Genomic DNA, 72,089 nt, shown 5'->3' on the forward strand with positions numbered 1-72,089 from the left:
TCTATCTACTCTATGTATATCTCTCTACACTCTAATCTCTTTGTACATCCTAACCTTAACTATCTACTCTCTACGTAATCTCTATCTCTACCTTCTCTCTACTCTCTCTATCCCCTAATCTTGAATCTCTCTCCATGTAATCTCTTTCTATAACCTTCATCTACTCTCTCTCCCTCCCTACATACTCTCTCTACACCCTCTATCCTTGTTTCTCTCTCTGATCTAACAATCTATCTCTACTTTCTCTTTATCTCCACTCTCTCTACACACTCTATCCCTCCTTTCCTCTCTCTAATCATTTTTGTTCTCTCTAGCTCTCTCATCCAATCTACACTATTTTAACACTTCTCCTCCTTCTAATCGCTCTTCCATCTCTTTTCTTTTCTCTCTCTCTCTCTCTCTCTCTCTCTCTCTCTCTCTCTCTCTCTCTCTCTCTTCCTCTCTTCCACTCTCTAATTTCACATACACTAAATTGGATATTTCTCTCTCTAATCTCTCTCTAAACCCTTTTTTTAATATACAATTCATCATACTTATCAATTTTTCCTTTTTAATCTTTAATGTGCAATTTATCATACTCTATCACTTTTTTCTTTTTTTTATTGTACAATTTAACATACTCTTATTACTTTTCCCTTTTTAATGTTTAATATTTGATGTTTAATTTTTTCCTCTTTTTGTATCTTTATTTTTCTTTCTCTAGTTTCACATACACATCTTTCACACATTAGTTCACTCTAAGTTAACACTACATACTTTTTCTCTCCCCACTTAAACATCTATTTGACATTAATCATGAAATCTACGTTACTCTCTATTTTAACATTAGCCATTAAATCTACGTTATTCTCTCTTTCTCCTCTCTTTTCATCTCTCGTTAATTATACACCAAGCAAGCAAGAAAGTATCGACGAACTAATCACACACCTACGACAAACAATCAAACAAGCAAAGTGGGATCCACCAAACAAGCAAGAAGAACCTAGACCAAACATGAAAGAGGTAAAAAATCTTTGAATCTAACTTTTCTAATGTGTGTGTGTGTGTGTTTAAAACAATGGGGGGGGGGGGGTGTAGAAGCTTACCTCTTGTGCTCCTCTAGCATTCGAGTCTTCTTGCAGTCCTCTTGTTGTGTAGAGACCCCTAGCGGTCCATCCTCTCCTCTCCAACGATTGAGTTATGGAGCGCTCCACAAAAACATTGATTGTGCATGTGTGTGTGTGTGTGTGTGTTTGTGAAGGAGATAAAGTAAGTGAGTGAGAGAGAGAGAGAGAGAGAGAGAGAGAGAGAGAGAGAGAGAGAGAGAGAGAGAGGTGTCAGCTTTGAGAGGGAGAGAACAAGAAAGAAGAGTGTGAGCTTTGAGAGGGAGAGAAAGAGAGAATATGACTGCAAGTGCGATGGCGGCAGGACTGGAAGAGCAAGGTATGATGCAAAAACCGTGGCATACCACGCTCTCTTTCTTTTTTTTTTGAAGTTTGCAAGGTAATATACACCATAATATGCGTGGTAGTATTTAATTTACAAAATAAATCCTTCTTGCTCGCCTCTCTCCCCTTCGGTCACCCCATTTTGATCTCTACTCAATTCTTTTTTTTAAAAAAAGGGGTGAAAAAGTGGTGTCTATGTCACCCACAATTTACACCTTTTGAGGGGCAGGCTGGATACCCACCTCTACTGAAAATTTTGGTTGTGCCTTCGTGGGATATCTCTTACCAAACGTAGATATGACACTACCCTTGAAAGGTATCTCTTACCAAACGTAGATATGACACTACCCTTGACACTACCCTTGAAAGGTATTTTACTTTGCCTCTCTGGTCAAGGTAATTTTTACTTCATTGAATCACCTCACTCTCTAAACCATGGTATTATAGCACATAGGCGGGTGTTTACTTATCACGCTTAAGAATTTTTTCTCTCTACACTGTAAGGATTGAATCAGCTTATTCCCTACCATCACTCCTCCTTCCACATTCATTCCATGGCGGCCGCCACTAACATCTGTGTACATTGGTGATAAGAGGATTTGGATACGATTCACCTTGTTGGCTCTACTCATTGCTTCAGTGGTGGATGACCTATTGAGGGCGAGCTTTTTGAAATGGGGCCTCTAAACCCAAACCAATGGGCCTACCCTCACAAAATGTTCGTAAAGAGGTACGCACACTACTTGGGGCACCACCATCTTTTGGGAGTGGAGAAGGAAACCAATCAAAATAACACTTGCACTCACCCACTCAAGCAACACACTTTGAAAACCCCCTTACTCTATATACACTTTGGACACTTGAACACCATCAACGATTATGCAACCCAATGCCGTGCATCAAAATGAAATATGCAATTTGTGGAATAGCATTCACCTTCTCCCCATAAGAATACCCATAATACATCCAAACTCTTCCTCTCTCAAGCACTCATCACAAAATCATGCGCACAAGACTTGCCTCTCAAACACACAAGAGAATCACTTACATCAAACTAACACACTTTGCATAGAGAGCTCATCTCCATCTATGCAATGCCGTGACACAAATAAAAATCACCATGAGAGGTAGCCACATGCATATGTAATGAAGCAAAAGAGATTTGGAGTGAGAAATTTCTTTAGACCAATTGAATAAGTGTGGAGAAACAAACCAATGGTAAATTGTGAATAGAACACTTACTTGATTTCTCGCACACCTTTTAAGGGGAGGACAGACACTGGCTAACCATCACGAATTGCGACACTTGAAAGTTTTGAAGATGATTTCATGATCATTGACATAACCATGAGAGAGATCATGATGTATTTACAAGTTATTGAGCTGCTACAATTGATTTATTGGGTTGATGGAGTAAGAGATGGTAGAATGGAAAGAGTGGAGAATAGAGTTGCACTTCCTCCAAAGAGGAGGGTTAAGAGGGAGGATGTGAAAGAGGGAGAGTTGGGCTTTTCTCTACTATTGATCAAGAAACAACATGAAGTTGAAAATATATGTGTGTGTCCTTGAGTCTCTCCAAGGGGGGCTATTTATAGTTGTGTAGGAGTGGGATTATGCTACACTTAATTAGAGTAAGTGATTAGACCTAATTAAGTGTCCTTTGACCACTCATTTAATATTGGACATAAAAGGGACTATTTATTCACCAAAAATATCATTTTAGACCGTAAAGGCTCCATAGGGGTGCATAATGTAGGTGGGACCCACCATGAGGCTCTACAGGTGGCTCCTGCGGCGTATCTCAACTTGTCTGTTTTGGCATTTAGAAAGCATCTTTAGGTTGGTCCCATCACATGCAAGTGAACTTGAACACTCATTGCTCTTCTAGAAGATGACTAGGGGAAAAATAAGATCTCACCCTCTTGATTTACTTGATTTATAGTTCCCTTTTGCTGCGAATCTGACAGATTTACACTATTTTGACCATAACTTTTTACCTGTAGCTCGGAATGACATGCTTCAAAAGGAAAAATTGACCTTCTCAACATGTTTGATATGAATTTGGACTATTGTTCACACCCATGCACCAAGGAATTCGGTTTGGAAGGTTCACACTAGGCTAGGGATCCTTTTGATTCCAAGTCTTCTTGTATGGGCCCTTTGCTTGTATGCATCCAAGGGGAATCATGCTTTTTCAAAAGGCTATGATGTTTAAACAAATAGAGGAGGGCCCAATATTATTTTCTTGTGAAAAGAATATACAATTAGAGTCTTTTTGAAAGGAGAGAAACTATATGTATATTCTTAAGAGATATTGGGCCACCTATGTAGGGGGCATAGAAGACTTGTAGAGAGGGACCATAATCTTTGGTAAAGACAAGTGGAGAGTTGATTCCATGGGAATTTATCTATATGGGGTGGAAGATGGATATATTATTTTTCTACTACTAATTCACAAGAGGTAAGAAAGTTTGGGGGTATAAAGTTGGTTATTGTATGTTTATTCTAATTACAAAGCAAAAAAGAAAAGGGTGGTAATATAAATATATAACTAAGGTGACATTTTTGGGAAGAATATACTGTATGTGTCGCCACAAAGGTTAAATCAAGAGGGGGAATTTACTCTAGATAACATAATAGCGTAGAAAATTATATACACATATGAGGAAGAGGACGTTGAGTAGGCTGACAAATGTTGCAAAAAGATGGTTACCATTTTATGCCACTCATATTAGCCCTCCCCCAAGCCTAGAGATATTCATATCTTTAGGAGGACGGTGTTGCTTCTTTTTCTTCTTTTTTTTTTGTCATTTTCCCTTTTCCACTTTTTTTTTTTCACTAGGAGGAGTGTCATGCACTCTTTTACTCCATTAGACCTGCTTTTCATTACCTCAATCCCATAAATCGGAGATGGGAGGGTCAATGCCTTGGGTATGTTCAGATTCCAAGGCTGGTTCTTCTTTGCACATCAAAGCTTTAAAAATAGGTGGAACATTTGCCAAGCCGAAGGGAGCCATGTCAATTTGGAGCTTAGACGATGTAGGTAGATGACTGCCTATCAACAGATTGATACGTTGAAAGTAGGGCTTTAATCTCCATCCATTGACTCTGGTCTTGTGAAGTTTTCCTGATAAATCTGCTAATCTGTAACTACCATTCCCAAACTTTATTTTTATCATGAAAGGTCCCTCCCATCTTTGCAAAAACTTTTTGTCAAGTCGAGTATCAAGTCGGTTATCATAGCGAAGAACCAACATACCTTTCTTCAATCCTTTCCCCTTGAGCTTCTTGTTGATTTTATCCCTTTGGCTTGTCGCTTTGGTGATGTAGTGATCAATGGACTCTTCTCTATCTAGCTCAAGTCGTTGGAGATATAAGATCCTTTCATGTAGAACCTCTTTTGGTTTTTTTTCCACTCTTGCAAGAACGCGCAATCTTGAGAGCTCTACCTCAATGGGGAGAAGTGCCTCCTGTCCATAAACTAGATGAAAAGGGGTGAATTGGGTAGATACTTTGAAAGATGTCCTATACGCCCAAAGAGCAGCCGTCAAATGGAGATCCCAATCATTAGGCCGGTCCAAAACCTGCTTAGAAATGATCTTACATATCATTCCATTCACTTTTTCCACCAATCCATTGCATTGAGGATAGTAGGGTGTGGAATGCAGGTGTTTCACTTTTAACCTCCTCAAGAGATCATTCAGAAGGTCAGCCCTAAAACCCGGACCTCGATCTGATAAGATTTCTAGGGGTGTTCCAAACCTACTACAAATATGATCAAAAATAAACTTTGATACCTCTTCAGCTGTGATTCGGTTTGTGCTTGTTGCTTCCGCCCATCCTGTCATGTAGTCAACACCCATGATGATGAAAACCTTCCCTGTAGAAGTACGAGGTAGGGGACCTATTGCATCCACACCCCACTTTTCAAAAGGGCCATAAGATATTATTGGGACTCGAGGCTCATATGTTAGTCGTCTATCCCCAGCAATTTGGCATGGCTTACATGCCTTACACCAATATTAGACATCACGATGTAAGCTCGGCCAAATAAACCCTTCTTGTAAAATCTTCCTACTTGTAATATCTTGAGAAAAGTGACCACCACAGACATCATCATGACATGAAATAAGAATTTTCTCTATCTCTTGCACACCTGGTACTCTCCTCAAGACCAAATCTTTCCCTTTGTGATATAAATCATCCCCGATCAACTGGTAAGGTGTGGCCTTCTTAACTAATCTATGTCTTTGCACCTTGTCTAAGTGTTTGGGAAACTCACGTGCTTGAGAAAGAAGATAATTTCTTTTAGCTCCTCTTGACCTTGATATTTGGGTTCATATAGTTTCACACCTCCTACTGCCATTTGAAGCTTTTCATTTGCGAGTAAGTATGCTTCCTTGTTATGAGTTCTCACAATGTGTTGTACCTGTGTTGCTTTAAAACCCTTCATCAAAGCTCTTACACTACTAAGCCACTCAAACAATGTACGATTCTTGCACCTCCAAGTCTTTTGGATTTGACTGACCACTAGGAAAGAATCACCTTTTATAATAAGTCTTTGTATGCCTAATTCTTTGCATTCTTCTAACCCAAGGGCTAGAGCAGCATACTCAGCCTCATTGTTAGAGTGAACACTGGGTAGAGTGATACCTTTTCTAACCATTACCTCCTTTTGTGGGTTCAAAATGATGATTCCCCCTGCTGCTTTGTCTTGTTGGCGTTGATAAGCTCCGTCAAAGCATAAAGTATGGGCATTATCAATCTCCTTCACTTTGAACTGTTTTGAGCCTTCCTCTCTTTGTAGTCGTGATCCTTCCCTTTCTCTCACTTTGTAGGTGAGAATGTCTACAAGTCCTGCACTTCTGCTATCTTCTACAAGGAAAGTGTATTCAAATTCTTGGAGTTCAAGCACCCACTTTGCTATTCTAGATGAGAGGTCATGTGTTGTACTACAAATGGTAGATTGTGCTCTAAGGTGAGAAAAACAAATGGCACAGGGAGAAGACACGATCGAAACTTCCTTACCGCAAACAAGATTGCAAAGACCACTTTCTCCATTTCAGTGTATCCCTTCTCGGCCGGAGTCATCACCTTGCTTGCAAAATAGATCGGCCTCATGTATGATGTTTTAGGATCTTTTTGCATCAAAACAACACCAATTGCTTTAAAACCTACACTTGGAGTGGCATAGTAGGTCTCCTTTGGATATGGTGGAATTAGGATTGGGAGAGAGCTAAGAATGCCCTTCACTTCCTCAAAACATTTTGCATGTTCCCTCCCCCATTCAAATGTAGATTGGCTTGCCAACCTATGCAAAGGGACGATGGCTTCTTGTAGGAGATGGATGAAGCGAGACATGTAACTCACTTTGTGGTTGAAGGTCATTAGCTCCTTAGTTGTTGTTGGTGGAGATAATGACAAAAGGGCCTCTACTTTAGAGGGATCCACTTGAATTCCTTGTGAAGAAACCACATGGCCTAGCAAAACCACCTGAGATTCACCAATATGACACTTATCTGGGTTGAGTTGTCCCCCAAATTGATGTATCCTCTTAAGCCCCTCTTCAACCTTTTGGCAGTGAAGTGATCTACAACTATAAATACAGAAATCATCCATAAATACTCTTATACATTTTCCAAAGAATGGCTGAAATACAAATATTGTGAATCTCATGAAGGTGCTAGGAGCATTGGTGAGCCCAAAAGGGTTTACTCTGAATGCAAAACATCCCCAAGGTGTGATGAAGGTGGTTTTTGGTTGGTCTTCTTCTGCTATTCTAATTTGAAAATATCCTGAATACCCATCACACACCGTGTAGCATTCGTGACCTGCTACTTCATTCAAAATTTCATCTTGGAAAGGGAGAGGGAAGTGGTCCCTCTTTGTCGCAGCGTTGAGGGGTTTGTAATCCACGCAGACCCTCCACTTACCATTCTTCTTGGGAGTGACTACAATAGGTGATACCCATTCGGAGTTGGATACTGGATAGATGAAGCCAGCCTTCAAGAGTCGATCCACTTCTTGTAGGAGAGCCTTTTGTTGCACAGATCCTAGTCGCCTTAACTTTTGAGCCACGGGTTTGGTCCCTGGTTTCAATTCAATTCGATGCTCTATTACATCTACACCTCTTATTTGTGAGTAGTCAGTGATAAACAAATTGGGATACCTCCTTAACATATTGATGTAGGACCTCTTCTCCTCACAAGTAAGATCTTTTGCAAGCATCTTCTCAAATCCTTCTTCAAGGTGGTGGCATCTTTCATCCCCTCGCGTGTGATTGTCTGTTGGCTTTTCTTCTACAGGAACATCTTGAGTGTTGGCGTTGAATACAATTCCCATTACCTCCAAAGAAGACTCCTCTTCACTGGTTGATGCACTGGTTGATGCTTCCTCATCACTTGAGTAAGGACTCTCCTCCTCGCTCTCTTCATCTGCCGTGGTTTCATAGTTGATATCTAGTTGCTTTCCTTCTCGCCAATCATACACCACCGGTTGACCCTTCTTAAGAATCAAAAGACCACTTCCCCATTTTTGATCTGCATTCACAGCAATGAGCTAAGGCGTCCGTAGGATGATGGGATAGACCTCCCCCTTATCTGGCATGACATACATATCCACTCGTGCATCTATGTTACATACAGCGACTTTTACATTTTCAATGATCCCCAAACACTTCACACTTGAGTTGTTGGCTAGCCTAGCTTGACAATTAGAGGACTTTGTAATTTCAAGCCCTAACTTGTTCATTGATTTTTCCGTGATCACACACATTTGAGCTCCACCATCAACATATACATTAGACACCTTTTTACCCCTTATGTAAGCATCCACAATGGGTTTCACATCTTTTTGTAGCTTTGAGGCCACAACCTTAATTGAAAGATTTGCTTTCTTTTTTGGAATTCTTGTACTTACCAACTTTGGTCATTGCCTTCTTACTTTGGCTGATAGGTGTAGAAGTTGAGGCCATGAAATGTTTGGCTTTTGGGTTTGTAAATCCTCCAGGATGTTGTAGGGCTCTAGCTCCTTTCCCAATGGGAAGTCGTTGATACCAATTTCCCTTCGCCTTGATCTTTTCTTCCTGCTACTTTCAGCTTCTTCCATCTTTGACTTCTTCTTCTTGTCCCTTCTGGCTGAATTTGTTCCTTCACTTCTCATGTCTTCATCCTTATCATGTGCTCTTGTGCGTTTTTCTGCCGGCATAACATCAAAGTTTAGAGTATGCTCAGCTATTACCTCTTCTAGCTTGATGATGTTGACTCCTCTTTCTTCCTCCTCATGTGGTATATTTGCTGGTGGTGGTGGTCGACAAAGGATTTGTAAGCCTTGAGCTTGTTCTTGCTGCATAGTGAGAGGAGGCGGTCTGGGGGGATATATGTCTCCCGGAAGTCGCCTTGGATGTGGACAATTGTACATGCCATGGCCCATTTCATTGCAATGCCAACATCGCAACTCTTGAGCTTGTCTTCCTTGATTGCGATTCCCTTCTCTTGGTTGTCGTTGTTGAGGTAGGCCCTGTACTAGATTCAGAGTGAGGTTCTCAAGCTGTTGAGTTAGCCTTTGTAAAACCTCTTGTTGAGAGTTATCTCCTATTTGTGAAGATTGTGCAAGAGGGGCCCTAATTGGTGCTTCCATGGTTTGTGAAGACTCCCTCTCACTCACTTCATTCAAACCCCTTGCTCTGTGTGCTTGGAAGTGTAGTTTTCTAAACTTGATGATGGCTACCTCACGTGCTTCTTCGAAGGTGGATGAGAATTTTAGCTCTACTTTAGCCTTTAAAAGTGGATACAAGCCAACCATGAATCTCTCTTTTTTTAGAAAGTTAGGTGCACCACCATGATTTTCTAATGTAGCCTCCCACCTACCCCATAGATTGACAAAGGTTGCTTCATAAGAGGGATAGTCTTCAAGTGATACCTGCTTATGTCCAATAAGACATTTCCATAGTCCTTCAGAAGTATCACCTTGCCCGAAACTTGGAGAGGAAGCTTGCTCGCAGTCTCTCCCAATTGGACTCGATTTGGGGTTGCAAGGTCTCATACCATGCTTTAGCTTTTGCTTTTAGAAACAACGGGAAGGATCGTAGCTTTACTTCCTCTTCATCTCTCCCGGATATGAGATGTGCCATCTCCAAGTTGTCAAGAAACTCTTGCGCATCTTCCCCACTTCTTGTATAGAACGTGGGAAAAGAACTTGACATTTTGTTTAGACTTTTTGAAATTTCTTTTTTTTAAAGAAACTTTTCTCTTACGGGCCGCACAAGATTGTTGACACTATAAATCTGATTACATTAAAATGAAGATGTACACATCCATTGTTAATTCGTACTTTATCATAGGTAGAATAAATGGATTAATTGAAGCATTGATTTCATTGAGGCGAGTGGATCCAAATATCCTCCTTATGATAGATTGAAACCTAAACTTAGTTGCAATGATTATATGAATGGATTGCCGAGCAATAGGCCTAAAAGGTTCATTGTTTTGATCGTGATTCATGTGCTACTCCTTGTTGTTGGTTTGAAGACCTCGTTCCTTCATATGGCCCTTGAGCACCCCTTCACTACTCCTTGTTCCTGCCTTTAAAACAAAATGAAAACGTGAACATCAAAAGAAGTTTCATAATTGATGATTGGAAGTATAATTGGATTGGATGATGCCAGTATTTCTCTAAGTCTTTCTGCACCAAGCATCAAAACAATGCGCTGCTGGAAAAAGACTTTTCTATCTATGTGAACATTTACTCTAATGTGTTGTGAAAAATGAAATGGATACATGGGAACTCCATTATTCATCACTAAAATATTTGAAGGTAACTTGGAAATATGTTCCTCAGTGGGGGCACCACTTTATGAGGGCGAGCTTTTTGAAATGGGGCCTCTAAACCCAAACCAATGGGCCTACCCTCACAAAATGTTCATAAAGAGGTACGCACACTACTTGGGGCACCACCTTCTTGTGGGAGTGGAGAAGGAAACCAATCAAAATAACACTTGCACTCACCCACTCAAGCAACACACTTTGAAAACCCCCTTACTCTATATACACTTTGGACACTTGAACACCATCAACGATTATGCAACCCAATGCCGTGCATCAAAATGAAATATACAATTTGTGGAATAGCATTCCCCTTCTCCCCATAAGAATACCCATAATACATCCAAACTCTTCCTCTCTCAAGCACTCATCAAAAAATCATGCGCACAAGACTTGCCTCTCAAACACACAAGAGAATCAGTTACATCAAACTAACACACTTTGCATAGAGAGCTCATCTTCATCTATGCAATGCCGTACTGACACAAATAAAAATCATCATGAGAGGTAGCCACATGCATATGTAATGAAGCAAAAGAGATTTGGAGTGAGAAATTTCTTTAGACCAATTGAATAAGTGTGGAGAAACAAACCAATGGTAAATTGAGAATAGAACACTTACTTGATTTCTCGCACACCTTTTAAGGGGAGAACAGACGCTGGCTAACCATCACGAATTGCGACACTTGAAAGTTTTGAAGATGATTTCATGATCATTGACATAACCATGAGAGAGATCATGATGTATTTACAAGTTATTGAGGTGCTACAAATGATTTATTGGGTTGATGGAGTAAGAGATGGTAGAATGGAAAGAGTGGAGAATAGAGTTGCACTTCCTCCAAAGAGGAGGGTTAGGAGGGAGGATGTGAAAGAGGGAGAGTTGGGGTTTTCTCTACTATTGATCAAGAAACAACATGAAGTTGAAAATATATGTGTGTGTCCTTGAGTCTCTCCAAGGGGGGCTATTTATAGTTGTGTAGGAGTGGGATTATGCTACACTTAATTAGAGTAAGTGATTTGACCTAATTAAGTGTCCTTTGACCACTCATTGAATATTGGACATAAAAGGGACTATTGATTCACCAAAAATATCATTTTAGACCGTGAAGGCTCCATAGGGGTGCATAATGTAGGTGGGACCCACCATGAGGCCCTACGGGTGGCTCCTGCGGGGTATCTCAACTTGTCTGTTTTGGCATTTAGAAAGCATCTTTCGGTTGGTCCCATCACATGCAAGTGACCTTGAACACTCATTGCTCTTCTAGAAGATGACTAGGGGAAAAATAAGATCTCACCCTCTTGATTTACTTGATTTACAAATCCCTTTTGCTGCGAATCTGACAGATTTACACTATTTTGACCATAACTTTTTACCTGTAGCTCGGAATGACATGCTTCAAAAGGAAAAATTGACCTTCTCAACATGTTTGATATGAATTTGGACTATTGTTCACGCCCATGCACCAAGTAATTCGGTTTGGAAGGTTCACACTAGGCTAGGGAACCTTTTGCTTCCAAGTCTTCTTGTATGGGCCCTTTGCTTGTATGTATCCAAGGGGAATCATGCTTTTTCAAAAGGCTATGATGTTTAAACAAATAGAGGAGGGCCCAATATTAATCGCTTGTGAAAAGAATATACAATTGGAGTCTTTTTGAAAGGAGAGAAACTATATGTATATTCTTAAGAGATATTGGGCCACCTATGTAGGGGGTATAGAAGACTTGTAGAGAGGGACCATAATCTTTGGTAAAGACAAGTGGAGAGTTGATTTCCATGGGAATTTATCTATATGGGGTGGAAGATGGATATATTATTTTTCTACTACTAATTCACAAGAGGTAAGAAAGTTTGGGGGTATAAAGTTGGTTATTGTATGTTTATTCTAATTACAAAGCAAAAAAGAAATGGGTGGTAATATAAATATATGACTAAGGTGACATTTTTGGGAAGAGTATAATGTATGTGTCGCGACAAAGGTTAAACGAAGAGGGGGAATTTACTCTAGATAACTTAATAGCGTAGAAAAATATATACACATATGAGGAAGAGGACGTTGAGTAGGCTGACAAATGTTGCAAAAAGATGGTTACCATTTTATGCCACTCATATTAGCCCTCCCCCAAGCCTAGAGATATTCATATCTTTAGGAGGACGGTGTTGCTTCTTTTTCTTCTTCTTTTTTTTTTCATTTTTTTTTTTTTCACTAGGAGGAGTGTCATGCACTCTTTTACTCCATTAGACCTGCTTTTCATTACCTCAATCCCATAAATCAGAGATGGGAGGGTCAATGCCTTGGGTATGTTCAAATTCCAAGGCTGGTTCTTCTTTGCACATCAAAGCTTTAAAAATAGGTGGAGCATTTGCCAAGCCGAAGGGAGCCATGTCAATTTGGAGCTTAGACGATGTAGATAGATGACTGCCTATCAACGGATTGACACGTTGAAAGTAGTGCTTTAATCTCCATCCATTGACTCTGGTCTTGTGGAGTTTTCCTGATAAATCTGCTAATCTGTAACTACCATTCCCAAACTTTATTTTTATCATGAAAGGTCCCTCCCATCTTTGCAAAAACTTTTTGTCAAGTCAAGTATCAAGTCGGTTATCATAGCGAAGAACCAACATACCTTCCTTCAATCCTTTCCCCTTGAGCTTCTTGTTGATTTTATCCCTTTGGCTTGTCGCTTTGGTGATGTAGTGATCAATGGACTCTTCTCTATCTAGCTCAAGTCGTTGGGGATATAAGATCCTTTCATGTAGAACCTCTTTTGGTTTTTTTGCCACTCTTGCAAGAACGCGCAATCTTAAGAGCTCTACCTCAATGGGGAGAAGTGCCTCCTGTCCATAAACTAGATGAAAAGGGGTGAATTGGGTAGATACCTTGAAAGATGTCCTATACGCCCAAAGAGCAGCCCTCAAATGGCGATCCCAATCATTAGGCTGGTCCAAAACCTGCTTAGAAATGATCTTACATATCATTCCATTCAGTTTTTCCACCAATCCATTGCATTGAGGGTAGTAGGGTGTGGAATGCAGGTGTTTCACTTTTAACCTCCTCAAGAGATCATTCAGAAGGTCAGCCCTAAAACCCGGACCTCGATCTGATAAGATTTCTAGGGGTGTTCCAAACCTACTACAAATATGATCAAAAATAAACTTTGATACCTCTTCAGCTGTGATTCGGGCTGTGCTTGTTGCTTCCTCCCATACTGTCATGTAGTCAACACCCATGATGATGAAAACCTTCCCTGTAGAAGTACGAGGTAGGGGACCTATTGCATCCACACCCCACTTTTCAAAAGGGCCATAAGATATTATTGGGACTCGAGGCTCATATGGTAGTCGTCTATCCCCAGCAATTTGGCATGGCTTACATGCCTTACACCAATATTAGACATCACGATGTAAGCTCGGCCAAATAAACCCTTCTTGTAAAATCTTCCTACTTGTAATATCTTGAGAAAAGTGACCACCACAGACATCATCATGACATGAAAGAAGAATTTTCTCTATCTCTTGCACACCTGGTACTCTCCTCAAGACCAAATCTTTCCCTTTATGATATAAATCATCCCCGATCAACTGGTAAGGTGTGGACTTCTTAACTAATCTATGTCTTTGCACCTTGTCTAAGTATTTGGGACACTCACCTGCTTGTAGAAAGAAGATAATGTCTTTTAGCTCCTCTTGACCTTGATATTTGGGTTCATATAGTTTCACACCTCCTACTGCCATTTGAAGCTTTTCATTTGCGAGTAAGTCTGCTTCCTTGTTATGAGTTCTCACAATGTGTTGTACCTGTGTTGCTTTAAAACCCTTCATCAAAGCTCTTACACTACTAAGCCACTCAAACAATGTACGATTCTTGCACCTCCAAGTCCCTTGGATTTGCCTAACCACTAGGAAAGAATCACCTTTTATAATAAGTCTTTGTATGCCTAATTCTTTGCATTCTTCTAACCCAAGGGCTAGAGCAGCATACTCAACCTCATTTTTAGAGTGAAAACTGAGTAGAGTGATACCTTTACTAACCATTACCTCCTTTTGTGGGTTCAAAATGATGATTCCCCCTGCTGCTTTGTCTTGTTGGCGTTGATAAGCTCCGTCAAAGCATAAAGTATGGGCATTATCAATCTCCTTCACTTTGAACTGTTTTGAGCCTTCCTCTCTTTGTAGTCGTGATCCTTCCCTTTCTCTCACTTTGTAGGTGAGAATGTCTGCAAGTCCTGCACTTGTGCTATCTTCTACAAGGAAAGTGTATTCAAATTCTTGGAGTTCAAGCACCCACTTTGCTATTCTAAATGAGAGGCTCATGTGTTGTACTACAAATGGTAGATTGTGCTCTAAGGTGAGAAAAACAAATGGCACAGGGAGAAGATACTATCGAAACTTCCTTACCCCAAACAAGATTGCAAAGACCACTTTCTCCATTTCAGTGTATCCCTTCTCGGCTGGAGTCATCACCTTGCTTGCAAAATAGATCGGCCTAATGTATGATGTTTTAGGATCTTTTTGCAGCAAAACAACACCAATTGCTTCGAAACCTACACTTGGAGTGACATAGTAGGTCTCCTTTGGATCTGGTGGAATTAGGATTGGGAGAGAGCTAAGAATGCCCTTCGCTTCCTCAAAACATTTTGCATGTTCCCTCCCCCATTCAAATGTAGATTGGCTTGCCAACCTATGCAAAGGGGCGATGGCTTCTTCTAGGAGATGGATGAAGCGAGACATGTACCTCACTTTGTGGTTGAAGGTCATTAGCTCCTTAGTTGTTGTTGGTGGAGATAATGACAAAAGGGCCTCTACTTTAGAGGGATCCACTTGAATTCCTTGTGAAAAAACCACATGGCCTAGCAAAACCACCTGAGATTCACCAATATGACACTTCTCTGGGTTGAGTTGTCCCCCAAATTGATGGATCCTCTTAAGCCCCTCTTCAACCTTTTGGCAGTGAAGTGATCTACAACTATAAAAACAGAAATCATCCATAAATACTCTTATAGATTTTCCAAAGAATGGCTGAAATACAAATATTGTGAATCTCATGAAGGTGCTAGGAGCATTGGTGAGCCCAAAAGGGTTTACTCTGAATGCAAAACATCCCCAAGGTGTGATGAAGGTGGCTTTTGGTTGGTCTTCTTCTGCTATTCTAATTTGAAAATATCCTGAATACCCATGACACACCGTGTAGCATTCGTGACCTGATACTTCATTCAAAATTTCATCTTGGAAAGGGAGAGGGAAGTGGTCCCTCTTTGTCGCAGCGTTGAGGGGTTTGTAATCCACGCAGACCCTCCACTTACCATTCTTCTTGGGAGTGACTACAATAGGTGATACCCATTCGGAGTTGGATACTGGATAGATGAAGCCAGCCTTCAAGAGTCGATTCACTTCTTGTAGGAGAGCCTTTTGTTGCACAGATCCTAGTCGCCTTAACTTTTGAGCCACGGGTTTGGTCCCTGGTTTCAATTCAATTCGATGCTCTATTACATCTACACCTCTTATTTGTGAGTAGTCAGTGATAAACAAATTGGGATACCTCCTTAACATATTGATGTAGGACCTCTTCTCCTCACAAGTAAGATCTTTTGCAAGCATCTTCTCAAATCCTTCTTCAAGCTGGTGGCATCTTTCATCCCCTCGTGTGTGATTGTCTGTTGGCTTTTCTTCTACAGGAACATCTTGAGTGTTGGCGTTGAATACAATTCCCATTACCTCCAAAGAACACTCCTCTTCACTGGTTGATGCACTGGTTGATGCTTCCTCATCACTTGAGTAAGGACTCTCCTCCTCGCTCTCTTCATCTGCCGTGGTTTCATAGTTGATATCTAGTTGCTTTCCTTCTCGCCAATCATACACCACCGGTTGACCCTTCTTAAGAATCAAACGACCACTTCCCCATTTTTGATCTGCATTCACAGCAATGAGCCAAGGCGTCCGTAGGATGATGGGATAGCCCTCCCCCTTAGCTGGCATGACATACATATCCACTCGTGCATCTATGTTACATACAGAGACTTTTACATTTTCAATGATCCCCAAACACTTCACACTTGAGTTGTTGGCTAGCCTAGCTTGACAATTAGAGGACTTTGTAATTTCAAGCCCTAACCTGCTCATTGATTTTTCTGTGATCACACACATTTGAGCTCCACCATCAACATATACATTAGACACCTTTTTACCCCTTATGTAAGCATCCACAATGGGTTCCACATCTTTTTGTAGCTTTGAGGCCACAACCTTAATAGAAAGATTTGCTTTCTTTTTTGGAATTCTTGTACTTACCAACTTTGGTCATTGCCTTCTTACTTTGGCTGATAGGTGTAGAAGTTGAGGCCATAAAATGTTTGGCTTTTGGGTTTGTAAATCCTCCAGGATGTTGTAGGGCTCTAGCTCCTTTCCCAATGGGAGGTCATTGATACCAATTTCCCTTCGCCTTGATCTTTTCTTCCTGCTACTTTCAGCTTCTTCCATCTTTGACTTCTTCTTCTTGTCCCTTCTGGCTGAATTTGTTCCTTCACTTCTCATGTCTTCATCCTTATCATGTGCTCTTGTGCGTTTTTCTGCCGGCATAACATCAAAGTTTAGAGTATGCTCATCTATTACCTCTTCTAGCTTGATGATGTTGACTCCTCTTTCTTCCTCCTCATGTGGTATATTTGTTGGTGGTGGTGGTCGACGAAGGATTTGTGGGCCTTGAGCTTGTTCTTGCTGCACAGTGAGAGGAGGCGGTCTGGGGGGATATATGTCTCCCGGAAGTCGCCTTGGATGTGGACAATTGTACATGCCATGGCCCATTTCATTGCAATTCCAAAATCGCAACTCTTGAGCTTGTCTTCGTTGATTGCGATTCCCTTCTCTTGGTTGTCGTTGTGGAGGTAGGCCCTGTATTAGATTCAGAGTGAGGTTCTCAAGCTGTTGAGTTAGCCTTTGTAAAACCTCTTGTTGAGAGTTATCTCCTATTTGTGAAGATTGTGCAAGAGGGGCCCTAATTGGTGCTTCCATGGTTTGTGAAGACTCCCTCTCACTCACTTCATTCAAACCCCTTGCTCTATGTGCTTGGAAGTGTAGTTTTCTAAACTTGATGATGGCTACCTCACGTGCTTCTTCGAAGGTGGATGGGAATTTTAGCTCTACTTTAGCCTTTAAAAGTGGATACAAGCCAACCATGAATCTCTCTTTTTTTAGAAAGTTAGGTGCACCACCATGATTTTCTAATGTAGCCTCCCACCTACCCCATAGATTGACAAAGGTTGCTTCATAAGAGGGATAGTCTTCAAGTGATACCTGCTTATGTCCAATAAGACATTTCCATAGTCCTTCAGAAGTATCACCTTGCCCGAACTTGGAGAGGAAGCTTGCTCGCAGTATCTCCCAATTGGACTGGATTTGGGGTTGCAAGGTCTCATACCATGCTTTAGATTCTGCTTTTAGAACCAACGGGAAGGCTCGTAGCTTTACTTCCTCTTCATCTCTCCCGCATATGAGATGTGTCATCTCCAAGTTGTCAAGAAACTCTTGCGCATCTTCCCCACTTCTTGCATAGAACGTGGGAAAAGAACTTGACATTTTGTTTGACTTTTTGAAATTTCTTTTTTTCAAAGAAACTTTTCTCTTACGGGCCGCACAAGATTGTTGACACTATAAATCTGATTACATTAAAATGAAGATGTACACATCCATTGTTAATTCGTACTTTATCATAGGTAGAATAAATGGATTAATTGAAGCATTGATTTCATTGAGGCGAGTGGATCCAAATATCCTCCTTATGATAGATTGAAACCTAAACTTAGTTGCAATGATTATATGAATGGATTGCCGAGCAATAGGCCTAAAAGGTTCATTGTTTTGATCGTGATTCATGTTCTACTCCTTGTTGTTGGTTTGAAGACCTCGTTCCTTCATATGGCCCTTAAGCACCCCTTCACCACTCCTTGTTCCTGCCTTTAAAACAAAATGAAAACGTGAACATCAAAAGAAGTTTCATAATTGATGATTGGAAGTATAATTGGATTGGGTGATGCCAGCTAGTATTTCTCTAAGTCTTTCTGCACCAAACATAAAAACAATGCGTTGCTGGAAAAAGACTTTTCTATCTATGTGAACATTTACTCTAATGTGTTGTGCAAAATGAAATGGATAGATGGGAACTCCATTATTCATCACTAAAAAATTTGAAGGTAACTTGGAAATATGTTCCTCAGTGGGGGCACCACTTTATGAGGGCGAGCTTTTTGAAATGGGGCCTCTAAACCCAAACCAATGGGCCTACCCTCACAAAATGTTCGTAAACAGGTACGCACACTACTTGGGGCACCACCTTCTTTTGGGAGTGGAGAAGGAAACCAATCAAAATAACACTTGCACTCACCCACTCAAGCAACACACTTTGAAAACCCCCTTACTCTATATACACTTTGGACACTTGAACACTATCAACGATTATGCAACCCAATGCCGTGCATCAAAATGAAATATGCAATTTGTGGAATAGCATTCACCTTCTCCCCATAAGAATACCCATAATACATCCAAACTCTTCCTCTCTCAAGCACTCATCAAAAAATCATGCGCACAAGACTTGCCTCTCAAACACACAAGAGAATCACTTACATCAAACTAACACACTTTGCATAGAGAGCTCATCTCCATCTATGCAATGCCGTGACACAAATAAAAATCACCATGAGAGGTAGCCACATGCATATGTAATGAAGCAAAAGATATTTGGAGTGAGAAATTTCTTTAGACCAATTGAATAAGTGTGGAGAAACAAACCAATGCTAAATTGTGAATAGAACACTTACTTGATTTCTCGCACACCTTTTAAGGGGAGGACAGACGCTGGCTAACCATCACGAATTGCGACACTTGAAAGTTTTGAAGATGATTTCATGATCATTGACATAACCATGAGAGAGATCATGATGTATTTACAAGTTATTGAGCTGCTACAATTGATTTATTGGGTTGATGGAGTAAGAGATGGTAGAATGGAAAGAGTGGAGAATAGAGTTGCACTTCCTCCAAAGAGGAGGGTTAAGAGGGAGGATGTGAAAGAGGGAGAGTTGGGCTTTTCTCTACTATTGATCAAGAAACAACATGAAGTTGAAAATATATGTGTGTGTCCTTGAGTCTCTCCAAGGGGGGCTATTTATAGTTGTGTAGGAGTGGGATTATGCTACACTTAATTAGAGTAAGTGATTAGACCTAATTAAGTGTCCTTTGACCACTCATTGAATATTGGACATAAAAGGGACTATTTATTCACCAAAAATATCATTTTAGACCGTGAAGGCTCCATAGGGGTGCATAATGTAGGTGGGACCCACCATGAGTCCCTACGGGTGGCTCCTGCGGGGTATCTCAATTTGTCTGTTTTGGCATTTAGAAAGCATCTTTAGGTTGGTCCCATCACATGCAAGTGACCTTGAACACTCATTGCTCTTCTAGAAGATGACTAGGGGAAAAATAAGATCTCACCCTCTTGATTTACTTGATTTACAGATCCCTTTTGCTGCGAATCTGACAGATTTACACTATTTTGACCATAACTTTTTACCTGTAGCTCGGAATGACATGCTTCAAAAGGAAACATTGACCTTCTCAACATGTTTGATATGAATTTGGACTATTCTTCACGCCCATGCACCAAGGCATTCGGTTTGGAAGGTTTACACTTGGCTAGGGAACCTTTTGCTTCCAAGTCTTCTTATATGGGCCCTTTGCTTGTATGCATCCAAGGGAAATCATGCTTTTTCAAAAGGCTATGATGTTTAAACAAATAGAGGAGGGCCCAATATTATTTGCTTGTGAAAAGAATATACAATTGGAGTCTTTTTGAAAGGAGAGAAACTATATGTATATTCTTAAGAGATATTGGGCCACCTATGTAGGGGGCATAGAAGACTTGTAGAGAGGGACCATAATCTTTGGTAAAGACAAGTGGAGAGTTGATTTCCATGGGAATTTATCTATATGGGGTGGAAGATGGATATATTATTTTTCTACTACTAATTCACAAGAGGTAAGAAAGTTTGGGGGTATAAAGTTGGTTATTGTATGTTTATTCTAATTACAAAGCAAAAAAGAAAAGGGTGGTAATATAAATATATGACTAGGTGACATTTTTGGGAAGATTATAATGTATGTGTCGCCACAAAGGTTAAACGAAGAGGGGGAATTTACTCTAGATAACTTAATAGCGTAGAAAAATATATACACATATGAGGAAGAGGACGTTGAGTAGGTTGACAAATGTTGCAAAAAGATGGTTACCATTTTATGCCACTCACTATCAATATATAAACAAAGGTGAGGGATGCTTCATACCCCTCACTTACCCATGACTGTGTGTGTTAGTTTATGTGAAAAGTGAGAATTTGAGGGCTTTTCTCTAAGATGATCTCTCACTGCGTGAAAATGCAATTAGTGGAGTAGAAGGGATTTGCACAATTTCGTACTCTACATAACGTTTCCTTGTCATTTTATATACGTTGCACTATCAAGCTTTTTTTTCAAGAAGTAATCTCTGTTGCGTTGGGCGTTGGTCATAATATTACTATGGTTTTTTCTGCATTGAAAATATTTTTGAATCCATACTCTGCATAATCCAACCCATGTTGTTGTATAAGCTCTACACAAAAAAGGTGTTTTCACAAAGGTATTTATTTGCCCATTGAACATTGAGCAAAATACAACTCTGGTTTTATTGGGGTAGTGTGTGTGTGTGTATGTAGTATGTGTCCGTTTACAAAAGAGAAGGCCTCCTTTAATAGGCCAAGAGAGTGATTAGGGAAGAGATTATGAGCAAGAGGAGTTACTACAAAGTAGCCTCAGGTAGAGGCATTCCCCCAATGAGAGAGCTCCGTGTGTCATGCTTATTGACCAAATTCCTCCTAATCACCTTCATCATGGCGAGCTTTGTCTCTATGCCTCCTTCCATAGCTTGAGTCCAAGAGCTTTCTTATAATATTTAAGAGAATCTTGATAAAATAAGTGCAAATCAAGCAATAATGGAGAGAAACCTATAAGAAATTATGTGTGTGGAGTTGGAGAACCATGATTGCTTCCCATGTGAATAGATAAGCTCCACCATTTTGGCCATATCTCCCAAATTGTAGCTTCAAAAAATATAAAACAAATAGAGGCAGAAAGGTCAGCTCAAAATAAAAAAAACAGAGAAAAATCCCACAAAAATATGTGTTCGTCTTTTATCTTCCAAAAGTCTTCCAAGTAGTCCACTCTTGACTTCATGTGCAAGCCTTGTGTCCACAACTGAATTATGGTTAAATTTGATAATATTTTGTTAACTCCAACTCCATAATGCATAAGATTCTCCTCCCTTTCACTATTGACTCTTATTCACTTGTAGTGATCTTTAGGTAGAATCAACATCCAATGAATTTTTGGTTTTCATAGGGTTTGTTCCTACCTCTCCTTATTTCTAAGATCCAAGTGTGTCCAAACCATAGCTATGTACAAAATAAATACATATAATTTTTGTGATTTTAATGCAGGAGGTCCCTCCTCCTCTGCAAAGCCTTGAAACCTTGCCATCAAGTGCATACAAAGAGAGAGGTGGTCAAAAATTTGAAAAGCGGCCCTCAATAGCCCTCCCCCTGAAGCTAGATGTCTCTAGCTCTGTAGTTGATTCTTCTTTAGTTGAGGTGGAGGAATCTCCCTCCTTAGGGATTTCTATCACATGTGCTTGATCAAACCTCAAAAATTATTGCTTTAACCTCCACCCATTGACACGTGTTTTGTGGAGCCTACCATTTGCATCCATCAATCGGTAACTGGCATTGTTGTAGTGCCTTCTAATGACGAATGGCCCCTCCCATCTGGGTGAAAACTTTTTATCCTTCCTAGTGTTAGACTTGTTATCATACCTTAGGACCAACATACCTTTCTTGAGACATTTTTCCCTAAGTCCCTTGTTGAAGGTAAGTCGACCTTGCTCTGCTTGTTCTGCATGATAGTTGATAGCATCTTCTCTATCTAGTTGAAGCCTCTCTAGATCAAGAATGTGGTTGTGAAAATGAGCATTAGGGCGCTCCATTTGCCTAGCTAGCACCCCGAGACTAGCCAATTGTACTTCATCGGATAAAATGGCCTTCTTACCATACACCGAGTGATATGGTGTGAACCCAAGGGATGTGCAAAATTAAGTGCGATAAGCCCAAAGTGCAGCGATAAGATGCTTGTCACAATCACTTTTGTGATTTTTTACATGTTTAGTGATGATCTTGCAGATCATAACATTTGCCTTTTCCACCAAACCATTGCATTGTGGGTAGTAGGGAGTTGAGGATTGTTGTGAGATACCCAGCTTCTCCATCAGCTCTCCTACTAGGTCTTCTCTAAAACCTGGTTTTTTGTCAATAATTATATAAAGAGGAATACCAAAATGGCAAAAAATGTTTTTAAACACAAAATTATCCACTTTCTTAGCTGTAATCTAGGTGGTAGCAAGTGCTTCAGTCCACCTGGTAAGATAGTCTACACCCATGATGATATACAATCTACTTGATTGGCTTCTTTGCAAAGGCCCAATGGCATCAATTTCCCATTTTTCAAATGGTGCATAATAGATTAGAGGAGTCCGTGGCTCATATGTGAGCCTCCTTTCCCCAAATTTTTGACACTCTTTTCATGTTTTACACTAGTGATGCACATTTCTCTATAAACTAGGCCACACAAACCCAGTTTGTAGAACCTTCCTACTGGTGATTTCAAGTGCAAATTTCCTTCCACAAACACCATCATGGAAACTTGATATTATTTTTGTGATCTCTCTAGAGAGAGGTACACGCCTAAGAAATTTATCCTTACCCTTATAGTAGAGGTCGTCTTCAATAAGGTGGTATTTTGTTGCCTTGTGCACAAGCCACTTCTTTTGACCCTTAATAAGATCTTTAGGACATTCTCATGTGTCCAAGAAACTTAGGATGTTAGGCATAGCATTGCTGCCTTGGAAGAGATGCAACTTCAACTTGATAACACCCACCATTGTAACATCTTGTAGCTTCTCTCTAACTAGACCATCTACTTCTTGATTTTTTTCTCGAGGGACATGGTGTAATTGTACAGCTTGAAACTTCTCTAAAAGGTTCCTAAATTGGTGCAAATGGCCTAGCAAGCTATTATTTTTACAAACCCAAGTTCCTTGTATTTTTTTTATTAAAAGCATGGCATCACCAAGTACATTTAGCCGTTGAATACCTTACGTCACACACCACTCTAACCCAAGAGTTAAGGCTGTATATTTTGCCTCATTGTTGGAGTGGGAATCCAAGAGATGCCCAATGGAGAATACCTTTTCTCTTTGTTCACTGAAGACAAAAATGCCCGCTACAGCTTTGTCCAGTGTCCTCTTATAGGCTCCATCAAAGAAGAGAGAGTGAGTCCTCTCCAACTTAGGGACTTCCAACATAGGTGTTACTTCTTTATCTTCAACTTCTTTTCATAGTGGCAATGAGTGAGAATGCCTCCTAGACTCGCCCTTGTGGAGTTCTCCACTTGCATTGTGTAGTCAAACTCTTGCAACCTTGTGATCCATTTGGGAATCCTAGAAGAAACATCCATGTGTTTCATTACATAAGGAGATAGTTCTTCCATTCTTAAGATTATAAATGGTCCATACAATAAATAAGAGAAAAATTTGGTGGTAGCAAACATTAATGCAAGCACCCTGTGCTCCACTATCATGTATCCCTTTTTTGATGGAGTCATCATGCAACTAGAGAAGTAGATAGGATGCATGAAACAATTTTGAGGACCCTTTTGCATTAATACCGCCCAAGTATGTCATTGCCCACACTAGGGATTACATAAAAGAAATCGTCCCACTTTGGAGGTGCAATGGTTGGAACTGAGACTAGAATTTTTTTTACCTCATTGAAGTGTTGTTCATTTTTTAAACTACAAGTGAAGATCTCTTGATTGGTAACTTGTTGTAGAGGGAGAACCACTTGAGAGAGAAAGTGAATAAACCTACTCAAATACCTCACCTTTTGAAGAAAAGAGACCAATTTCTTTGTTGTGGTGGGAGAGGTCAAAGCCACCAAGGCTTGAACCTTGCTTGGGTTAGTGTCAATGCCCTTGACAGAGATCATATATATGGCCAAGAAGAGTAACCTTGCTTTTAACAATGTGGTATTTCTCCACGTTGAGTTGGCCACCCAAAGCTTGCAGCTTGTATAGACCTTCGTGAACTTCCTCCAAATGAAGAGAGTGGGAGCTATACATAAAAAAGTCATCAATAAAAATAAAAATTGATTTTCTAAAGAATGGCTGGAAAAAAATGTAATGTATCACTGAAAGGTGCCTGGAGCATTGGTGAGACCAAAAGGCATAACTCTGTAAGCAAAACATCCCCATGGTGTGGTGAAGGTTGTCTTCTTTTGATCTTCTTCAGAAGTTCTAATTTGGAAGTAGCGTGAATAGCCCCATCAAATATCATGTAGCACTCATGTCTTGCTATCTCATTGAGAATTTCATCTTCAAAAGGAAGAGGAAAATGGTCCCTCTTTGTGGTTGCATTAAAGGGCTTGTAATCAACACAAACCCTCCGCTTATATTTCTTCTTTGGTGTGACTACCACTAGAGAAAACTACTCTGAGTCTTCAACAAGATAGATGAAAATTGGTTTTAGGAGTTTCCTTCCCTCTTTGAGTAAGGCATCTTGTTCAAATAGCCGTCTGAGATTTTGCACTACAGGTTTACTTCCCTCCTTGAGCTTAGTGTGATGTTGAACTAATGTGATGCAAGTGATTTTATCATATTCATCAACAAACAACGTGGTAAAATTACTTAGCATCAAAATATAATCTTCATGCTCCTTCCCTTACAACTCACTACAGAGCACTCAATGTATCTTACTTGCTTCTTCCACAGGTTGTATACTTGGTGGTTGCCCTTGGTTTAATGATGGTGCATCAAGTTGATCCATATTCTTAGGGTCCTTGAGAATGACCCCCATCACCTCAATGCTACTATCACTTTATTCACTCATTCTTGACTCCTCCTCTGAAGTGGTTGAAGAGTCACTACTAGAAAACTCATCCATATATTCATGTGATAAAGTATTGGCTTCCCTTTGGCGTCCTTCATCTGGATTATGCCAGTGTCCAATACCTTCTTAGCTCTCATAGCCATAAGCCAAGGCCTCCCTAAAATGATAGGATATCCCTCCCCCTTGAGTGGAATGACAAAGATGTCCATGTCTACATCGATGTTGAACGCCTTTATCCTAAATGCATTTCTAATACCAACACATTGACCTTCTACATTACCTGCCATTTTGGCTCTACATGGTGCTGGCCTACTCACCTCTAAACCCAAACGGTGCATCATTTTTTCACTCATGACACATATCTGTGCACCACCATCAATGTAGATATTGGAGATGTGTTGCCCTTTGATGTGAGCATCCATCACTGGTAGAATGTCATTAGATTCCTCTGAGAGATAGCTTGAGCTATCTTTGGCTTTGGTTGTCTTGTGCTAACCATCTTTGTCCATTGTCTAGACCCTCACCCTAGGTGCTAGGTGGAGTAACTGGGGCCATGTGATTTTTGGGCCCTGCACAAAAACATCTCGAACCAAATCATATGGTTTAGAACATTCACCCAAAGAGAAATCCACAATTTCAATCTTACGTCATGACTTGGACGATTTTTTTCTAGATTACCCTTTAATTTTCATATTTTCTTCCTTTTGAGAAGATTACCATGCCTGGTGCGCTTTACCCCCATGGAATCTACTCCTTTAACCTTGGTCTTACCTTTTGCCACTTGCTTAAGTGGTGGTGGTGGTGGATGTGGTTGAACTGGTGGTTGTAGGATTTGCACGGATGGTGCTTGTTGTGGTGCCCTTGGTGGTGGTGGTCTTGCTCTCGTTGGTGAAGTCTGGTTTTGTCTTGCTCCTCTGTTGAAATCCTACCTCCTTGGGTGTGCGCAGTAATACATTCCATGGCCATCTCCCCACAATTGTAGCAATGGTATTCTTAATTTTTACTTTGTAGTCCTCTCCCTTTCTCTTGATAGAGGTTGTGTGCATGCCCTTGTTGCACCAAATGCACAGATAGAGTCTCTAGTTCAGTAATGATGCGGCTCAACTAGGTCTTGCTATTCTTCTGATGCCTCTTGTGGTTGGGTTCTCTGAGCAAGTGTTGCAACTACTAGGGTTAGTCAGACTCATCTTGATTCCTTTGACTCATTGACTCTTGCTTTCATGTACAACTTCTTGAATTTAAGGCGGGCTACATCCACAGCCAACTCATACGTTGCAAGGAATCTCCCCTGCACCTTCTCCTTAAGCGGTGACCACAGACCAGCAATGAAACGGTTCTTCTGCAAGAAATTAGCTTCTACTTTGCCTTCCTCCAATGAGGAAACACATCTCTCCCACAAATCCACAAACTTGGTTTTGTAAGTGGCATACTCTAGTAGACGTCCCTGCTTCAACTCTGTCAGCACCTACCATAACTTTTTTGAGGTTGTGCCTCCACCAGACCTCATCACGAATGCATCACGTAGTATGTCCATCCATTCTTGGTAGCTTGATTCAAAGCATTGTTCCAAGGCTTGTCCTCTACTTTCATCAATAGAGGAAAGATTTGTAGCCGTGAGGCATCGTCATCCTTGTCGAAAACCACACAAGCGATGCCAAAGTTATCTAGAAAATTGGTAGTGATATCTTGTCCCTTCTTGTCATTGAATGTGGGAAAAGAGACACTTTCCATGGTACTAAATCAATAAGCCGACAATTAAATTTTTTTAAATTTTTTTGGAATGACTTCGTGATTCATAAAGGTTTATACATGGCTGGAAACTAGAGCTGGAGCTAAGAAGAGCACAAGGCCAGAATAGAATAAAGATGCTTACATCAAAAGAGTGGTAGTAATCAAGAATGGGCAAGATGATGGGACGTGGGGATCTAAGGATTTCATCAAGAATCCTTGCTCCAAATAGGAAAACAATCTTTCACTAGGTGAAATTTGGACTCACTAAGGGGCCCTTTAGGGAGTTTGACTTTACCTCTCTCTACCAAAATGGATGCATGGATAATTTTTTGCAAACAAACTCCAAATTTGGGGGAGGTTTGATAGTTATAATGTCCTCTTCGAGCTCTATCTACTGATATATAGCACGCCATGAGATTCCTCATATTTTAGAAGATTCTTCTTTTGATTCACTTAGATTTTGATAGAGTTGTCACCTATGTCATAGGTGAATCAAAACAAGAATCTTCTAAAATATGAGGAATCTCATGGCGTGTTATATATCAGTAGATAGAGCTTGAAGAGGACATTGTAGCTGTCAAACCTTTGCCAACTTTGGATTTTGTTTGCAAGAATTTATCCATGCACTCATTTTGGTAGAGAAATGTAAAGTCAAACTGCTTAAAGAGCCCCTTTGTGAGTTCAGATTTCACCTAATGTGCTGATAGAAAATCTTCCCATCAATGTACATGTTTACATGCACATTGATCGAATATCTTTTGTTGGTAGAATATCTTCCTATCAATGTACATGTCTGCATGCATGTGTTGCAAGAAATAAAGGGCTTTGAACACTAGAGTTGCATACCTTAAGTGTTGGCGAGGTGACACCTTCACCACATGCGTCTACCTCTTGTTGAATTTCACAAAATCCTCTATATTGGGTTCAACACAGACAATTATCTTTCCATTTTTCATGCAGCGGTGATTCTTGGATGGTTGTACTTCACTTGAACTCTGTAGTCCTAGAGAGAGCATAGGCCCACTTGCTTCAACAAAATGCTTTAGGCTTTGTGGCATGGATTTTGTGGTTGATGTAGTTGATGACTCTTCTTTGACCGTTGAAGAGAAAACACTTGGTGCTACACAAAGTTTGATTGATGTGAGATTGTTGATGTGGTTCTCAAAATAAAAACTCATTGTTCTTTCTTCACCTCCTCAACATTCATTGCTGACAGGATGCTTTGGTTGACATCAATGATGGCATTCCATAGCCCTCCCCTTTAATGCTCTTGATTTGCGATTAGCAGAAGCAATGCGTGATGGGGAGCTTACCTCTTGGATATCAATGACATTACAACCTGGTAGTAGCACTTTATGAAGGCCTTGAGTGCTTCTACAATCTCCTCATCTTCAGTCATTCAATTTGAAAAATATTATAGCCAATCATCCATGATGGATGGCATACATTGCTACTCTTTATTGACTAAAGGTCTTTGCAAAGCCCTACTCAGCAAGCAGGGGCACTGAATGAGAGGCGAAAGTGCAAAATAGACCGGGTGGCATCTACACCAAGACTATGCACGATGGCCTCATCATGGGGGTACACAATAAGGGCACCACCTATGAAGATATGTGGCTAGGATGCATACATATATGCAATCAAACATGCCATGGAAAACAATTTCAAGATCCACACCCAAGTATGGGATGGGATGGTCGGAAAACAAGATGAGAGGAATGGTGAGTGAGTGAGAAAGGGCTTGCTACTCGTGCATGTAGTAAGGAAGATAGTGAGGTAGGAGAAACATGCAAGTATGTTCACTTCTCATACCATAGGTGGAAAATACACACACCTTAAGATGCAAATAGCAAAATGATAGGAATATGAGAGGGAGAGAGAGTGTGCGTGTATGGTGGCAAATTTGCACACCTCAACACAAGAAAAATGGAAAGAGACAAACATAAACCATACTCACAATGAAGTATATCCCAAACGACACAAGGTATGGCACCAAGATGGAGTGCTTTGATTGCTTGCAAAAGATGAATACAATAGGTAGCATAGAGCAAGAATATGAGAAGGGGATAAGACCGTAGGATGTACAAGGGAGGGATGGGAGTTGATGGCGAGGAATATCACGAGTGTAGCCATCACTATTCTTCTTGAAATTGTGCCTTCAGTCCTTCATTAAAAGTGTGTGGATATATGGTGCTCATTTTGTGCATGATGATGGTGATGGTGTTGTGATTATGTGATTAGGGCTCATGCTACTAGCATGTAGCACAAGGGTGTGTATATGTAGGTGTGTGGTTATGCGATAGTGTGTATATGGGGTAGTGTATGTATGTGTGTGTAGTGTGTGTCCGCTTACAAAAGAGAAGGCCTCCTTTATAGGCCAAAAGAGTGATTAAACAAGGGATTATGGGCAAGAGTAGTTACTACAAAGTAACCTCAGTTAGACGCATTCCCCCAATGAGAGAGCTCCGTGTGCCATGCTTATTTACCAATCTCCTTATAATCGCCTTCATCATGGCCATCTTTGCCTCCATGCCTCCTTCCATAGCTTGAGTCCAAGAGCTTCCTTATAATATTTGAGACAATCTCAATAAAATAAGAGAAAATCAAGCAATAATGGAGAGAAACCTATAGGAAATTATGTGTGTAGAGATGGATAACCATGACTTCTTCCCGTGTGGACAGACAGGCTCCACCATTTCGGCCATATCTCCCAAACCGTAGCTTCAAAAATTATAAAACAAATAGGGGCAACAAGATCAGCTCAACGCCTACAACTTTGCTGTTGAAAATCTTTTCCAATTCAGAATGAGGACAATAGAGAAAGATCCCACAAAGTTATATGTCCGTCTTTTCCCTTTCAAAAGTCTTCCAGGCAGGCCCCTATTGATTTCATGTGCAAGCCTTGTGTCCAAAAGTGAATTATGAATAAATTTGATAATGTTTTTTTGACTCCAACTCCATAATGCATAAGATTCTCCTCCCTTTCACTATTGACTCTTTTTCGTCATCTGTAGTGATCATCAGGTGTACTGACCGTCAGGTAGAATCAACATGCAATGAATTTCTCGTTTTCATAGGGTTTGTTCCTAAATCTCCCTATTTCCAAGATTCAAATGTGTCAAAATCATAGCTTGTACAAATTAAATACATAGAGTTTTTGTGATTTTAATTGCATCAGGTCCCTCCTCCTCCGCAAAACCTTGAAGCCTTGCCATCAAGTTCATACCAAGAGAGAGGTCATCCAAAATTTGACTAGCGGCCCTCAACAGGTATAGAAATATATGGACATGAGGAAAAAGTTCCACAAATGGGGAGAGAGAGAGGGAGAGGACACAAGCGAGGGAGATAAAGAGAGAGAATGGGTAAGTGGCACTCAACCAATGACATTTTGGAGCCAAGATCTTTCAGAAAAAAGGAAGAAAATATTATTTCTGTTCATCAAATCATACAATTTGACGCTTTAAAAGCATAAATGTCATAAGTTGTACGAACTCTGTACCGACGATTTTCAGAACTTTCATTGAAGACTCTAGTATCTATGTTCCCGCCCAAATATTACTTTGGGTAGCTCTACTTCCCTCTTAAAACTTTCTTCCCTTTTATATGTGCGCTAACTTTTTTATGTATTCTAGTGCACACCGTGACTACTTCTCAAAGGCCTAGCACTACCATCAACTCTGTTAGCATTTTTAACAGCTATACTACGGATGATCAAGCATGGATACCATCTCAAATAAACTATTGGAAGTTGGGCCGTACTACTGCAAACTAGGAGGAGGAAGAGGAGGCAATGCAATGATTTTGTGGAGGCTTTCAAGGAACAAGTTAAAAAGTTTAAAGTGTGTGCACAAAGCAAGTGGGTGAAAGAGGTCCTCATACAACATGATTTCTAGCATGCCGATTTAAGGTTGCAAACATCTCCTCCTAGTTTTCCACGGCATTGACCCAACTATAAGTTATTTTGAGCATCTCACATAGTGCATGATTATATTCGAAGGTTAAGTGGTGGATCTCATCTTTCGTATGTTTCAGATATTTATCCATCAAATAGGATGGACTGGCAACCAGTTTGAGAGCATAGTTGGGATTTTTGATGCTTTCCATGCATTTATTGGTGAGCAAATGTACCGAGGAAGACAACACAAGGAGCTTGCAAATATCCTTTTATGATATGTCAGATTTGGAACCGAGAACTTCCTTTGGTTAGGGTTGTGTAACTCGTTTGCCACTTCCAACCTTTGACAAGAAGGATTTGTCTTTGCCAGCTTTGCAAACTAGTGAAATCTTTAGGAATAGGTTGTTTTAGGATATACAAAAGTCCCTCAAGTATTCAATTGCCACAAAAATAGTTCGGCTCACACTATTGATGCCTCTTGAAGTGTTTGTAGATTTCTTCTTCGGTGAGCAAATAAGAACTACCGCAACAATCCTCATTTGCAAGTCTGAGAGTTGTTTGGACTTTTTAGATGATAATTGGGATAGGAAACAGTCACAGGGAAAATTCTGTATTTTGCAAAAGAAGTCCATAATTTGCAAGCTTATTATAAGCTCTCAAAATTTCATAGTGTCATTTTACTATTTTAGATATCATCTTCTGAGTGGGCAACTTATTCCTCTTGACCAAGATAGAGAGTCTAGCCCTGAGAACAAACCTTTATCAATGGAGCTCTACTTTCAAGAAAACCTACTTACTGCGATGGAGACAATGTCAAGCACAAATCTTCCACATATCAGGGTAGATCTTAGATGTGAAGAACTTCCACTTTTGCCGGAATTGTATACATTTAGTCTCAACAATAAAAAGGTGCTTACTAAATGGATGAATTTTGATTGTCTTTAATATATTGAGACATAAAATATAACTCTTTGTTCTTCTTAGATTCCAAGACGCAAGGAGAAAACAACATTGTGCAAGGAGTCCCTCTCAAATAAACTTCATTTAATTGCTTCTACGGGAAGCTAGAAGCCCATTGTAGCGAAAGCGTAGCCTCCAAAGAGTGTGAAAATCTCGTGGCATGATAGTAACGCGGTGTGCATGGGCAGCGAGGATATGTCCATCGCTGAAGAGTTCAACGAGGTAGTCTTCTACAATTTCTTACAGGCAGAGAAGTGCACCGCTGGCCCATCGCATGCCACTCTCCAATGCTCATAAATCTCTTGCACTACTCGCTGAAAAGGAAGACGTGGAATGGCCGGTTGCATGTGTTGTTTGATCATCCTTCGCATCTCTTGCAGGACACCTTTGTGGGCCTTGTGTCAACGTCTTCTTGCTTGAACATGCAAAGAGTCACTTGTTGCCCTTCTAGGCCTAGCCTTTGCACGAGGCATCTCTACAAATAGCATAGTAGAAAACGACAAGTCATTATTACCACATGTCATTTGTTGCATAAGGGACTTAAGCTTTCTAAGGTCACATTAGGAGATTTTGGAGGTCTTTTGGAGGGCCTTTTAGAAGAGACAGAAAAAAGCACTCCTCCAATGAAAGAAGAGCTTACCTTATGTAGAAACATAGATTGATATTAAGAAAATTAAAAAAAGATATAAGTGGCCCTTGAAAACGGGCGCCTTTTCATTCAATGCGAATGTTTTTTTTCATAAGGTAGACGATGCTCATTTAATATGGCTTTCGTCATCATTGAAATTTTAGAAAAATCACAAAATTATCTATTGGTGTTGGAATTTGAAGCTTTTGACACTAGCAATGCATCCGGAACGTCCAAAAACCTTAAAAATGTCTATCTACTTGCCTCAATTTGACACCCGGAGAAGGAGAAATCGCTCAAAAACCCCTAAAAAAGGGATTTTGGATCATGGCGCACGAGGGACCATCTGGACAATTCTAGATGACCCTCTGAGTGCCATGATCCAACTTTCTTTATTTTTTACCTCATGGTGCGCGGAGGGCGATTTAGAATTTTCCAGATGGCCCCCCGCGCACCGTGAGGCAAAATCTCCTTTTTAGGGATATTTTGACGATTTCTCCCTCTCTGGCTGTCAAATTGAGGCAAGTAGATAGACATTTTTTAAGATTTTGGTCATTTTGGACGCACTGGCAGTATCAAAAACTTTAAATTCTAACACCAACTGATAATTTTGTGATTTTTTCAATTTCAATGATGACGAAAGCTATATTGAATGAGCTGTACTGCATGAAAACGACACACGCATTGAATGGAAAGGTGACCGTTTTCAAGTATTTTTAAAAGTTAGGTTCACTTTTCAGAGTGTTTAGTTGTCCTTTTAGACGTACGCAACAAGTGCAGGTATATTTTAAGAACATTTTCTAAAGAGAGAAATAGAATTTCTTAGAAGGCCCTCCAAATGACCTCCGAAATCTCCTAATGGCATAAATCAAAGAAGTGCACCAAATATAGTTGTATTGCCTCCACTTGCTTGAGCCATATTTTGTGATCAAATATCCCTTGCACGAAAGGTGCTCCGAGTGACGATGGTCAGTACCAAGAAAACAGGTGCAACAAACAGAGTTTTCCTTCCCTTATTCGCTTGGTGCTGACCTCACAAAATAGAAGTGCACAAAAGTGTAGTAGCATACCTCTTCACTATGTGTAGAGATTTGCATCACTAAAGCGCTGCAAAACAGGAGTCCAAAAAAGCGATGGGAGCACTAGAGAGTAAGAAGAGAATGCACAAAAAGGGTTGGGAGCACAAAAGACATGGTTTGCTAGCTCCGTGGCCTCGATGGGGGGGGAAGTTAAAACGTTGGGCAGTAGAGGATGCAAAAAAATCAGAAGAGCACTCAAGCTTTTACTGTCTGATCACTGCATGAGCACTCATCTGGGGTGAGGGTATAATTAAAATGTTTGGCAGTGGTACTCCCTCTAAACTTAGGATGCTCACCTCGGGGTGAGGGTGACAAAATCATTAATGTGCATGATTACACCCGAGATTGCGGTTGTTAGATCGTACTCCACGGGAATTTAAGCCCATTTATTACTCCCAAACTAGTTGTCCTTGTGAGCACAATCCAATTGCCTTTTTCGAGTAATCGTTTAGAGCTAGACATCGATCGTCATTGCACTCGCCATCCCCATCTCCAAGTAGAACAAACAGACCACCCTTGCCTTCACCTTTTCTGTGCTCTTCCCCTTGGCCACCTCTCACAATCCTGCATTAAGCGACCTCTACTGGTTTGAGTCTTTTGTTGCCGCATCGCCATCACCCTTGCCATCGCCTTTTTGTCCTCTTCCCCCTGGCCACCTTTTGGTTCTTGCTCTTAGCAACCTGCGACATCACCATCCATCTTGGCACCATTGGATATTGCAAAGACAAGTTCTCTCTCTCTCTATCTCCCCCCCCCCCCCCCCGGCCCGCTCTTCTCTTCCTGTGTGGTTTTAACTGTGTGCGCATCGAAGCAACTACATTACGGGGTTAGGGCACAAGGGGAACAACACTCCAAGGGCCGAGAGTGGCCGTTAGGGTAGATTAGAAGTCTCGCAACCTCAAAATTGGCATAGTTACAAATTGTACATATTAGTTGAGATTCTGCATACAACGTTGTGAGGTTCAAGGCATGGTTGGAATAATGACTCCTTATGTGACCGTGCTTGAGTTGTTTTTCAATGCTATGTTGGGGCCTAGTGAGTGAGTAGGCTTACATATCTTTTACTAGTAACATTAAATTGTGTATTCTAATCCACTTGTTCCGAATGGACGTGGGTACAACGTAAATTCAACTTGGGTCCGAACGAAGTGAATAGGGTCCTTCAGAGATTTGTTGGGGCCCTTATTTGCCTGGTTCTAACTCTAGTCACGTCACCTATTATGACATTAGCGCACGAGATAAAACCAAGCGAATAGAGACCTTGAGGGATACTCTAGGCCCCATATTCGCTTGGCTATGACACCAAATACAAACCAATTTCTAATAGTGGTTCTGGTTTGCTTTTTCTTTCAAACATGGGGATACTAGTCTTGGAGACAGATGATGTGGGCGACGATACAATGAAGAAAAACTATACACGTTGGTACAACTAAAGATGGTCGGCCTATGCAAGTGCAAGAAGCCCAAGCATGGCACTTTGCAGGCAAATGACAGGGACATTGAGCAGATACTTGATGCAACTAGGAGAGAGGCACACAAGGATGGAGCACTTGCTAGTAGAAGCTGTAAGTGTTTTTTGTAATCATACGTGACAAGAGTAAATGCTTATATCATAAGGTTGTGAATGGGACAAGGGGTGCTGGATATAGGTGCTGTGAGGTTTATGATATGTGATTTCTGATCGAGATGTCTGCAGGACATGCAGGACATTCTACTGTTGTGATGTGTATGTCAAATGCGGCTTTTAGCAGGCTAAAGTTAGTTTTGAAGCTCAATCGATCGAGGAAGTTTATAAGTGCTTGAAGGGCACAATCTATTAGTGTTTTAATTTGCACCTCTTTGTGCCCTGTACAACTTGGGTTTTTATAGCCTTGCCTTTGGAGCCAATGGTGGAAGGTTCGGGCTTGCATGGCAAGGCGGGATTGGAAGGGGAGGAAAGGCTAATTTATTTAGCATCGGTAAGAAGATCGTCATGCTAATGATATGAAGGGATGCCACATCAAAGTTTTCTCGCATTGGTGGTTTGCGAGCATGTGAAACCAGGCCAAGCTAAGTTTTTTTTTTTTTAAAGAAAGTGAAACTTATTTTTCACTGCGATTTGTTCCAACTGAGGGTGGCGGACACCATGCAATGCTACAGGTGGTGTTGTGCTTTGGTCATGCAGAGAAAAAAAGGGGTGTGGGTTGCCAACGCTAGAGGGCAAGGGGAAGGAGGTCAGGCGCTGGAGTTTGCATGGGGAGGTGTGCCAGTTGTGAAGAGAGGAGAAACGATTTGTATGCTTGAGGGTGGCGGGCTGTAGCCCGTTGTATAAGGGGCATTGTCATACAGAGGGGCAATGGCACCGACCTGAAGGGGGTTGCGCTATAGGCAGTCAAAGGGTGGCATCAAGGTGGGGCATTAGGAAGTGGCGCAGTTTACAGGGATAGCGGGCTGCTGCAAAAGAGCCACCATGTCAAGATAGGACCGGAGGGGAAGAGGAAGGAGGGTCATGGCCGTGAGCTGCAGGAGGCCGCCATGAAGAGGCCAGCGCTGAGAAGGTGGAGGGCCGTCAGTGGCGGGGAGCCGATCTGAGCTTGGTGGGAGCAAGTCTGGGCCGCCAGAAAGCTGACCTAGAGTAGTAGAAAGCGGAGGCTCACGGCCGTGACCCAACAGGTTCATCCAGGACAACCGGCACGGAGAAGAGAAGCCACCAACAAGGGTGGCCGGTTACGAGCAAAAGAGAGCCGTTATGGCGGCAAATGAAAAGGAGGAATTGTAGTGGTCGTTTCCGCCATCATTGTACCCACATACATACGTGTTTTGATGCATGACTTTGCTATGGTTTATGCAATCGACTGCTCGGCTGGGATCACTGTGATCCTTCTTCTTGTGTGGTGCTAGTCCGTGGTAGCGTTGGCTCCCGACCACATGGGTGTGTGTGTGTGTGCAGAGAGAGAGAGGGAGAGAGTGATTGTGGTTGCAGATTGGGTGTGGGTTTGTGTGCGGTGGAGGTGTGTGAGGCCTCTTGATGTGAGTGTGGTTACAGGATTTGGTGAGTGTATGCATCAATGTGTGGGATACGGGTGATGGTTTGTTGAGGGGTCTATTTTGCTGAAGTGCTCATGTGTGAGTGTGTATAGCAGGTAGTGCTCAAAGGCGAGTATGTGTAATTGAAGTTTGCAGATTGTGTATCGGTGTGTGTGATTCTATGTGGTTAGGGGTGCGGGTTAATCCCTGGGCTATAGAGAGGCAAGTTTGGAGTGTGCTCGGTTTGTTCCCCCTTTCCATCAAGGTGCCCCCACTGAGGAGCTATTGATTACTTCTCGGTGAAGTGGAAGACAGTGTTGTGGTGGTACTAGTTGCCAAGAGCAAGTGCCGCTAAGAAAGATGTGGTCGGGTTTTCCGACTTTTACGGGTGTTGAAGATGCAGAAGTTGTGGATGTAGGATTATGGTCTATTTCTGTTGGAGAAGGGCTTATCAAAACAAGAGGCAGTGGCTAGGCGTTCCCACTTCTAGTTCGTGGAAAGGCCAAGACATGGTACGATGGATTGCATGTTGAAGAAAAGTTGGATTGGACCACCGTGGAAGCGGCATTCTGAAGCAAATATGTGACCAACGCACAATTGAGCAAAGTGAAGCGAAGGCTAGACGAGCTAAAGCAAAGCCTGCCTGGTCACTTTCAAGCGTTTGGGTGGGATTTTGAAGCGCTATGGAGAAAACACATAAAGGTAACTCCTATAGAGAATACTGACTTTTTGAAATTAAACAAATTCATGGAGTGCTTGCATGTGGTGGAGGGTTCAGGCTTGCATGGCAAGGCGGGATTGGATGAGGAAAGGCTGATTTTTTTGGCATCGGTAAGAAGATAGTCATGCTAATGATATGAAGGAATGCCATAGCAAATTTTTCTCGCATTGGTGGTTTGCGAGCATGTGAAACCAGGCCATGCTAAGTTTTTTTTTGTTCAAATAAAGTGGAACTTATTTGTCGCTGCGATTTTTTCTCGGGGATTTCACTATGTGTAAAACTACCATATAACGTGCGTTCAAGACATCTTTGTAAAACCCCATATCTGTGAACTTTGTTAAGAATATAATGTATCCTTTTCTTTTAAAATCTGTAAGTTTTTTTCAAATTTGAAAAAATAATGCCCTTCTATATATATATTTCTGTAAGTTTCAAGAACATTAAATACCCTTCTGTTGAACTCACGTGATAGGTTACATTTTTATTAGGTGACCTCCCCGGGGATTTTTTCAAATTGAGGGTGGCCGATACCATGCAATGCTACAAGTAGTGTTGTGCTTTGGTCATGCAGAGAAGAAAAGGGTGTGGGTTTCCAACGCTAGAGGGCAAGGGAAAGGAGATCAAGCACTGGAGTTTGCATGGAGAGGTGTGCCAATTGTGAAGAGAGGAGACACCATATGTATGCTTGAGGGTGGCGGGCTGCAGTCCATTATACAGGGCCAAGTAGCGCCACCCAGGGGGGGTGCACGTCAGTTTGTATGAGAAGGGGCAGCTTGTGGTGATGAGGGGGATTTTTATACAAAGGGGCGTTGGCACCGACCTGAAGGTGGGTTGCGCTATAGGCAGTCAAAAGGTGCCGTCAAGGTGGGGCATTAAGAGGTGGCGTAGTTTACAAGGATAGCCGGCTGCTGCAGAAGAGCCACCATGTCAAGATAGGACCGAACGGCAAGAGGAAGGAGGGTCATGGCCGTGAGTAGCAGGAGGCCGCCATGAAGAGAAGGCCAGTGTTGAGAAGGTGAAGGGCCGTCATTGGCGGGGCGCTCAGCTGAGCTTGGCGGGAGCAAGTTGGGGCCACCAGAAAGCTGACCTAGAGTAGGTAGAAAGGGGAGGCTCAGGGTCATGACCCAAGAGGTTCATCTAGGACGACCGCCACTGAGAAGAGAAGCCCTCAACAAGGGTGGTTGGTTACGAGCAAAGGAGAGCCGCTACGGTGGCACATGAAAAGCAAGAATTGTAGTGGCCAGTAACGCCATCATTATACCCACATACATATGTGTTTTGATGCATGATTTTGCTATGGTTTATGCGATCGACAACTCGTCTCGGATCACTGTGCTCCTTCGTCTTGTCTTGTGCTCGTCCGTGGTAGCATCGGCTCTGGACCACACGCGTGTGTGTGTGTGTGTGTGTGTGTGTGTGCAGAGAGAGAGAGGGAGAGAGTGATTGTGGTTGTAGATTGGGTGTGGGTTTTTGTGTGGTCGAGGTGTGTGAGGCCTCCCGATGTGAGTGTGGATACACGATTTTGTGAGTGTATGCATCAATGTGTGGGATACGGGTGATGGTTTGTTGATGGGTCTATTGCTGAAGTGCTCATGTGTGAGTGTGTATAACCGATGGTACTCAAAGGCGAGTATGTGGAATTGCAGTTTGCAGATTGTGTATCGGTGTGTGTGATTTTGTGTGGTTAGGGGTGCGGGTTAATCCTTGGGCTGTAGAGAGAAATGTTTGGAGTGTGATGGGTTTGTTCCCCCTTTCCGTCAGTGGTGCCCCCATTGAGGAGCTATTGATTGCTTTTCGGTGAAGTCAAAGACAGTTTTGCAGTGATACTAGTTGCAAAGAGCAAGTGCCGCTAAGAAAGGTGTGGTCGGGCTTTTTGACTTTTAGGGGTGTTGAAGATGCAGAAGTGTCCTGCAAGATTATGGTCTATTTTTGTTGGAGAGCGGCTTGTCAAAAGAAGAGGGAGTGGCTCAGGCATTCCCACTCCTAGTTCGTGGAAAGTCCAAGACATGGTAGGATGGATTGCAAGCTGAAGAAAAGCTGGATTGGAGCACCCTAGAAGCGGCATTTCGAAGCAAATATGTGACCAACGCGCAATTGAGAGAAGTGAAGCGAAGGCTGGACGACGACCTAAAGCAAAGCCTTGCTGGTGACTTTGAAGTGTTTGTGTGGGATTTCAAAGCACTATGGAGCAAACTCATAAATGTAAGTGTTGTAGAGAATACAGACTTTTTGAAATTAAACACATTCATGGAGTGCTTGCATGTGGATGTTTGTGATAAAGTTGAAGTCGATGGACCGGTGTCATATGCGAAGGCAGTGGCCTTTGCAAAAGGTCGCAGAAAGAAGCTCGTGAAGAAACGTCAAGTGAGGCAAGGATGGTCCAATCCGATAGTGTGAGAGACAGTTGAAGCGAAGGAGATAAAAGCACAGCCGATGCTAGAGGGTCTGCATATGCAAGAAGAGCCAAAGATATTATGGTTGCAGAGAGACAGGGTTATTCCTATGCCTCGGATGCCAGACAAGAAAGATCCAGTGGTTGAAGAGGTACTCATGGTTCCAAGCCAGGGAAATATGTTGCACATCCAGCTATGGATGGGCAAATCTCGGGGGAGTGTGCTCATGGCCGCCGACAAGTGAGATTTGTTAATAAGGTTGAGGTAGTAGGGATGGACGAGATTCCATATTCTGAGAAAAGGGAAGAGCATGAGTCAAGTGGCGGCAGCTCTTTCGATGGAGATAGCACATGGGAGACGGACTCTACTTCATCAAGGTATGATATTTGCTATATTATGCATGTAGATGAGGTGGTCACAGAGCAACATGAGATAGGTATAAAGATGCCTTGTGTGGACCAAGTGGTTGGGAAGCGCTCTCTTTTGCTTCAGGATGATGCGGTGTCGAAGGTTGATGCCATGTTGTTGATAGATATACTTTTGAAGGTTGCTTTACAAGAATTTTTGCACCGTTTGCAAAGCTCTTTGGATACAGATTATGTTGTGGAGAGCCCTCTAGCAAAGGGAGGAATGATTTCAGGTGATGCAATTGCTGCAAATGTGGATGTATACTCTCATTTTGGGTATCAAGCATGTGTATGGATCTAGGTTATTGGAAGAACCCTGCTATGGGAGGCTACAAGAGTGGCTTGTTTACAGGTTTGTGGGTGCCGAGGATATATTTCTCACACATGTTTTACGGACGGATGGCTATGCTCAATGCCATCAATTTGATCCTGGTAGAGCTGACGTTACGCATGGGGCATCTCATGCCTTTCCATTTGATTCAGGGGGATTCTACACCTAATAAGATCTCCCTCTCTATCTATCTACTACTTATGTACAAAGTAGAGCAGCTATGGCGGCAAATGAAAAGCAGGAATTGTAGTGGCCGTTAACGCCATCATTGTACCCACATACATACGTGTTTTGATGCATGATTTTGCTATGGTTTATGCGATTGACTGCTCGGCTCGGATCACTATGCTCCTTCGTCTTGTCTTATGCAAATATGTGGTAGCGTTGGCTCTGGACCACACGGGTGTGTGTGTGTGCAGAGAGAGAGAGGGAGAGAGTGATTGTGGTTGCAGATTGGGTGTGAGATTGTGTGTGGTCAAGGTGTCTGAGGCCTCCCGATGTGAGTGTGGTTAGAGGATTTTGTGAGTGTATGCATCAATGTGTGGGATATGGGTGATGGTTTGTTGATGGGTCTATTGTGCTAAAGTGCTCATGTGTGAGTGTGTATAGCCGGTGGTGCTCAAAGGCGAGTATGTGCAATTGCAGTTTGCAGATTGTGTATCGATGTGTGTGATTTTGTGTCGTTTAGGGTGCGGGTAAATCCCTGGGCTATAGAGAGATAAGTTTGGAGTGTGCTGGGTTTGTTTCCCCTTCCCCCTTTCCAACGTTTTTATACAACACCCTTGCTCATAGCGGTGCACCAAAACTATCAGGAATGTTTAATGTAGAGTTTTCTATAGAGATGATCATTGATTGCGCATTTGAGTACCTACAAACCCATTTGCAACATCATGAGGTAGTCATTTGTGACAATTCCATGACAATTGATGGCATAAGAGATGGGCACCCAGCTGACCATGACTCTTACAAGAGTGCAGCAAGGAGACTGAATTGTTGTCTAGAAAAGTGTCCCTCCAATGCACTACTTGTACAAGACAGGTGTATGAAGCGCTTTAAAAAGTTTCTTAGTGGAATTCAACCATGGAGTTTTCTGTTACTTGTACTTGCAGACGGATGGTGAGTGAGAGAGTTCCTAGTCATCAACTTTTGGTAGTTTCCCATTGGTGTCGGAGGAAGAGGTAGAGGATGTGGAGGTGCAATTTGACCCAGAAGAAGAGCGGGTAGAGGTATTAAAAGAAACATTTGATTCGGGATTAACTCTTGCTTCTCTTGCCCCACGACTAGCATTGTCTTTAACCACTTTGTGTAAGTGTTTCCATGTGTTGAACAGGTTTCTCCGCTTCTCTCTATTTGAATCTTTGAGGCTAAACCCAAGAAACCTTCCGGCGTTCATGTTGCCTATCGATGCTTTCCTAGGTATCTGTAATGAATTTGAGACATCTTAGGGTCCTCTTTGATTTTGACATTGCCTCCATGCATACCAATGTCTGAGAGCACACCCTCTAATGCTTGGATTACTCTTTTTCTCTCGCTTTAATGTCCATTCAAAACATATATATAAATGATCCACCGTTTCAATTATTTGACAGAGTGCATGACTTGTATAGACATGAACTCTACTTAGAGGAATATCAAGCACTAGCCTAAAAGTTTTATCCTTGAAGATGTCTGTTGGGAGCTCTATTCCATTGCACACTCTCAAGAGATTGTATATCAGCCATGCAATATAAGCATGGATTTGCCACAGTTGCATCGTGTGTTATGTTATACATACACTTAAGAGTCCTTAAGTCACCTGCCATGCGTCACTCCACTGTGTAGTCAAGAAATCCTTCCACTGAAAGTATGACTCCATTTCTTTATTCACTAATGATAGAAGGAATTTGGGTCTGACTAAAAATGAAAACAGAAAATCAACAACCAAATAATCAATATTTGGTTATTATAGAGTCAACTAAGTATACTTGAAATGATCCTAGAGTTAAAATGTTGTTTGCGGATTGCACGTTGAAGTATCGTGGATCCTCTTTCATTATTGATGGATCTAGAGCTTTGCTCATGAGGGTAATGCTGACTCTCTCCAGCTTCTTGTTCTTCAGGACCTCACACTCGTTGAGCTTCAAAACAAACTTGAGAACCCCAGGGAACTCCTCTTGACTGATGTCAAAGAAGTGAACTGCATACCTCTGCAATGCTTCAAGATCAACGAAGAGGTTGTTGTTATTGTTAAACTGTACCTCTTTGCCACCCTTGCCTAAGAACGTTGCTTCAATATGGAATGGTGACCCAAGTTTTTCAAACACCTCATCGTTTACGTGCCGACGAGCAGCCTTTACATGTGATGGCTTTGGCAACAATGATCCTCTCTGTAGTTTATTTTGAGACTTTTTAGCTAATGCTTTGAAGAGTGACCTGTAGTGAAGTTGCTGCCATCAAACTTGCGAATGAAATAATCCTCCTTTTTGGAAGAAGAATCCATCACTCACAAGAGCATTTGAGAGGTGCCAATCTATGGTGAGAAGTTGCATAAATTTTGACAGAGTAACCTTTGTATGATTGGGAGTAGAATCTCAATCGAAATAGGCTCAAAAGGTGCCAACAATGAAAGTTACAACTCAAAATACGCATAAATGTGTCAACTATACTAATTAGACATCAAAAAACTAATACTTTCACTGCCAATGTGATCCCCAACTCGGCATCAAAATATATGAAACCATCCAGATACATTTCCTATGGCGAGGGTAACGAAAGTGGGAAAGTCCAAACTACCGTAGGTATCTCAACATTCGAGCACACCCCAGCTCAAAGAAAACCTCATACTTTCCACCCTCCAAAAGGCTAATCGAGACACAAGGACTAGCCACAGTCTCAGAAAGGGCTCTTCCAGTCCAAGTCTCAAAAACGGCCGGACAAAACTGCCAATAGTGCCAAAAAATGGTTCCATACGTAGTAGAGTGGGTAGCGTCCGCAACTCAATGTACATGAGTGATGCATGGTCAAACAGGCACTAACAACTACTCATGCAATAAAAGTGATTCGTACAGGGATATTTTCTCTCAAAAGAGCTCAATAGCACTAGGTTTGCTCACACAAAATGCATTTGTCAATGCATCTGTCCACAGAGAAACTATTGTCAAAATGATTGCCAAATTGTCTGTGAAAGCGTTGTGCCTGATAATCTGGAGAATTTGTGTGTGAATAGGCTCAAAAGCCCCCTGTAACGTGTAACCTACATGTCGCTGTAGGTATGTGCCGATTTTTGCCGTCGGGCAGAAATATGCTAGCCGAATAGCCACCAAAGGTGTCGTAGTCAAAAACGGTGCCATAGAGTGTGATCGGTACGCTCGCTGCCGACACCGGATTTCACTCCTCTATGGTAGAGGCACCTCACGCGTGCGTGTGACAAGCATAGTTATCGATCGCAAGGAAAAATCTCCTTGTGAAACCGTTGTCGGGTCCGATATGGAGAATCTGCCCGTAATGGGAGTAATGTCAAGCCGATGCCAAACCATGAGAGTCGCGGTCAAAATGGCTCTAATCACCGATGTCGATGTCGTCCCCCGCTGTTCGATGGGAGTGGCTAGCCAAATAGCTGTAGAGAAAAGCAAATCATCAATGTCGAGGTGCATATATCGGTGTCGGAAAATCTTTTCTCTCTGACTTGCTCGCTCGTTCTCTCTCACACTCGCTCTCTCAAGCTGGCTCTCTATCTCTGTCTTTCAAGGTCAGTCTCTCTACTCAAGCTGCCCGTGTGTGAGCGGTCGAGAAATTGGAGAGTCGGAGGATCGAATGACACTTGGAGGGTTGAGGTCTAGCTCTCTCTCCTTTCTTTAGCTGCTATTTCAAGCTGGGTCTCTCTACTCAAGCTCGATGAATGTGCAACTCAATCGGATGGTGGGTGTGTGTGAGCGGCCAAGGATTATTATGGGATCAATTGCTTGCACACATCATAGTATATAGAAATAAAGTTTAAAAAAATTAACCTGCTTCTGTGTCAAAAGGATGACCAGGTAGGGATAACGAGCTGACGAACCAGAGCGGGCGAGGGTGTGTGTGTGTTTGTGCTCTTTTGCTAGCCATGCTGAGTCGATTCTCCTTCTAGTCTTTGCCCCCTACAACGCTTGGTTGTGCTCGACTGCTTTGGAGCTCAAACTGCAGGCTCTGCATGTTCCTATAGACACAGTGTGTGTGTGTGTTATGCACTTTGCCAGTGCTGCTCAGATTTGCATACACTCAATTCTCTCTATCTCGTTGCTGCTCGCCAACTTGCTACTATTGCATCCGATTTGCATCCAAGGCTACAATCCCCCCAAGCTACTGTGTGCTTGCAACGCTCGCGCTCTTTGATAAGCTTTGCCCCCTTTTGAGACTCCCCACTGCCCCAATTGGCTCAATGTCGAAGGTCACAAGGCAGCAACAAGGCTTCAATCCCACGATTGAGTTAGGCTACCAACTACTCAAGTGCAATTGTTCTTGATATGGAACAAGAGTAATTTCATTTATTGGGCGTAGGAAAAATGCTAAAGGGGGGCCATCTTTTACCCTGGAGTCTCTAGCAATATTGTTGAATGCAAAAGCAAGCTTGTTTTATGATATGAAAAAAAGATAACGAGTTCACATTCATGAAGAGAATTCTCATTAAAGATTTTACTAAGTCATGTGTTCATGTAAATAAATACTAATTTTTCATAGACACCCAAATACGTAGACAATAGATAGATTCTTTGTTCGTTGAAGTAGATGGGTCATAAGGTTTAGACATGCTCTTTTGTCTACTACCTTTTTGCATATTAAGTTTGTATATCAATGGCAAACTCAGATTTATGAGTGAGAAGTGTATAAAATTTACATTGAAAGCCATGCTCACAACGAGCTATGACATCTACAAGAATCTCAAGTTTCCGAAAAGTCCCAAACACAGCAACAAAGCGTAACGCCATTGATCACAACCACCAAGAGGATGCCATAGACACTGTATGGACTACCACCACACATAGACATCACCCTCAAGTTGGAGCAACCCAAAGCCAAGCATCACCACATTGCATTAGCTAAATAAAGGAGTCACCCTTCATAAACACAGTTCAAACACGATAAGGCTAGCAGATCGTAGAGTAATAGATAGAGGAAAATACCACCAAGTAGGGGGGGAGCTCAGACGCTCCATCACTGTGCAAAGGCATCGAGTAAGAAAACCGCCCTCAGCAGCATTGCCCATCAACACATCCGACCACTGAGAGGAGAGCCTAGCACCAACATGCTTTTGAAAGGAGACCCTAACACCATCTTCGAATTAGCAAGCTGAACATCACCTACCCGTTTCCACCAAGGGGGCAAAGCTTGCCACGCTTCACCTGCTTGCCGAGCAGCTATAAAAGGAACTTGCCACTATTGTTTCCTAGGGGGGAGATAGGTAGTGTGGCCACACCCACCTAGAAAAACAAGGGAGGCAAAGCAAGGACGGACAACCCTCACGGGAGGGGCAATTGGGAAACCCCCAACGGGGTGAAACCCTGACTACCAGCCATCTCCGTGTGGCCTCAGGATTGTGGGTGGTAGGAGTGCTCCCCATTGTAGGTCAGTGCTTTGAGTACCCCAACTCCGGACACCTTCTTGAACTTACCTTGCTACAAGAAATGTAAAATCTTTAGAGGACAATCTTGTGACACCTTTTTTTTGTTTGAAGGCATAGGTGATGCACTATTGTTTCAGAAGAAGTATGATCCTTTGGACAAAGTATAGGTTTTGGAAACTTGATGGTGGTTTATCCTTAGTAGAAGAAAGCAGCAAAGCTAAAAAAGAGTAGAAGAAATCAATCACAAGAATCATGTAATTTGAAACATATTGTAAGGGTTCGTGTGTAATTAGTGGTATCAAATCGCATAACGGACTCTGTGCCCATTGAACAAACTTTCTATTCGGTGGAAACCCCTATGCAAAGGATATGCCAGGGTTTACATGTATTTTTGTAAGTTGATTCAAATCTAGCTCAAATGAGCATTTTTAAAAAAGAGATAAGATATGGGTAATGTAAGACACCTTGTGGATGTAAGCAGAGTTTACTTCTATATGGTTTGGATGTTGGGATGTAGGCCACGTGGCCGTGGGAAACCCACCTTACTCTTTTCGTTCCCTAATCAATATCGGGAGAAAAAGTGGGAGAGTTGACTACTCTCTCACTTTCCTCTTCACTAACCCAACTCCTTGTCTGTGCTTCATTCCCTCCGCAATTCTCTTCTCCCCTCTCTTGCATGCATTGCTCACATGCACACTCCATCCGACAACCTCCACAATTGGTATCAGAGCATTGGTGGCGGTTGGATCTGAAAACTAGCACCCATGGAAACTTGCAAAGCTTAGGAGCTTGTGGATCTTGCATCGGAGCTGGATAGCAGCAGCTCGAGACAATTTGGGAGACTCGAAGCACTTGGTGAGCGCAGCTGCCCTTGCACACACTTTGTAGGCTGCAGGAGAAGCTCCGAATTGCAAGACTTGTGTGCAAAGGAAAAGCCAGGAAATTGAGAGCATTGAAGCTTGAGGCTGACTCGAGCAGCCAACACACACTCATTGTGCAGGTAGCAACCCAAGGCAACATGAAGAGAAGGAACCCGGGTATGTGTGTGGTGCTCTCTCACACACACACTCTCACACTTGATTGCCATCAAGACAGAGGTTCGACATGGTGTGCTACCTTGTGAGGTTTGACATTGAGGCAATTGGGGCAATGTGCAGTCTTGGCAAGGGGAAAATATAATTGAAGAGCTCAAGAGCTACGCTCACAATACCTTGGAGGGATTGTAGCCTTGGATGCAAATCCGATGCAGTAGTAGCAAGTCGGCGAGAAACAACAAGATAGAGAGAGAATTGAGTGTATGCAAATCCGACCAGTGATGACAAAGGGCATAACACACACACACACACACACACATACTGTGTTTGTAGCAAGATGCAAAGCTTGCAGCTCCAACTTCAAGAGTAGTCAAGCACAACCGAGCATTGCCCGGGCAAAGAATAATAGAAGGAGAATGACTCAGCATGGCTAGCAAAAGAGCACAAACACACACACCCTCACCAGCTCTGGCTCGTCAGCTCCTATCTTTGCATGGTCGCCCCTTTGACAAAGAAGCAGGATATTTTTTTTAAACTTTATTTCTACATACTATGGTGTGTGCAAGCAATTGATCCCATAATCATCCTTGGCCGCTCACACACACCCACATCCGATCGAGTTGCACAGTGAGATCGAGCTTGAGTAGAGAGACCTAGCTTGAAATAGTAGCTAAAGAAAGGAGAGAGCTAGCCCTCAACTGATCTCCAAGTGTTGTTCGATCCTCCAACTCTCCGATTTCTTGACCGCTCACACATAGGAAGCTTCAGTAGAGAGATTGACCTTGAGAGACAGAGACTGAGAGCCAGCTTGAGAGAAAGACAAAGCGAGTGAGTGAGAGTGAGCAGGTTTTATGACACTGACATACACGACTCGACATCGGCAATTCGCTTTTCCCTACAGCTATTTAGATATCCACATCAATGATTAGAGCCCTTTCGACACCGATTCTCGTGTTTTCACATCGGCTCGACATTACTCCCATTACAAGCGGATTCTCGATATCCAACCCGACACCGGTTTCACGCGAACGACTTTTCCCCGTGACCGATAGCTATGCTCACCACACGCACTAGTGAAATGCCTCTACCATAGAGGAGTGACACCTCGTATTGGCACCAACCACACCGATTACGCTCTACGGCATGGTTTTTGACTGAGATACCTTTGGTGGCTATTCAACTAGCATATTTTTTCCCGAAAACAAAAATACGCATATATTTAGCATATTTTTGCCCAACGATAGAAACTAGCACATACTGACATGTAGGTTACAGGGGGCTTTTGAGCTTATTCACACACGAATTCTCCAAATTACCAGACACAACGCTTTTACATGCGATTTGGCAATCATTTCCACAGCAGTTTCGTTGACAGATACATATTTGTGTGAGTACACCTAGTGTCACTAAGCTCTATTGAGAGCAGATATCTCCACATGGATCACTTTTACTGCATGCAACAGTTCTTGGCGCCTGTTTGAGCGTGATTCACTCATGTACATTGAGTTGCGGACATCGCCCACTGTACTATGTGTGGATACATTTTTGGCTATTTTGATAGTTTTTCTTGGCATTTTTTAGACTCGGACCGGTAGAGCCCTTTCTAAGAGTGCGGCTAGTCCTTTTGTGTCTACATTAGCCTTTTGGAGGGTCAATAGAGTGAGTTTTTCTTTGAGTTGGGATGTGCTCGAATGTTGAGACACCTATGGTGATACAGGTAGCTGGAGTTTCTCACCTTTGGTACCCTTGCCATAGGAGATGTATCTGGACGATTTCATATGCTTTTGACGTCGAGTTGGTGATCACATTGGCAGAAAAAGTATCAGTTTTTTGATGCCCAGTTCATTAGAAAAATTTTGAACTCATTTTTGGGCCTTTTAAGAGTGCCACATCATCAAAGTTGTACAAAAGAAAGCAACCCGGTAGACCCCTCTAAATATTTCTCATAACCCCATGATATGACCTATCATTGGAAAGCTTTTAAAAAATGGATTCTAAAGAGATAAGGTCCGAAAAGTTTGGGTGACTTCTATGAAAGTTATGCCATTTTTTTTCAATCAACCAATTTTTGTTATCGTTCCGGGTAATCTAAAATCACCTTTTTCTAGATCTATATGAAGGCAATGTCCGATACATGCGTGTTATATATCAATAGATAGCATTTGAAGACTAGATTCTAAATATCCAACCTTCGACAAGCTTGGATCTTATTTACAAAAAATTTGCCGATCCCCACTTTTTGAAAGCTATGCCACATCAACAATTTTTACAAGGCCCAAAAATGAGCTCAAAATTTTCCTAATGTAGTGTAATTGACACATTTATGCGTATTTTGAGTTGATCTTTGACCCCTCATACAAAGGAGACTCTGTCAAATTTCCTTCCCGCGAGTTGTGATTTTCATTTTTGGCACCATTTGAGCCTATTTTGGTTGAGATTTTACTCCCGATACAAAGGTTACTCTTCCCAAATTTTTGGAGCTTCTTTCCATAGTTTGGCACCTCTCAAACCCTCTTGTCAGTGATGGATTCTTCTTCAGAAAAGGAGGAGTATTTCATTTGCAAGTTCCATGGCAGCAACTTCACCATGTGGAAAGAGCGCATGAAAGATGTTTTGACAAACAAAGGCCTATCAAAACGGTTGAAAGAGCATGCAGAGTATGATGACTATATGCAAGATTAGTGGGAGCTTTTGGATGCGAGAGCCATGGCTATGATACGTCTACATCTAGGCGAGTCTGTGTTCTTCACCCACTATCATAGGGAAGACACCAACCAAGGAACTTTGGGATAGCTTATGTTCAACATGGGAGAGCAAAAGTGCACCCAACAAATTTTCTTCTCATGAAAAAGCTTCTGAATCTCAACATGAAAGAAGGTAGCACAATTTTTGGTCACTTAAATGAGTTCAACTTCTTGTTCAGTCAAGTGACATCTCAAGGCTTTATGGAGTTGAAAATGAACTCAAGTCTATATTCTTGTTATGCTCTCTACCCAGTTCATGGGACATCTTTTGCACATCCATTAGCAATTCGGCTCCAAATGGAAAGTTAGTGTTCAATCATGTCACAAATGCATTTCTCACTGAAGAAATTTGACTTAAATCTCTCGACGGTGCTAGTCATGGAGTTGCATATGTGGCTAACAGTTCAACAAAGGCAAGAGGCCATGACAAGAACAAATATAGAAGAAAAAGTAGAGAGAAAAATCTTCGTAGTCCTAGTAGACACGGGAACTCAAGTGGAGACCGTAGTGTCAAAAATGTCAAGTGTTACTATTGCCATAAGAAGGGCCATAAAAAAAAGGATTGTTGCAGTTTCCTAAGACATCAGAAAAACATGCAAAAAGATCATTTTGGCAAAGGAAAAAGTATGGTAAAGATTGAGGAGCTCAATATGGTTGAGTCTCCCTTACCACTATAGTAGAGGATGCTCCTCCTCCAGTGATGAACATTATGCCAAAAGATATTCATGCAAAGGTGACAACATATCCCTAAGATGTTCTCATTTTCACTTCCTATCTCATTCCAGACGCTTTGGTTGCACAAGATGAGGGTTATGCATATAATTGGATTGTTATTCTGGTGCAAGTTTTCATGTCACACCACATAGAGAGTGGTTTTCCTCTTATGCATCCATGCATGGCATGATCAAGCTTAGTGATTCTTATGATTCTTATGTCACAATGCATAGAGAGTGGTTTTCCTCTTATGCATCCATGCATGGCATTGTTGATGTGAAACTTCAGATGCATAATGGAACTACTTTTGTGTTGCAGAATATCAGACATGTGTCCAAGCTTACAAAGAGCTTATTTTCTATAGGGAAATTGGATGATCTTGGCTACACTACTGTTTTTGGTAATCATTCTTGGCTGATCCGCAAGAAAACCTTGTCATGATGAAAGGTCATAAAAATGGATCCATGTACTCCATATTTCTTTTGAGTGTTGACGAACACTCTATCTATGTTTCCGATGAGCTGTAGTCTACTGAGTTGTGACATAGCCGGCTAGTTACGTGTGTTAGATTACACCAAATTTCCATTGTGTGATCGTTTTCTATATGGTAAACATACTAGGATAACATCTTCGACATTGAACAAGAAACTAGGCGAACCCCTAGACTTAGTGCACAGTGATTTGTGTGGTGAAAACTACTTTCTTACGTTCATAGATGATTCTACCAGAAAGGTGTGGGTGTCTCTACTTAAGCGTAAGGAAGAGGTCTTTTCTACGTACTTGAAATTACTCGCCATGGTTGAGAACCAATCAGGAAAAAAGCTCAAAGCTTTTAAAACAGATAATGGTGGAGAATAAGTCTCCATGGAGTTCAAGGATTTTCGCAATCAAAGAGGCATTCGTCAGGAATTTACTGCTCCATACACACCTGCACAAAATGGGATAGTTGAAAGAACAAATCGCATGATTCAAGTGCGAGTTATCTCTATGATTTCTATGGAAAATCTTACTCTAGAGTTTTGGGGGTAAGGTGTTCTCACAACAGTGCACATCATCAACAGGTCACCTAGTTCTCCTTTGAATTTCAAAATTCGAGAGGAGTTTTGAACTAGGAAAACGCCAAACTATGAGAATTTACATGTATTTGGATGTGAGGTATATGTACATGTGCCCAAAGAACTTCATCGCAAGTTAGATCCCAGGTCACACAAATGCTTTTTTATTGGCTATGGTGCAAATGTAGAGATGGGCTATTGTCTCTGGGACCCTTAATCCCTCAAAGTCATTCGTAGCTTACACATGATTTTCAATGAATCAAAAGTGCACAAGAAGCTCAGTACAGACATGTTTGTTTTGAGTATGTAGCCTCCGAACCATCTCATTTCAATAGTTTTCACCGGATATTACTATTGCTCCAAAGAGAGTAGATTTCAGCAACTAGGCACTCAGAGGCTCTGTAAGAGTATCACGCGTACCCGAGCGGTTTGAGCCGGGTATACACCACATTTTGGTCACTAATAGTGGAGAGAAAACGTGCTACAAAGAAGCTATACAAATGGTTGATAGCGTAAAGTGGGAGTAGGCTATGCAATCAAAATACAATTCAAGTGTGTCTAATGAAACATGAGATCTGGTTGTATTACCAAAAGGAAAAAATGATTTACCTTGCAAGTGGACATACAAGAAGAAGTATAGAGCGGAAGATCCCAAGCCTAGGTACAATGCTTGTCTAGTCGCCAAGGGTTTCAAACAACAAAAAAGGTGTGTATCTCGATCCAGAGGGTTTTGGTATGTGAAACTCAAAAGCCAACGAGGGTAGAATTGGTTTGTAGACCTTAAAATGCACTCTATGGCCTCAAGCAAGGTTCAAGGTATTGATATCAAAATTTGACAAATTCATACAGTCTCACGCTTACATAAGAAGTCAAGAGGATCACCGCTTATACACAAAGAGGTTGATCGATGGTTCTTTAATCATCTTGATCTTGTATCATGTAGATGATATACTTATCGTAGGCAAATCAATTGATGAGATCAATCAGTTGAAAAAGATGCTAAGCACTTAGTTTTCAAAGAAAGATTTGGAAAATGACAATCACTTTCTTGGTATGTGCATCAAGAGAGATAGGCAACGTGGAATTCTTGAATTATCTCAAGAAAAGTACATCCGCAAAGTCTTGCAATGTTTTAGTATGCAGGGGGGAAGTCACTGAGTACCCCAATGCAAGCATACTCCAAACTTAACAAGGAAGATTCTCCCAAGACGGGTGCTAAAAAAGAGGAAATGGTGAGAGTGCCATATTCTTCAGCAATTGGCAGTTTGATGTACGTTGTGGTAGCCATAAGACCAAACATTGCACATGCAGTGGAAGTGGTTAGTAGGTACATGGAAAATCCTCCCAAAAACCATCAAGAAGCAATGAAGAAAATCCTTAGATACTTGAAGGGTACAACTGGCAAGTGTTTACGCTTGGAAAACAGTGATGCATCTATTGTAGGTTAGACGGATGCAGATTATGGGAGTTTCATGGATCGTAGGAGATCCACTTCTGGATATGTGTTCATGTTTGCTGGAGCATCTCTCTCTTGGAGATTAAGTCTCTAAGACTGCACATCTTCATCTACCACTGAGGCATAATATGTTGTTGCCTCTGACGCAAGCAAGGAAGCAATATGGTTAGCTCGTCTAATGAGAGATTTGGGCATTCACGAGGTTCCAATACTACATAGTCATAGTCAGAGTGCCATTGCTTTGGCAAAGAATCCGGTGTTTCACTCAAAGTCAAAACACATAGAGGTCAGATACCTTGTCATACGAGATGCATTGGTTGGTAAGCACATCAAGCATGTCAAGGTTCACACTAACAACAACCCCGTAGATGTTGTCATGAAGAGCCTAGCCTCGGAGCAATTTACACATTGCATAGAGCTCATGGGTGTAGGATGAAGCCTATGCAATGCTTCATCAACTCTGTATAGACTAACTATACTGATGCCACTATTGGCCACCATGAACTTCAAGGGGGAGGTTGTTGGGATGCAAGCCAGTTGGCTGTGGAAAACCATCCTTACTCTTTTATTTCCCTAATCAATATAGGGAGAGAGAGTGAGAGAATTGACTACTCTCGCGCTTTCCTCTCCACTAACCCAACTCCCTGTTTGTGCTTCATCCCCTCCTCAATTCTCTTGCCTTCTTGTGTGCATTCCTCACACGCACACTTCGCCCGATAACCCCCACATTGGAGTTGGACCTAGCCTCCACATCATCAGTAATATTGTGCTCCAATACTTCAAGCATAAGATTCAGGTGCCATGGTCAATGTACCACACTCATCAACAATAGATCTCTCTCTCTCTCTCTCCCCCCCCCTCCCCCCCTATATGAGAACCTAGTGCCAAAACAAATAAATAGACCAAAAAAATATCACAATTTATATCTCCTTTATTATTGTAATACACAAATCTTTTCCTAATTTTAGAGACTTTTTTCACATAGCATGCATAAGTAGTATAATTTGGATTTTTTAGTAATACTGCTAGAAACATAGGGCGAGAGTTCTTAAAAAAACCATTTTTCCTTTGTGAAAATAAAGTCAATGTGGTTAAAATACTAACTTAATTAAATAGCTACATAAATAGGTCCTTATTTTCTTGCCTCCGTCCACATACATCTTACAAAAAGTAGTGGCAAAATTGTGCGTATCTTTTTTCGTTAGGCGCAAATATTATTCAATAAGCAATATTTTCAAGTGACACTGCCCAAAGAAGACTCATGTCCAAGTGCAAATAATGAAACAATCTATATCTATATTCTAGATAAACATAATATGGTGCTTGGGAGAGCCTTGCCACGTGTCTACAGCTGCAAGCCGAAGGCTAGAGACAAAAAAGAAGAAGAAATGGCAACATGGTTTAAGAAAGAACACACATGTTGCACATTAACGACGCCTACAAATGATTATGTTCTAGTTTGGTGGTGGCTCTACCTAGCTTTCAAGCTCATTTACATGCTTAGTGACAACCAAATTTCTTCCTTCACATCCTCTGCTCCGCAAAGCACACCTACATGCACACACGCACACACACACACACACACACACACACACACACACACACACACACACACACACACACACACACACACACACACACACACACACACACACACACACACACACACACACACACACACACACACACACACAAAGATAAATGCAGAGACATTCATCGACCTTGAAGCTTCAAAACAAGTGCTTGCTCCTTTGGTACTGTGTGTGTGTGTTGAGAAGACACACATTTGCAGGCAAGGGCTCATAAGTCGTATCCTCTTCCTTCTCTACTACACTTGCATTGTAAACACACGTAGGTAGGCTAGGGCCCAATACATTTGCAGTGTTGTCTACTAATTATGTGACCTCTATTCGACAAATGTGACCTTTGAGCCGACCTTCTCTGTCTCCACAATTTGAAAACTTCAAATATGGAGTGTTGTTACTAAATGCTATTCGGCAAGATCTTTCTATCTCTTCATCTTTGAGCTAACCTTCTCTCTCCAACCTACGGCAAATGAAGTTGTACCCTGGTCAACCCACGCTGTCGTGTAGCTCTGCTCCCATGCAAAGAAAAATGCCAAAAAAATTCACATTAAGTTTGTTTGAAGCTTATATGTTTAATGAACAGTGATTAAGAGCTGGATGCAGACCGAGTTTAATGCTGAATGTATGTCAAATGCGGCCGAAAGGGGCAAAACATGCCTTAATGATGCTAAAATGATGTTATGCTTGAAGTGAACATGGATGGGGTATTGTGCCCTAGAACTGCAGTGCTTCATGTGCTCTACCGGCCTGTCTTTACGGCTCATCGATTGGAGCTACGATGAAGAAGTTATGGAAGTTTAGAGTTCAAGTCGATTGCAGATCCGTGCCAGATTGGGCAACAGCAGCTGACGCGATAAAAATGAAATGAATGCGTCGGGCTGAAGTGTTCACTTTGTGGAGCGCGTCAATCTTTTCAGATCAGGGATTGGACTTACGGTTGCCAAATTACTGACCGTTTAAGATTTACCAGGGGCCGGGTCCGCACTAGACTGGTCCACTCGGTTGGATTGTCATCTCAAAGTTTTTGTCTTTCTTCCAGGTTTTAGAACGCTGAGCATGGTGATACCGATGAAGAGTTGAGGCTTTTTCAATCAGATATGTATTAAAGGGGTTCCTCGAGATGCATTCGCATTAGTTTGTGGTCTGAAAGCTTGTGGTAAAGCAAATTTTCCTCATTGGGGCAGACATGTACATGCCGCGGTTGAAGAACGGGAGGTGGTTGCAAAGGAGCTTGTTGTTGGGATTGCCTTGGCCGAGATGTATGGAAAATGTGGTGCCCTCACCCATAAGCCATAACTTTAAGGGCCGACTACGCAAGCCAATTTAAGTGGTCGCCCACTATGGGTTGTGAACGGCCGCCCAAGGGCACATAAATTAAATGACCGCCCATTAATAAAGGCTAACTTAAACCCTTAAGGGTGTGAAGCCAAGGATGGTGATGACCTGAGGCAGCGTGCAGGTAGTGAAGAGGAAGGAGAGAACATCGTGCTGGGTGCCATAGTACTCGGCCGAGTTAGTTGCAGAGTCAAAAGTGTCTCAGAACGCCGGCGCTATCAGCTTCGGTACCATTCTCGCGGGCCGCCGCGAACCGTGCAGGTCAATCCTCGGTTTGCCACATCATCAAGGGTTAGGACCCATTAGTGACGTTGCTAATAGGTGCCTAGCTATTTTTAGGGAGACATGCATCCATATTAAGAAGGGAAACGTGTAATTTGAGATTGTTCACCTCATCATCTTGGGCTCTCCTCCTCCTCATAAGCTCGATATTCTTAAGCTCCTCCTCCTAATCTTCAAGCTCTTAATCCTCATAATCTTAAGCTCTAAAGCTCGCATAACTAGGATCTTAAGCTCCTCATATTTCCCAAGGTCTTAATCTCCTTCTAAGCTAGAAGCTCTTAAGCTCCTCAGGATCTGCATATTCTTAATCTCCCCATAATCTCTTAAGCTCAAAAGCTCGCATAAAAGCTCTAAATCTTTCATAATTAATCTCTAAAGCTCGCATAATCAAGTTCCTAATCTCGCTAATCTCCCAATTTCGCCCTCAAGCCATCCTAAACCTTGCTATTCTCCTTAAACCTAATCTCTTTCGAATTCATAAGCCAAGCTATCATTAAACCATCATTAGCTTTGTTAACCATAAGCTCTCTAAGCAATTTTTTCTCCTAATATTATTGAGAAAAACTTAATTGAAAGCTCAAAAGCCAAGCTTCTAAGCCTCTGAAGCCATTCGAAACCTGCTCGAAGCCCATTAGCCATTCAAATCAGGGAGTAGAAGGCAGAGTAAGCAGAGTTTCATCATCTTCTTGTTTAAGCACCTGGATTAAGCCAGGTTTCTTCTTGTAAAGAGCATTTAAGCTTCATTAGTGATTGATTAAACATGGATTCTGTAGATTAATTGCAATTAGACGAACTGTTTGCTTTGAATACTGTTGTCGATAATTGCGTCTGCTGCACCTTTTTTCCTGCACCTGTCATCACAGCCAGGGGCCCGGTGTCTTCCCGGATCACCTTTTGCACAATTATCCCCCGACATTCTTGGTGAACCCGACGCAAAACGAGCCGGGGTGAGCAGCGTGGATGTCGACACCGCAAGAGGCTACCATGCAGAAAATGATGCAGTAGTTTGCTTCTTACATGCAATAACAACAGTACAATTTGCAAGAGAGGATCCGTAAAGCTCGGCACACAGTTACCGAGAAATTGCATCGATTTGAAGGCCGAGATATTAGCAAATTTTGCAATATCTATGAACACGCAATGAAAGAGAATGGAATTGATGATCAGAATGCAGTAGAAGGGTTCCATTTGGTTGCTTAGCCAAAACTTAGGAGTCAAATTAAAAAAACTCAGGTGCTTGAAGGCCCAAATTGGCAGGATTTTAAGAAGGCTCTTCAAGAGGGTTCTCAAAGAGTAACTAGGCAAAGTTTCATGAATTGGGTGCAGAAGAAGAACAAAAATTTGTCTGCACACGAGAGTTATTGCGGGAATTTGAGAAGAAATTTGAGCAATTGTCCTCGACAGAGCAATGTTCAATAAGAGATCAGAATGTTGAGTTGTTCATTCAGGCTACTGATCCTCGACTTCAAAAGAGTTTAGTGCAGTTGCTAGAGGATCCAAGTGGAGAATTAGGCTTAACATCCGACTTGAAGGTAGTCACCGAAGCAGTCAACATGATCATGAAGCGATAGATGAGAGTCGATAAGTTGATCGTGGCTGATATCATGGATGTTGCAGAGGAGGAACCTAAAGATAAAACAACCTCAGCAATACCCAGAGTGGAGAAGCCAGTTCTTGACGAATTGGTGAAAGGTATTCAAGAATTGAATTTGAATTTTAAAGCTGTTAAATTTGATGGACTAGCTGCAAAGGGGTCTACATCTGAGCCTACACAACAGCCACCACGTAAAGGCTAGGACCGACTCATGTTGTGTGACAGTGAAGACCACAAGTATGTTAAGGAATGTGATGATTTTGATGAAGCATATAAAAAGAATGTGGTGTTCTGGAAGGACAAGAAGATACACTTTAGGGCAACAGGTGAGATGCTCCGCCTGAACTTCGGAAGGGGCAGCATGAAGAAGATAGTTGATGAGATTCAACATAATGTTTCTCTTGTGGAGGCAGCTACATATGGGTGCAAGTCTACGGGAAGGGTGATGAAGATGGTGTAGGTACCAAGAGTCGATTATGGCCTTATGCTTTGAAGACAGCAGAAACTAGACAGGTAACTTATAGGAAGTTGCGGCAAGTAGGGAATTCAATTCGAGAAACCACAGGGTGGACTGATCTAGTGGATTCCCTCTCGGTGTATGCGTTCATTGCGAAGTCTCAAGCTAATGAGGCTATGGTGGAGGAAAAGCGGAAAAGAGATGAAGAAGCTCCTGGGACATCGAAAAGGACAACGAGGTTCAAGAGCAAGAAAGAAGAAAGCTCTGCTCCTAAGCCCGCTCCTAAAGTGGTGATGGAGGAGGTACCTAAGGAAAAAATGCAAGGTGAACCCTGGGGATGACCCTCTTATAAGCTCAAGTCTGACATTGAATTAGCTACAAATTTAAAGAAAGTCTTTGAAGAGCGAATTCTGAATAGCAAGGTGGAGCTCACATTGGGTGATATATTGGGCATTGCCAAACGTGATTTTCATGAGGAGATAATAGATATCATCAAAAGGAAGCGGTAGATACCAAGTGAACAGGAGCCGAAGTCAGTGAAGAGCCAGGCGGTACGCCACATTGAAGCAATTCTAGAGGACTATGAAGAGTATTTGGCGAATCTTGAAGAATAAGAAGAGTCGAGGTCTATGGTGGTGTCAAATCCAACCGTACCTGAGGTAAGGCATGTTCATTTCAATGAATATGAAGATAATGAAAGCATACCAAGGAGTCACTTTTCAAGGACTCATTGGGCAAGAGCAACACCTGAAACTGTTGTAAAGCTTGGCGACATCAAAGAACCGGTCTTATCACTCATAGATCATGGATCGGAGATCAATTTGATGGAAAAAATATTGCACAAAAGGGGGAAATGGCCTATTGATGTGGACCATGGTTGGCGGATTCGAGCTGCCAGTATGCTTCCAGGCGACCTGTATGGTGCACGTGCCAATGTTAAGGTAACTATAGGGGATGTCTGTGATGAGAAAAACTTCTTTATATAGGAGCATTCCTCTTATCCTTTAATTCTGGGGCAACCATACATTACGGCTGTGCGAATGGAAACCAAAGTGCTTGATGATGGCTTGTCCTTTGCCAGGGTTCGGAGCCGTGATGGTAAGAAAGCAGTGCAATTCTTGACTGTATGTGTTGACCATGTCAGGAATAAGGACAGTCTATGTGATCATCCAATGCCTAAGATACGCAAGGAGTTTAGAGAACACAGGTTTGTAGAGGATTTTCTCGGAGTGCCATTATAAAGCAGGACTATGGGGGTACAAGTGATGAGAAGTTCTCGCAAAGAGAAGCTTTCTCTTCGGGGTTTTTGGGGTTAACACTGAAGGTTCAGTCTCTTTTAGAAAATTTACTGATCTGCCAAAGTGGGAAAAACAGTATGTTTCAGGTATCCAAAGTGAATTGCAAGGTTGTGATGTGCTTGAATCCGATGATGTGATTTTCGGAGTGTTTGAAGAGGTATCTTATGTAGATACTATGTCAGAGCTTGAAGAGGTCAGGTAAAACAGGTTACAATGCGGAACTGAAGTGGTCAAGGTCCATTCAATGGACATGTATGATGAGTTAAGTTTATATGAAACACTTATGCATATTGAAGATGATTCAGGTGAAACTGTTGAAGTGCAGGTAGAGACAAAATACATGACTGTTGCAAAGAAAGTGAGGTCAGTGGCTACCACTGTGAGAAGGAAGTGATGGGATGATCAATGAGGCTTCTCGACAACCTATACTCAGAGATCCAAAGAACATAGGACATAAGATTACTAAGGAGACACTGCAACAGCTCAAGGATGGAGAAAACGGTTTCCTCAATGAAGAAGAGATCAAATGTTTTCAAGGTATGCTCGAAAAACATGGTAAAGCTTTCTCTTTTGAGCCAAGTGAGATAGGGTGTGTGGATACGAGTGTTGTTTCACCAATGGTTATTTTCACTGTTCCACACATGCCATGGAGCTTGCGTCCTATTCCAGTTCCTAAATCTCACTTACCAAAGCTCATCAATTTTCTTAATGAAAAGATTCAAATGGGAATTTTGGAGCCGTCATGTGCTCCGTATTCTAATCGATGGTTTACTGTTATGAAGAAAAATGGTACATTAAGATTCATTCAAGATATGCAATCGGTTAACAAGGTAAAAATCCGCAATGTGGGTACTGGCCCAATTGTGGATGAATTTTCTGAGGCCTTTGCAGATAAATATATTTACTCCATGGGTGATCTTTATTCAGGATATGATCAATTCCAGTTATCTTTGGAGAGCAGGGATCTTACTACAATGCGTACTCCTCTTGGTTTGGTAAGGATGTGCACTCTACCACAGGGTGCTACTAATTCAATAGCTCATATGATGAACGGCATGAGTAAGGTATTAAGGGACTTTATCCCACATGTTACCATCCCTTTCATTGATGATCTACCAATTAAGAGCTGTGAAGAAGGCTCAAAAGATGAAGCAAAAGACCAGAGCGGGTGTAGACAGTTTGTTGCTCAACATATTGTTGACTGTGATGCTATATTATCAAGGCTTGAAGAAGTTAACTTTACACTTTGAGGTCAAAAATCAACTTTTGGAGCTAAGGAGGTCTTAATTGTGGGACACATGTGCAGTTCTGAAGGAAGAAGGCCAAGTCCATCAAAAGTTGAATCAATCCAAAAGATGAAGGATACATGTTCTTCAGTTACCGAGGTTCGTCGTCGCTTCTTAGGTGCGTGTGTGTTCTATCGTATTTGGCTGCCACACTTTGCTCATGTTGCAGAGGTTCTGTATCAATTGCTACAAAAAGGTAAGAGGTTTTTTTGGGAAGAAGTTCACACACAAGCTATTAAGAAATTAAAGAAGATGCTTTTTGAGGCTCCAACCTTGAGGAAAGATGATTATAAATGCGACAGGCCACTTACTTTAACAGTTGACACTAGCCCAACAGGTATTGGATGGGCTATAGGTCAAGATGATGCTGAAGGACACAAGTATGAAGTGAGATTTGGAGCCAAGGTGCTCAATTCTCGTCAACAAGGATATCCACGGGTTGAGAGGGAACTTTGGGGTGTTTCTATTGCTCTAAGGACTGGTAAAGAATACTTTATTGGAGCTTCTGTTGTGGTAGCGACAGATTGCTTGCCACTGATAGTGGGGAGCTGGATGCAGATGAATCTGAAGAGTTTTTTGCTCATATGGGCATTAAACTCGCCCTCACCACTGCATATAATCCAGAAGGTAACGGGAAGATTGAAAGAGGACATCCGCCTATTGTTAAAGCTTTAGCAAAGGTGTGTGAAGGACATATTGGTGATTGGCCTAAACTCTTGCCATTTGCTTTATGGGCTGATCGCACTACACACAGTTCAGTTACAGGATTTATGCATTCGACTTAATGTATGGGCAGAAACCCATTATGCCTACAGAGGAAGTAGTTACAACTTGGGCCATAATGCCATGGGAAGAAGGTATGTCTACTACTGAAGACTTGCTTGCTCTACGTATTCGGCAGCTTGAGAGGTGTCAAGAGGATATAGAGCAGGCTAAAGAGAATCTTAAGGAGGCAAGATTAAAGAACAAGGCAGCATTTGATGGAAAGCATAGACTATGACCACATGCTATCAAAGATGGTGACTGGGTACTTGTCTATGATAGTAGCTTGGAGAACCAATACTCTGCTATGCGGAAAATGGTGAAACGGTGGTTTGGACCATATGTGGTGCAACATATTTTTGATAATGCGTCATATCAATTATGTGAACTAGATGGTACCATGTTTAAAGTGCCTATTGCAGGAAAAAGGATAAAGTTGTTCAAGAAGCAAGAAGGCAAGATTGTTCTTGAAGATTCCCATTCAGATCCACCTCCAGAGGATCATGTTATGTATACATCAGATGATATGTCTGATGATGATTTTAATGAAGCTAATTAAGTCCAATTGGAACAGACCGGAGGCTGTGCAGGTTCAAAGTGTGTAGGGCCACATGAGAACCTCATCAAGGGGAGAATGTGCTCTCTCTCTCTCTCTCTCTCTCTCTCTCTCTCTCTCTCTCTCTCTCTCTCCGTTATCTGGGTAATATGATGGAGTCCATCTTCCTCCATGTTCATTGTGGCTACACAACTACTCCAACTGCTTTGCCAGTGAGAGCAAAGACTTGTGTGGCTTTGAGGAGGAGACTGCAGCAGCACCTGCTGTTTGCTATGGTAAGATCAAGAAAGGACAAAGGGTCTATTAGAGACCGATGTGGGGTAAGCCCGTTTTCTCACACTAGAGCAACAGAACTCTTCCTCTCTCTCTCTCTAGATCTATGTGGCTATGAGAGAGAGGGAGAGAGAGAGAGAGAGAGATACGATACACACCACACATACACACTCACCCGAACGTGAGAAGTTATGGTTGTTAATTTTATATGAATAGTTTCAAAATACCCCAACGGTGTAAGTGCCATGATGCTATGACTAATTCCATTAGTCATGAAGCACTCTAATGAGTCTTGAAATGAAGGCATGATACTCAAGAGGGAATTTCAATAATCAACCTCCTATTCTTCACAATAACCTACCACACCTGAGTGTTCTATACATCATGTCACTTGGGATTTTGAACTTAAAATAGTCCAACAAAACTAAAAGTTGTATTGGGTTCAATAAAATAACCTTGTGAAGAAAGTTTCAAGATCACAAGGAGATGATGTTAGCATCATAGAAACAGTCCCAAGAGACCTTTCAAATCTATCCTTTGAGCCTTGAACAACCTGCTATTCAAGAGGGATTTCAAATATCCAAACTCGTAGTCAAACCCAAGGAATGAAACTCAAGAGTCAATTGAGATATTCCACACTTGGGCCTAGAAGGAAGTTAAGGGTAATGCTTATCTTGAGAAATCTCATACTCTATCCAATGGATTTTAATTTCAAGAAAGACCTCACATTCAAGAGGAAAGGAGATTAAACAGACTACCACATTTTCATGATAAAAAGGTTGTGTCAGTATTAAAAGATCAAAGTGTTTAATGTTATAGTAGAAGAAGCAGCCTTGCCATGTGGTGTGAATTGTGAGCCAAAGGCTTTGGACAAAAAAAGGAGCCATAGGGTGAGGAAAGAGCTCGCACACATCAATTGCAGCTACGAATGATAATCTCCATCTTGGTGATGTCCATGCCAATGCATTCAAGCTCATTTTTAAGCATGCTTGAAGATTCAATTGAGATAATCCCACCCTTAGGGCCTAGAAGAAAGCTAGGGCCTAGAAGAAAGCTGGGGGTCACTCAAGATGCTGAAAGGGAATATCGTTAAGTGCAATCACTTATGCTTGCATCTTGAAGGCATGTTTCACCATGAAAGATGCTGATATGGGCAAAAGAATTCAAGATAAGATTGTTATTCAAGGGCTATTGAAGGAAACATCTCGCTTGGCAATGCCTTGGTCGATATATATACCAAATGTGGTATACTACAGAAAGCACAAAAGTGTTTAAGGAGTTACCTATCCCAAATCATGTCCCTTGGAGTTCATTGATTGCAGGATATGCTGAATGGAGGCAAGGCCAGGAAACTATGGGTCTTCAGCGGATGCAAAGCAAGGGCATCACTCCAGATGCAATCACTCACACTTGCATCTTGAAGGTGGGTGCCACCACTAAACATGTTGATACAAGCAAACAATTAGCGATGAAAGAGAAAGAGAAACATCGAGCAAGAGAGACAAAGAGGGAATGCAAAAGCTTGGGCTGATTCATCATTACAAGATTTATTTGGTTTAGGTTCAAAAAATAAATTTTAAATAAGTGTCTAGAGCTCCACCTCAATATCTTGATCATGTTGAAATAGCACGACTAAGAGTTCTATGAAGATATATCCTAGAGCTTTTTGGCAATATGTAAATAAAATCTTTTCTTGTTTGAAATATGCTTCTTTAGTGATTTTCTTTTGTGTAATCTCTCTCAATCTGTGTGTGTGTGTGTGTGTGTGTGTGTGTGTGTGTGTGTGTGTGTGCGCGCGCAAAAGGGGGAAGAGAACAAAAAGAAGAAAAAAGAGTTAAATGTAGGAGGAGTAGTCCTAAGGGACCTCAAAGATCTATGTAAGGAGAACAAAGACAATTTGTATCAAATGTGTTCGTATCGATACAATTGCACGATTACAAAAAGGAAAAATGTACACATCAACGTTCTCCCCCCCCCCCCCCCCCTTTTTCTCTCCCTCCCTCTCTCAACACAAAGTCAAACAAACTCGCATTTGAACATGTGTAAACAAGTATCCATATGTTATTGGTGTACAAACACATATAACGGTGGTAAGAGCGAGTGAGACCCACTGCTAGGCGATCACGTGAGCTAGTACTATATTAAAGAGACAAAGGAGATTTCCATGTGGCTGCAAATCCATGTAGCCATCAGCATCCCCTTTCCCATCTGGCATTCTAACTTCTCTCTCTCTCTCTCTCTCTCTCTCTCTCTCTCTCTCTCTCTCACACACACACACACACACACACACACACACACACACACACATCAAGCAACCCTTGTCTATAAAGACCACGGCGGGCCAAAGTCGAGGGATCTATGGAAAAATTTCATCTACCATTGCGCCCATATCCATGGGGAAAAACTTAGGCTCCCTACCGCCGCGTGGTGACTTGAACCCCCCGACCTCCCTCTCCCTATCCAACCCACCTATCGCAACTAGCTCAAAGGAAAATAACAGAATTACTATAAAAACCTCCCCCCCCCTCCCCTTGCTACGTTCATCCAACGGCCCAAAGCCCCCGGCCCTACTAATAAGCTCCTCGTTGTAGATCCCGTGACGGCCATCCCATGGTCTTTATACATGAGGGGCAACAACCTTCTGCCTCCATCGTGCACAGCTATTATCTCTCCCTCTCTCTCCCCCCCCCTTGAGCTACAGACTCTAGCTTGGCTCCACATCTCTCTATCTCTCCCTCTCTCTCTCTCTCTCTCTCTCTCTCTCTCTCTCTCTCTCTCTCTCTCTCTCTCTCTCTCTCTCTCTCTCTTTGTGGTATTTCTATATCAACACTAGTAGGCTTCTTGGGCTCTCTCATCCTCTGTGTGTGTGTGTGTGTGTGCGTGCGCGCGCGCAACCGATATCATGGTGGTGCTGTTCGTGACTTAAACCCACGATGTCTTTGTTTTGCCTCAGCAACCTAGCTCGAAGAACAACCCAGCTTGACGAGAGTGAAAGAGAAGGTAAGCTAGTCCTAAGAGAGGACTCGAGAGAGAGATAGAGCTTGCATCTTGAGAAGAGAGAAGTTGAGAGGGAGAGTACAGAGCTCGCTGCTTTCAATGAGCATTTTAGACGAGCATGGACAGAGAGAGATATCAGAGAGAGAGAGAGAGAGAGAGAGAGAGAGAGAGAGAGAGAGAGAGGAAAAATTTCAAGGTCTCAAGTTGTGCTGCATCTGCTAGAAAGATGGAATAGCCATTTCAAGCATATACTGCAATCAATTAGAGCTCTCTATGAGACGAGATTGTGATAAGGGAGATTCTTTAGGATCTCCTCATGATTTCCCCGCTGCATGTGTTCCAAACAGTAAAGATTTTAATGTGCTGCAATCAAAGAACTCGGGGAGATCGATAGCACCGGAGAAAAGGATATTCTCTTTCCCCATTGGTTCAACAAGAGCAGATGATTTGAGGATGCACGTTGTGCTTAATAGTCCTGATGTTTTTGTAAGAGTTGTGGCTCATGACAAAGACAACAAAGACCTTTGCACTTCACTTCTTGCAACCTTTTCTCAGGGTCCACCTAAATTGCTCGAATGTGTGGGCGCCCATGTGTGAATGCTTCATTCATATAAAAGGTCCATTTTGACCTAAAATCCTCATTCTTGAGGTGCATACTAAAAAAGTGCTCTTGAATACCTCTACCTTCTTCTCCATCGTGTGCTCACAAGTGTGTGTGTGCGCGCACGCGTGCGTGTGTGTCTACTTGAGAGAGAATGTGTGTGATCAAGCATTGCGGTGGCATTGGTGGCGATGGCTGGTCTCTCTTCTTCGCGGCACGGAATCCTTTACCATGGCAAGCATTGAGCGGTGAGTGACACACGAATGCCCCCCTTTCAACTTACTAGATGATATCATTGTCTACTCCAAGTCTTTGGAGGAACATAAACAACATCTCTAAGTGATTTCTCAAGCATTAAGGGAGAGCAAGATTTTTCTCAACCAAAAGAAAAGTAAATTTTACGTTCAAAAGATTCAATACCTAGGTCATATTATCTCTCAAGATGGTATCTGTATGGATCCATCAATGGTAGAGGTAGTAAAAGCATGGCCTAATCCAAGGAATCTACATTGACTAAGAAGCTTTATTGGTATGTCTGCATACTATAGACGCTTCATAGAAAAGTTTTCTCAAATAGCAGGACCATTACATGACTTAACTAAGAAGAACTTTAAATAGTTATGGACTGCTAAGGAGAGAAATTCTTTTGACAAGATGAAAGAGAATCTTACCTCCTAACCAGTCCTCATGCTTCCAAACCTCTCAAAGCCATTTGAGGTCCAATGTGATGCTTGTGGTGACTGCCTTGGAGCAGTCTTGCTTCAAGATGGGCATGCCATAGCATATGAGAGCAGAAGGCTCAATACAAATGAACGATTCCTAGGCATTTATGAGACGGAGCTTTTAGTTGTTCTACATGCCCTAGGCACATGGAAGCACTAGTTATTGGGATTTTATTTGTTCTACGAACAGACCATGAAAGTCTCAAGTAGTTCATGATGCAAACCAAGCTTTCCGACAAACAAATGAGATGGGAAAATTTTCTTTTGCAATTTAATTTCCATATTTCTTGCATTGTTGGTAAGCACAATCAAGTGGCTGATGCACTTTCACGATGATCAAAAGTTAATGCATGTCAATAGCTACTCACAAATAATCTATCGTCTATGATAGATGAGTATGCGACTGACTCTGACTTTAGAGACATAAGGTCATCCCTTGCTTTGGGGAAGAAAGAGGGCCATTCACCTTGCATAATGGTTATCTTATCCACGGAAATAGGCTTCGTGAGAAAGTTATGTATGAATCCCATGCTCCTCCCTATGTGGGGTATAGAGGTATTCAACCTACTCTCTTACAAGTAGAGACGTATTTCTATTGGCCTACAATGAAAGTGGACATACAAGAGTAGGTTTCAAAATGTGTACTATGCCAAAAGGCCAAGTATGATAGAGGGAAGCAACCTGGATTAATCCAGCTATTGCCTATTCCAAATTCACCATAGGAGATATGCTACGCTAGCAAAAAGATACTATGGTCCTTTCCAAATGTTGAAGCCTATCAATGAGACAGCTTACCAACTCGAGCTACTCAACCATTGGCTCATACACAATGCTTTTCATGTGAGCCTACTCAAGATCTATAGAGGAGAGCCACCAAGTGACCCAATTATTAAGGACCCTAACAAACCAAGAAGAGGTTCTACAACCCGACGCTATTATTTGGCATGAAGAGGAGGTACTACAACATCATAAGATTATCTGACGGTATCTTATTAAGTTCAAAAATTATCCTTTTGATGATGCTAGATGGATGCAAGGAATACATCTTAAGGATAGTATGAACCTTGTCAATGCTTACAATGCTACAATAGAGTAAGCACATGTACAAATTTTGTTTAAAGGACCAATGTCCTTTTTACTATAAGAATAGTCTCTCTTTTTATTGTGCACAAATTTAAATACTATGAATGATTAAATTCTTGTTTGTGATGATGACGTTCTCGAACACCAAGTAGAATTTGTCAATCTATTGGAAGAATGAAATGGACTAAAGATCAAACATTCTTGAGGTAGCTATGTCTCCCAAGCACCAAATGGATTTTTCATCCATCTTGGAAAGATGTCGTAGGGTAAAAAGGGATCCTCTACCCCGCTAAGTAAGATTGACTAATGACTCAGGCTTTATCTCTTCTACCTCACAGTCAAGGATGACTATGATTTCAAGAGAGAGGTAATGCCATAAAATCTAATATCTAACCAACCCAAATGATTTTATCATATTAAACTGATCATTTAATGTGGAATAATAAACGGGAACAAGGGTTAGGATATAGAAATGTGCTTATAGATCTATCTCAACACAGGGCCAATGGTAAAGGGGCCCAAATGAGAGATGGTATATCAAAGAGCAAGGCTAACCAATGGAACATAAAATCTTTAGGTTTAGCTTCATTAATTACCTCCAAATAGTTAGTGTTAGAAGTCCTTTCAACTTAGGTACGCTAGGGTTGTTCTTGAGGTGGGAACCCGACCCAAGATTGAGGTGCTTGTCATTACTGATGCTAGAGATTCTTGAGCTGCTTGAAGGGCTTGATGATTGAGATGACTGAGGTGCTTGTCATAATGGAGATGCTAGGGTTTTACTTGAGGTGGAAACCCATCCCAAGATTGAGGGGCTTAAGGGCCAAGCTTGTTGTGAGAACTAGGACCAAGGTTGAGGGGCTTGAGGTGGCACAAAAGTCAAAGAAGATCCTTACAAGGAGGGGGAGAGCCATGCAAGAAGGGGAATGGTTTCTTGACCACTCTTTCTCCCAAAGGGCACCCCTTGCCCAAGAGGCAAGTAGGAGACATGTCAAGCCCCTAGCTAGGTTACCCTCATGGTGTCCTCCCAAGGGGTCCAATGATGAATTAGTTAATTTAATTATTTGTTTTAGCATTTAATAAGCCCTATCTCTTTAAGGGAAAAGGGGGACACTTGTCCCTAGGCTATCCTTATTTCTTGCTATGACTCTTGCTTGTGATTGGCTAGGCTTGAAGGGGTCCAATGAGCTTCAAGCATAACTACAAGGAGAGGTTGACCAAAGCATTCTAGGGGGTTTCTTGAGGGGTATACTCTCCCACAATTACCACACACACACACACACACACACACTCATTGTGCATTGTGCAAAGTTCTAGAGGTCCCTCTCCTTCTGCAAGCAAGTAGAGAGGTTAAGAGCCTACACCAACACTCTTGGGCTATTATGTATTCTAGCAAGAAGAGTGATGATAATTGAGGAACTAGTTCTTTCTCCTATGAAATGTTTCTTCTTTATTTTCCCTACCCTCCTTCCCTGCTAGCCCTCTCCACTTTCAAAGGTGTTTGAGGTCTTGGGATAGTTAATTATGCTTTCCACAAATTTTATGTTATGCTTGTGATGCATGAAGCTTTCGATCTTCATTGCATCACCTAGGTCACAAGGAACACAAATATTGTATTGTAACAAGTCTCTCTTGATGGGAGAAACTATAATACAAATGCCTATTGGAGGGGGGACCGGCTCCACATAAATCCGGTCCTCAACTGTTGTCATGTTCTATAAACTCTCTCTCTTGCAAAAGTATTGTTCATGGCAAGTTAACTAAATGTTGTGTTTATGTTGCTACCATCAATTAAGTTCACCCGCTATGCTCACAAAGTTATTTCATAAAAGTACTTCTCTAATTTCCGCTATTCCCAAAGTTAATAGACCAATTCCATTACATTGGTATCAGAGAATTTGGTTTCTCTTTTCTTGCTTAATAGGGAGGACCTTAAGTAGCCTATAAATGGTTGATTTTGTTGGAATTAGGCTTGCATAGAAACTCACACAGCTTGGAGAAGACGAAGGAAGCTCAAGGAACACAATAGAGAGTGTGTTACTTAGTATGCAAAGGAAAGATAGATAGCCCTAGAGTGATGGGCGTGTATACAATGCTCGGGGGGAAAACCTCCTAAAGAGGGAAAAAATGGCCCGGCAGTCCTAGTGTGTTCACACAGATCACTACCACATGTATATGGTAACAAATCCCCCTTGGAGTGATGCAGTGAACGAGAGCTCGCACATGAGTAAAGGGAAGTGCCATGCCCTAAGGACATGATCAGTCCACAAAGGGGAGTAAGCCCAAAGCTTTGCGGAAAGCTTCAAGATTCTCACAAGACAATGCCTTTGTGAAAAGATCTGCAAGGTTGTCTTGTGTTGGCACATAAGCCAAGCTGATCTCTCCTACTGAGATCCTCTCCCTGACCCAGTGGTAATGCACCTCAATGTGCTTTGTGCAAGCATGAAAAATTGGGTTCCTCGCAACTGCCAATGCGCTCTGACTGTCAGTGTAGATAGTGTTGGCAGTGTCCTGTCAAGTCACGAAGTACAGGTAATTGCCCAAGGACGGAGTTTGCATGGGCCCACAAACGTCATTATGCACAAGCTGCAACCTACATGTGGCTCGAACTGAAGCATCCTTTGGAAACTTAGAATGCTACATCTTACCCAAAATACAGCCTTCACAAACATGTTTGACAGGTGCTTCAAGAGGCGGCAAAGAAGCAACCATATCAGATTTTTGCAAACGCAGCAAACTGGCAAAATTCAAATGACCAAAATGTGCATGCCAAAGTTTTGCATTTAAAATAGCCCTTGAATCTGCAATAGAATTTGCAAAATTTTGTCCACACTTGTCATACAAAGTGAGCTTATATAGTCCATGGCACAAAAGCCCAGATGCAACAATTTCATCACCAAAACTGAGATGATGAACTTTACATCTGTCATCCACAAATTTGACTACACGTTCAAGTCCAGCAAGTGCAGATATAGACAAAAGATTCTTTCTGATCCCAGGTACATAGAGTGCATCAACAAGTGTGAAAGAACTGCCATTAGCAGCAGTAAGCACAATCTTTCCAACTCCTTGAACCGGATAAGAGGCATTGTTGGCACAAGTGACTGAATTCCCATGAGGGACAGACTCGAGAGGTGAACAATTCACGATGTGAGGTAATGTGCTTTGTAGCACCACTATCAAAATATCACACATGTGAATCTGCACCAACTGACAAGCATGCATCATGGACAACAGAATTGTAAGTGCACTCTGCGCTAAAAACCCATTCTCCATCAACATCAGCATTACGGTCTCCTTTTACAGAAGACTCATCAATGGCTGCATTTGTAGTGGAACCAGCATTTGCAGTGGAACCACTCCCTTTCTTCTTAGCCTCTTTGGCCTTAAACTTAGGAAACGACTTGATCAAGTGATCATTAGCTTTACAATAATGGAAATGCATCTTCTTTTTGCCCTTATCACCAGAATTTCCAGATGAATTGCTACCAGTAGAAGCATTAGGAACTAAAGTTTTGCCACTCGCAGCAGAACCATAAGAAGTGGCTACATTGTTGTTACCACCCTTTCTTTGAGAAGCAATAAAAGCCTATGCAACTGTGCGCTGTCTAGTCCTGTTTTTTCTGGAAAATGATTCTTGCAACAACAATGTGCATGATGCATCAAACTTGACAACTTTTGGATTTCCTTGGGTCATAATTCTCCAAGTACTAGCAAATTTTTGGTAAGAATCTGGTAAGGCATCAAGAACAATCTGCACAAGGGAACTGTCTGAAATGACTTCACCTACAAAATAAGTTGCGCATTGATATCCTTGACACTAACAAGGAAAGTGTCTATATCATCTTCCTCATGCATAATCTTCGACTCCAGCTCTTTATGCAGCAAAGCAAGTTTAGCCTAATTGCGGCTTGCATAAAGACCAACCAAAATATCCCAAGCATGTTTTGTAGATTTTGTTGAACAAATGTGAGGAAAAATGGTGTGCTTCACAGAAAATGCAATCAATGCATGAGCCTGCGCATCCTTTACATCCCAACGAGCTTGTTATGCCGTAGGCAAAACAACTCTAATAGCAGCAATCCTTGCAGCAAGACCTGCAACATCCTCAACATCGCCTACATCCTTAGAACCAGGACCTACATCAATGCCTGCACAATGTTCCAGACACCCTTTGACACAAGAACATGTAGCATCATATAAGCCCACATAGGGTATTTGTCCCCATCCAGCCTCTCCTGAGTAGCAAACATCTT

The 72,089-nt window shown here is 41.8% G+C and overlaps 1 protein-coding gene and 1 pseudogene across 1 annotated transcript; both read left to right on the top strand.

The window, feature by feature from the left end:
• The first annotated feature begins 31,369 nt into the window (after positions 1–31,369).
• Positions 31,370–31,966, top strand: LOC147449641 (uncharacterized). The gene is made up of 2 exons (XM_086521610.1): positions 31,370–31,807; positions 31,883–31,966. Exons 1-2 carry the CDS (start codon positions 31,370–31,372, stop codon positions 31,964–31,966), a joined length of 522 nt encoding a protein of 173 aa, XP_086377736.1.
• A 7,828-nt stretch (positions 31,967–39,794) lies between these two features.
• Positions 39,795–40,393, top strand: LOC147449642 (uncharacterized; annotated as a pseudogene).
• Positions 40,394–72,089: the final 31,696 nt, after the last annotated feature.

Source organism: Adiantum capillus-veneris, chromosome 10, assembly GCF_014529385.1.
Source record: "Adiantum capillus-veneris isolate H3 chromosome 10, ASM1452938v2, whole genome shotgun sequence".
Taxonomy (NCBI): Eukaryota; Viridiplantae; Streptophyta; class Polypodiopsida; order Polypodiales; family Pteridaceae; genus Adiantum; species Adiantum capillus-veneris.

Coding starts and splice junctions, on each gene's coding strand:
- LOC147449641 (XM_086521610.1), top strand. CDS start 31,370: ATGCCTCTTGAAGTGTTTGTAGATTTCTTCTTCGGTGAGCAAATAAGA. Junction 31,808..31,882: donor TTAGTCTCAACAATAAAAAG/GTGCTTACTAAA, acceptor TGTTCTTCTTAG/ATTCCAAGACGCAAGGAGAA.